We start from the raw sequence: 72,089 nt of genomic DNA, 5'->3' as shown, positions 1-72,089 counted from the left end.
TTCTCATCTGCCTGTTGTTTGATACCTGTTCGCAACTCCTGCGTGGTGATGGATTTTCCCCCAAACAGATGAGTTTCAGAATAGCCTACTGTCATTTCCCTCTAGCTGTGCTGAATTTGGTGGTGCAGGTGTTACACTGATCGGATGAGGAGGTGGTGGAGGAAACGGAGTAGGAGGCAACATGGACAGAGAAATATCCAGCAATCCTTGGTGGTGGTAGGACATGAACCAGAACACCTTTCGCCTCACGCCCAGCCACCACTTCATTTACCCTTTGGGCAGTTATTGAGATAAAATGTCCTTGCTCATGCCTACTTATCCACGTATCAGTGGTTATGTGGACTTTGACATTGATGGCGTTGTGTAGTGCACACCTGATTTTGTCCATATTATGTGTGTGCAGTGCAGGGATGGTGAAGGCTGAAATTTAGTGGAGGCTGAAAACAATATACTGTAGGACAGCCATCATTATCAGTTTTTTTTTAAAAATGTAAATCTACACCAGCCAGAATAGCGGTGTGTTGCCCAGGGCTATGGGGTACTCGGTCCCGGGCGGTGTACTGCTGGGGAGATGTTACTTGGTGGCCGTTGCCCGGTTCTGTGTCCTGGGGACGCTTTTTAAAAAGGGTATATATATAGGGGAGAGTAAATGAAAGTTTATCATGTGATGCCACTTGTGGGATGCGGATATGTAGATGGAGCCGCTGCTGCACAGTTTTCACTACTGGGGCTGGTGTTGGTGCAGCCTGGATGTTAGGCCCTCCACAAGCAGGGTCGGGCCCCAGAGGATAGGTGATGTGGATGGGTGCAGAAAGAAGGTAGGCCACACAAGGGGTTGTAAAGTAACTGGTTCCTTTACTCATAGTCAGATGGAAACTGGTCACCCGAGGAAGGCTGGTCTTGACCGCTGGTCCCCTTAGTCCCAGTGCCAGTTTAGTGACCTGGTGGCTTCTTTCCTCTGCACCTGTCTTTGGTTGGTGGGTCCCCGTGGCTTGGAGCATCTGGGGGTCCTCTCCTAGAAGTCTCTCAACGGTAGTCCGTATGACGGTAGCGTGAACCCTGTGGGGTTGGAGTCTCTGGTCCTGTTCCCCGGTTCTCCCATTGCTACTGAGTCCCGAACTTCAAGGTCAGTGAGGTCCTTGATGGTCCACTCACTGTGCAAATTTTTTCAGGTCTGCCTGAAACGTTTGCCTGATCTAGGATTCTGTACCTTGTCGGTGCTATGGTTCCGGGAGCACTCCACCGTACTCCACCGGCAACCAAACGCCTGGGTCTTCAGGTTACACTCCTGTCAGTGCTTCCACTCATTTCCTCTCTCTGTCACCGACTACTACAGACTGACTGTCCTCTGTCTGCCCCTCCCACCTGTTTGTTTAGTGGACTGGATCGGCTCCACCTCTAGGTGTTCATCCATTAGATCCAACCCTAGTCTGGCACCAGTCTATGGTGGATTTGGGGAAAAAAAGGGATTAACTGGAATGTTTTTGTTGTTACTGACACTGGTTTTCTGGGTCCCTGGGGGTAGGCCATGCATCCTGGTGGGGATGCAGTACCTTGTAGCTCCTGATGGCTTCAGGGGCGCTACAGTAGCATTTCAGAGGCCATTAGTTTTGAAATACTGTCATTCAGGACCAGGGCTCCTGGGCGATTAGGGGGTAACTCCCTCTTTATCTCCAGTGTTTGGGGGATGGACAACTGAATGCATCCATGTGATGGTATGTGGATGCTCGGTAACACTACTGATGGTGGGGCTGCCACATCCTCTCTTTTCGGAGAGGCAGGTGATCATGTTGATCGTAAGCAGGAGGATGAGGCCGAGACCACAACATAAGATGGGGCAGGAGGAGCCTCAGATCTTTCCTGGTGTTTAAGGTGTGGTATGCACTGCAACTCGTGCTTTGAAGTCAGATGTCTCATCAAGCAGGTGCTGAGCAGGTTCAGAACATTTATGCCTCACTTCAGGCTCTCACAGCTCAACATGCAAACCACCCATCTCTTGTCAACTGCACATTGCCTGAAGAAGTGCCACACCAGGGAGCTCCTTTAAGCTGGCATTTGTGTGCTCAGTTTGTTGGTGCGGTGGGCAGTAGCAGTACTGATCAGGTACTGGCTGCTGTGCTTTTGGATCCTGCTTTATCATTCAGTGTGCTGATGGGGAATTGTGAAGAACTCCTCTTCCTCTGCGCATGTCTCTCAGATAGCCTTTACTCCATTTTAGGTCTAGGACCTCATTATCCCCTGCATCATCTGCCACCCACTCCTCACCCCTGCCCTCCTTTCCGGTCTGCACACAGAGAGCCACAGCAGTTGGCACCTGTGTTTCATCCTCATAATCAGAGATGTGCTGCCGTGGTCCACTTACCATGTGCACAAGCCCTCCCATGTACTCATCCTTCAACATAACAAGTGGTTGATCATCAGTGCACTGAGTCTCTTCCACTTCTGGGGCAGGGTCAGGTGGATGGGACTCGGAAGCACAGATAGTGAAGTCATCAAAAAGCAGAAGTGACTGCTGCATGACTTGGGGATCTGACTTCTTGGTTGATTTGCAATGGGGTGAGGTGGAAGACAGATGTCTATGGATTTCAGGTATCAACTTTCAGCAGGGGACCAGTTGAAAGACAATGTGAAGGAACTGGAGGCCCTCAGTTTGGACTAACGTCTCTGCACCCCTCGCACACAGCCCTGCAGAGATGTATAATCATCAACAGCTGCCGCCGGCTAGCACCACGCTACATGGCTTCCCCGCGGTCATCCACATTAGTGTTTCCTGCTTCTCTCCTCTTCGGGAGTGCTCTTAGAGCATGCATGTGTACCGCTGCCCTTTTCCTAAAAGGCCAGAGCGTCATTCCCTCTTAGCCTATTGCTGCGCTGAGAGACACTGGATACTTAAGGTACTCTTCCACTATGAGAAGTTCCTGATCAATGTGATTAATTAGTTAGTGGTTTGTTCACAACTGTATCATCTGTTTCTGCTACCCCGATGGTCCCAGCTTTACTAGCAACTCTGTCTGTTCACCATGGCCATACCACTGGTCCAAAGTGGCGTTCCTGGTATTGCACCTCGGTGAGGAAGTTCACACTTGGGTCAATTTCCTGTGGGAAATAAATGACCCAATTACCGCTGACATTCTGGAATTTATGTAGGCCTTCCAAAAAGTTTTTGATGAGCTGGGCCATGTCGCTGCATCTTCTCTTCTGCACAAAGAAGGAGGAAAGGAAATGAGGCAAAAAATATTGTTGAAAAATATATTTTATTAGTTAAAATCACGTAGAAAAATATTATATAAAACATGCAATGATTTGGATAGGTCAAGCAGAATGTGGAGAACAAGGGGGTTGTTGAGGTAATGGAATTACCACACAGAACCAACCAAGTCGTAGGTATCCTGTAATTAGGATCTACACACCAACATGGTGCTGCAAAACAGTTGTCAGGAGGTCATATTACCTCCAGAACCAACCTCCTTAAACACCACCAGGTATCGTACTTGTATCCCTGTTGTTCCACATGGTGTTTTACCCTTTATTTGCACAGTTCATCACCAGCCTTGAGCATTTACTATCCAATTTTCACTCTTATTGAGGTTGCCCCTCTTTGGCGATCTGTGTAGTTGCCAGGGAAATATTCCCACCCTCTTCATATTTGGCAGTGGTTCTATAGGGGCACTTTTTTAGGACTGACTACAGGTATGTATATATATATATATATATATATATATATATATTTATTATATCTACTCTCATCAATATGTGCCCCCTCTGGCTTACCACCCCATTTAAATCTTGCCATGTTGGTGTGTAGATCCTAACTACAAGATACCTACGACTTGGTTGGTTCTGTGTGGTAATTCCCTTACCTCAACAACCCGCCCCCTTGTTCTCCACATTCTGCTTGACCTATCCAAATCATTGCATGTTTTATATAATATTTTTCTACGTGATTTTAACTAAGAAAAAAGAATTTTTCAACAATATTTTTTGCCTCATCTCCTTTCCTCCTTCTTTGTGTTGTGCTATTTGGAGTTGGCATTGTTCCCTGGGGATACTACTGAGTTATTGCCTCGGTGTTACACATTATGGCCATTTTCTTGTACTTAACTTATCTTCTCTTCTGCAGTTGCGCCAAGGAGTCCAGACAGTGGGTCAATATGTGGTTCAATTCTCTTCTGAACTTGGATTGAATAATCAGGCACTAGTGTCCACCTTTAGGGAAGGTTTATCCGGGAGAATCAAACAAACTGGCTGATCGTGACATTCCTGTTATTCTGGATGATCTTATCTCCTTAACCTCATTGGCTGATCACAGGTTCCAGGAATGATCCAATGATGTCTCCTGTGAAAGGAGACCTACGCAACTGGCTCCAGCCTTCCATAGACCGTTAGCTCTTCAGGCTCCAGAATACATGCAAGTGAGTGATATCAAAATGTGTGACAGCAGCGAGAATGTTGCCGAGCCTTGGGGTTGTGCTTGTACTTTGGAAGAGCACAGCACTTCATCCAGGCCTGTCCTTTGAGACCAGAACCCTCTTACCTTGGCTCAGTAGGGGAGTCTTCTTCAGCGAACGCAGTTCCTCTTCTTTGCTGGCCTTGTCTGTGTCCATATCGTATGGAGGATTTCAGTTCTCTGAAATGGCTCATCTGGACTCCATTTCTGTTGTAAGTTTCGTTCAGTGAGCTGTGGTGAATTGTTACCAGATTTCCATCCGACGTCTTCTAAAACCCTTGTCGGTGTCATCTGTGAATGGAATGCTCCTGTCGGAACACACTCTTGACAGAAAATCGCAGAAAATTGCAGACTTGATGTCGTTTTGGTGCGGTTTTCTGCCTAGAGATGCAAAGTTCGTGTAGAAATCTGATGCAGACATTTCTGCACCAAATCTACGCCTGCTAGTAGAAAACCACACCGGGAGATGTAGATTTGGTGCTGAAATTTATACACCAAATTCCTGCACCAAATCTGCATCTTCTGGCAAAAAACGCATCTAAACGCAATTCAATTTTGATGCATTTTTTTGCCAGGAGATGCAGATTTGGTGTAGGAATGTCTGCAACCAAATAATCAATGTGCACACATTGCCTAATCGGGTAATCCGACATTGAGTTCAATGACTTCACCTAAGGTGAGTTCACTGAGTTCAATGAGTTCAACTCAGGTCAGTTCACCTATGGTCACAGCTGCGGTACTGTGGGAACTTCCAGCTGTGACCTCAGGGATGTCACTTCTCACAGCTGTGGATCAGTCATTGCTTCTCTGACAGTTAGAAACACAATACTTGACATGGCTGTGATGGGGCCAGAAGAGCCTACACCAGAAAACCTTGCTGATTAGCTGCTCCACAACCTTTCAACAAGCTTTATTCAGATAGCAAACTCGAACAGGAACCAGACGTACAGTCAAAAGTCTGTGTTCTGAGTTCAGCACCAGACACAAGGTGCCTGGTACGGACCCCGAACTTTACAGTTAAGGCTCGTTCATCCCTAGTATTAGTGTCTCCCATCCTGGTTCACAAAAAGTAATAATGTTCTAATTCTGACCCCTGTCCTGTAGTATTGTCCTCAGTCCTGGCCATCATCCTGTCAAAATGTCTCCATGCTTGCCCCTCACCTGTATTAATGTTCCCAATCCTGTAATAATATCTGCCATCTTGGCCCCTATTCTGTGCGAATTTGTCTTGTCCTGTAATAATGTACTCCATTCTGCCCCTACCCTGTAATAATATTCTCCATCAGCGTCGGACTGGCTACCGGAGGAATCTCCAATAATTCCAGGCCTGGATTCCGGTACCTGCACTGCACTCCAGAGCTGTCACCTGAGCTCAGGCGTGCAGCTGAGAATGTACCGTGAGCGCTGAGTGATTGATTCCCCAGCACTTGCCTTCCAGTTCATGTCAGCTGCAGACAGCCGGGGTGATCTCCGGTGCTCTCACCTGAACTCCGGAGATTAGCCCGGCCTGTCTGCAGCTGTCATGAACTTAACCGCATGCGCCAGGGAATCAATCACTCGGCGCTCGTGGTACAGTCTAGGCTGCACGCCGGAGCTCAGGTGACAGCTCCGGAGTGCAGTGCAGGTACCAGAATCCAGGCTTGGAATTACTGGAGATTCCTCCGGTAGCCAGTCTGACGCTGTTCTCCGTCCTTTTATAATGTTCTCCATCCTGTGATATAATTTTCCCCATCCTGTGATAATGTCTCTGATAGTGTAATAATGATACTCTCGAACAAAAAAAAAGATTCTTCTTCAATTTCCCCACTCCCAAGTAGAGCAGCACCATCTTCCTCCTTCATAGCTGGCGCAGGGGGTGGTGTTCAGTGCATGGCAGTAGCATCATGCGCACCCCTCAACAGACACTCTGAAGTCAATAGCCGGCTTATGATTTTGTGGTGGCCTATTTAAATATGGCAGTGCAGAGAACCAGCCGCTCTCTGTGCCTCAATATTTTCAGTAGGTTCAAATAAAAAGGACACTGCCCTTGGCGGCCCATATAACTCCCAGTAGCAATCGCATCCTCTTTGACAACAATCCTTATGACCCTGTTAATGACTCCCAAAAATAAAGGTAAATATGAAATGTTTAGTTGAACTCTTCAAATAACTCAATTTCAAAGTAATTCACTAATCCAGACTTTTTACATATTTGTCATAATTAATTTTTGTACCTTTGCAATAAATCTGTCTAGTAAACACTGATATTTACACTTTATAGGCTTAAATGTCATTTGTGTTTATTGCCATATCATCAGTCTCATTTTGTATCATTGCTTGGATGAGCAGAGCTATCAGCCTTCTCATGTTTAAAATGTCATACAGATAAGAGGCTAACCTCTGTTATGCTGTATTTCTAGAATAATGTTTCCTTGTTGATCTTTTAATTCGTGTGTGAGGATTTGTCGCTCCTGCATGAGAAAGATCTTTCTAAATCTTGAACGTTGATAGCTTGCTCTTTATCTTCAAACTGTTCATTTCATTTTTGATAATAGCTTTCCCAACTAGAATGAATACATTCTTTAATATTAATTTTCAAAGAGTGTATGAACATATGAAAAGTCAAATATCAAACACGAAGACTTATCAAAAGCTAGCTCTATGAATTTGACCCAACAAATACCTTTTCCAGCAGTTCATCTGTGGAAGGTTGGTGACTATACAGTGGGGGACACTGACTCATGATGAACTTAAAGATTTTGACTTCTATTCTATCTGAAAGTAACTCACAAAGTATCTAAGCAAAACAGATCAATACAGTATATTCTCTGGCAACTTAGTATATTAGATCGAGGCAGGTACAATTTTTTACTATCCTGCCTGCTTTGTTTTTTATTTCTTCTAAAAAACCACTTAATATTAAGCTACGAAACCAATTAATATTGTTTTCAAATCACTATACTTAAACACATTTTAACTACCGTATTTTTCATTTTATAAGATGGAATGGACAATAAGATGCACCCCAAATTTAGAGATAAAAAAAGGTAAAAAAAATGAAAATATGAGGTCTGTTTTATAATCTGGTGGTGTCTTACCGGAAGGGGGGTGGCACCGGTGGTGCTGGAACAGGTCGATGCTGCAGGCGGTGCAGTGGGGGCCCAAAATCTCACTGCGGAGCTGAGGTGCAGCAGCAGGCACTGCTCTATGCTGGGGAAGCCGGCATTGCTCTGTGCTGGGGCGGCCAGCGCTTCTCTGTGCTGGGGCGGCCGGCGCTGCTCTGTGGTGGTGCTCGTTGTGGGCATTGCGAGTCGATGCATGCGCAGATGAGAGCCTGAGTAGAGAGCTCCATCTGCGCATGCGCTGACTCTGGGAGCTATTATTTGAAGAACTTACCACTGACATCTTCAGAATGGCCCATCCCTTGCTGGCCGCCTGCCGTACAGAGCCTCACTGCCCGCCCGCCGCACAGAGTCTCGCTACATTTCCACCGCTCAGAGCCTCACTGCCCGCCGCACAGAGCCACACAGAGCAGGGCCACCCATTGCAAAACTTCTTGCCACCCACCGCACAGAGCCTTGCCACCTGCCACACAGAGCCTTGCTGCCTGCCACACAGAGCCTCGCCACCCACCAAACAGAGCCAATTTTGGGGAGGAAAAGTGCGTCTTATAATCCGAAAAATACAGTATTTAATATTCATGCTATAACATATTCATGGTATTTTGGACAACAATGTTGATTTTTGACCATCTTTGTGAATGACAGCTTCTCTTTTGTTAATATTCAATGAGTTGGGGGCAATGCCCTATGTTTGAAAGTAAACCCCTGAATATAACTGGTGGCAGGTTTATTTTTTATATTTTTTATTACTATTTAATATTTATTTTCGCCCACCTTTACTTTAAGGCTACTTTACACACTGCGATATCGTTCCCGATATCGCTAGTGTGGGTACCCGCCCCCATCTGGGCAAATCGCTGCCCGTGCCGCACAACATCGCTCAGCCTGTCACACATACTTACCTGCCCGGCGACGTCGCTGTGACCGGCGAACCGCCTCCTTTCTAAGGGGGCGGTCCGTGCGGCGTCACAGCAACGTCACGGAGTGGCTGCCCAATAGCAGAGGAGGGGCGGAGATGAGCGGGACGTAACATCCTGCCCACCTCCTTCCTTCCGCATAGCGGCCGGGAGGCAGGTAAGGAGAGCTTCCTCGTTCCTGCGGCGTCACACATACCGATGTGTGCTGCCGCAGGAGTGACGAACTACATCGTTACTGCTGCAGTAACGATAATCGAGAATGGACCCCCATGTCACCGATGAGCGATTTTGCATGTTTTTGCAGCGATGCAAAATCGCTCATCGGTGTCACACGCAGCAACATCGCTAATGCGGCCGGATGTGCGTCACAAATTCCGTGACCCCAACGACTCCGCATTAGCGATGTCGCAGCGTGTAAAGCCCCCTTTATTGTAATGATCTTTAAAGTACAACCTCGACAGGAGAAAACGATGTTTAAGCCTTGAAAACAAATTACTGTAGAATAAAGCCTGCTTATGACCACCTAAAAAGATCTATTGTTAGTCACTACGGGGATAGTATGCAATAAAATAGAATTAATGGCTTAAAACGATATTGATCCCTCTGGTCTTGATCAGGGGGTGTGTTGAAGTCAGATTCATCTGATTAATTAAAATGTGCACAAGTCTTAATGAATCAGGTGTGTCTTAAAAATGGCATATGCCATGCCACTAATTTTACTCCAGGGACCAGAATAAGATTTGTGGTTAAAGGCCGGACTCACACTTGCAAATGCCTCGCGTGTAACTCGCGCGAGTCTTTCATTGAATCACCCGACACTGACTCACACTCTCCTGACAGTGGCGGGTCAGTTGCATGTATCTCTTTGCAGCTGAGACTGTCCTGTTAGGAGAGTGTGATTCCGTGCTGGGTGATTAAATGAAAGACTCGCGCAAGTTACACGCGAGGCACTTGCAAGTGTGAGTCCTGCCTAAGGCATACTACAGCTGGGTGTCACCATGCCCCGTTCTGCACCATTCCCGCCCATGTTGGGCCTATATGTTTATCGAATTTCTAGATACTTTAAATTGTTGGTTACGAAGACTTAATACATGACCCGTTATCTTAGTAGTTTCTTAAGATTTCTTTCCTTAAGAACAAGACATTATTCTAGATGAACACAATTCTGTATTTGAAGTATAAGTTCGCCATTATAGTTCAGTAATCAGCTCTAACTGTGCAGTTTTGGAATAAAACGTCCTGTAATGTTTCATGGGCTCTCTTGATCTTTTCTTTCACCATTATCTTCAATCTTAGTCTAAAATATTTGGGACAATGTCAGCCATTAAATGCTAATTACACTAATGTTCTTTGTGAATATTATTCCCTGGGTGACAGCCAAAGAGATAGCTGACAAGTATTTCTTCTAAAATGAAGATAGTGAAAAGAGTGTTTATACCAGCATCTGTGCGATGGCTGCCATTTCCATCCAAGTAACAAAGTTTTTTGCTCGATGTGATGAGTGTGATGAATTGCAAATGATTTTGATTATTCCAACTGGGACAGGATGTAAGCGAGTTTTAATTTTATCTCTGCTCAGGCAAAGTCACAATATCACTGTATGACATAGAAAATACCATTTCCTAAGAACTTAAGTCATTTAAACCCAGATGCTAGCCCAGCTAGATCAGATGTGAATTTTGTAGGTGATTAGTCTGTGTCATGCAATTTACCAATGTGATACATCATCACAAATTATTCACACTAATATACTCAAGTCTAATCAAAATAAGAACATTATGTTGCCAATATTACTAACATTTTTATGTTACTTGCAAGTCTGAAAATGTATAGACCTAATATCAAATTCTGGTTTAATAAAACAATTCATCATCTTATTTATTTGATTATTGTAATGATGGTTATGTCCATGATTGATATTTGTCATTAGCTTGGCAGGAAATGTCTTTTTGAATTTCCTGCACATCTGTTAAACTATGATGGTCATTGGAATCATGGAACACCAGGAGTCAGCAATGAATGAGAGTGCACATAATAAAAGATCAACTTGTTTGGAAGATTAAGTTTTAAAAAGGTTTAATAGTTATTGAAGGTGTGTAGAAAGAGAAGCAACATCTCTACGCCAATGAGCAGATCCCTTTGTCTAACCCTGTTCCATTATGTTGGTCAATGCTCTGGGGACATGGGTAAGCCCTTCTTGAATTTCTTGAGTTGCTGAGTTTCGCAACTGGGTATGATTCACTGGCCTGGTGTGATGTCATCTAGGATAGGATAGGGGTATATAGCAGGATGACGGCATATAGCAGGATGGGGGTTATATAGCAGGATGACGGCATATAGCAGAATGGGGGTATATAGCAGGATGGGGGTATATAGCAGGGTGGGGGTATATAGCAGGATAGGGGTATATACTGTAGCAGGATGATGGCATATAGCAAGATGGGGGTATATAGCAGGATGACGGCATATAGCAGGATGGGGGTATATAGCGGGATAGGGTATATAGCAAGGTAGGAGTATATAGCAGGATGGGAGCACATACCAGAATGGGGGTATATAGCAGGATGGGGGTTTATAGCAGGATGGGGGTATATAGCAGGATAGGAGCACATACCAGGATGGGGGTATATAGCAGGATTGGGGTATATAGCAGAATGGGGGTATATAGAAGGATGGGAGCACATACCAGAATGGCCGTATATAGCAGGATGGCAGTATATAGCAGGATGTGGGCTATATCAGGATGAGGGACACATATATAAAAGGCAGGAGGATCATTATCAAGATGGGGTACCTGAGTTGGAGAATTTGGGGAGATTACCCCCATAACAGTGTGAGCAGCAGATCCTCGCCCCATAACAATGTGTCATGACCAAATTTTTTGCTTAAAATTTTATTTTCACATTTTCCTCCTCTAAAACAAAGGTGCTTCTTATGGTCCGGTGCGTCTTATAGTCCGAAAAATATGGTATATCTCATTTGCATTACTTACAGGTATGATGTTACTTTGACGTCTAAAGTACAATACAAAACATATATATATATATATATATATATATATATATATATATATACCGTGTTTTTCCAAAAATAAGACCTCCCCCAAAAATAAGCCCTAGCAGGGATTTTCAGCATTTTCGGAGAAAGGCTTAAATATAAGCCCTCCCCCGAAAATAAGCCCTAGTCCCGGATCAATAATGAAGTGTCCGTGCAGCTAAAAAAGATACAGATACTGCAGGACACTTCATTATACACAGCGGCACCCGGCAATTACACTCACCCGACACTGAGCGGCAGGACCTGCAGTGATCACTAGAGATGAGCGAACCGGTCGCGGTTCGGCTCGAGGTTGGTTCGCCGATTGGACCTCCCGTTCGAGTTCGGTTCGTCGAACGTTCGACGAACCGAACTCGAACTGCATAGGAAACAATGGCAGGCAATCACAAACACAGAAAAACACCTAGAAAACACCCTCAAAGGTGTCCTAAAGGTGACAAACAACTCAAACACATTGGAAAGTGACAAGGACATAAACAGCTGGACAAGGAAAAAGAGGAGGACACACAGATATAAGCATGGCACGCCCTTCTAAAATCATGTAAAACACCGCAAGGTGACTCCAAGCGGAGTCTCCCTTTTTTCCAAAAATTGGGCCACACACACACCCACCCCTTCAGTGGTAGCACTTGTGCCCCAGTTGCACACTTCACAGCTAGATTTGCATCAAGCACATTCAAAAATACGCCATAATTAACCGTCCCCAGGATGACACCAGGGTAGGTAGCTAAGTCTTTCCTGATCCCAGCTCTGTGCAGCTTGGATCATTTATAAAAAACACAGCAATCAAGGGTTACTCCAAGCGGAGTCTCCCTTTTTTCCAAAAATTGGGCCCCACACACACCCACCCCTTCAGTGGCAGCAGTTGTGCCCTAGTTTTACACTTCACAGCTACATTTGCATCAAGCACATTCAAAAATACGCCATTCTTATCCGTCCCCAGGATGACACCGGGGTAGGTAGCAAAGTCTTTCCTGATCCCAGCTCTGTTCATCTTGGCTTCTTTTAAAAACAATGTAAGCAAGGGTTACTCCAAGCGGAGTCTCCCTTTTTTCCAAAAATTGGGCCCCACACACACCCACCCCTTCAGTGGCAGCAGTTGTGCCCTAGTTGTACACTTCACAGCTACATTTGCATCAAGCACATTCAAAAATACGCCATTCTTATCCGTCCCCAGGATGACACCGGGGTAGGTAGCAAAGTCTTTCCTGATCCCAGCTCTGTTCATCTTGGCTTCTTTTAAAAACAATGTAAGCAAGGGTTACTCCAAGCGGAGTCTCCCTTTTTTCCAAAAATTGGGCCCCACACACACCCACCCCTTCAGTGGCAGCAGTTGTGCCCTAGTTGTACACTTCACAGCTACATTTGCATCAAGCACATTCAAAAATACGCCATTCTTATCCATCCCCAGGATGACACCGGGGTAGGTAGCAAAGTCTTTGCTGACCCATGACTTGTTCATCTTGGCTTCTTTTAAAAACAATGTAAGCAAGGGTTACTCCAAGCGGAGTCTCCCTTTTTTCCAAAAATTGGGCCCCACACACACCCACCCCTTCAGTGGCAGCAGTTGTGCCCTAGTTGTACACTTCACAGCTACATTTGCATCAAGCACATTCAAAAATACGCCATTCTTATCCGTCCCCAGGATGACACCGGGGTAGGTAGCAAAGTCTTTCCTGATCCCAGCTCTGTTCATCTTGGCTTCTTTTAAAAACAATGTAAGCAAGGGTTACTCCAAGCGGAGTCTCCCTTTTTTCCAAAAATTGGGCCCCACACACACCCACCCCTTCAGTGGCAGCAGTTGTGCCCTAGTTGTACACTTCACAGCTACATTTGCATCAAGCACATTCAAAAATACGCCATTCTTATCCATCCCCAGGATGACACCGGGGTAGGTAGCAAAGTCTTTGCTGACCCATGACTTGTTCATCTTGGCTTCTTTTAAAAACAATGTAAGCAAGGGTTACTCCAAGCGGAGTCTCCCTTTTTTCCAAAAATTGGGCCCCACACACACCCACGCCTTCAGTGGCAGCAGTTGTGCCCTAGTTGTACACTTCACAGCTACATTTGCATCAAGCACATTCAAAAATACGCCATTCTTATCCGTCCCCAGGATGACACCGGGGTAGGTAGCAAAGTCTTTCCTGATCCCAGCTCTGTTCATCTTGGCTTCTTTTAAAAACACATCAAGCAAGGGTTACTCCAAGCGGAGTCTCCCTTTTTTTCCAAAAATTGGGCCCCACACACCCACCCATTCAGTGGCAGCAGTTGTGCCCCAGTTGTACACTTCACAGCTAGATTTGCATCAAGCACATTCAAAAATACGTCATTCTTATCCGTCCCCAGGATGACACCGGGGTAGGTAGCAAAGTCTTTCCTGATCCCAGCTCTGTTCATCTTGGCTTCTTTTAAAAACACATCAAGCAAGGGTTACTCCAAGCGGAGTCTCCCTTTTTTCCAAAAATTGGGCCCCACACACACCCACCCCTTCAGTGGCAGCAGTTGTGCCCTAGTTGTACACTTCACAGCTACATTTGCATCAAGCACATTCAAAAATACGCCATTCTTATCCATCCCCAGGATGACACCGGGGTAGGTAGCAAAGTCTTTGCTGACCCATGACTTGTTCATCTTGGCTTCTTTTAAAAACAATGTAAGCAAGGGTTACTCCAAGCGGAGTCTCCCTTTTTTCCAAAAATTGGGCCCCACACACACCCACCCCTTCAGTGGCAGCAGTTGTGCCCTAGTTGTACACTTCACAGCTACATTTGCATCAAGCACATTCAAAAATACGCCATTCTTATCCGTCCCCAGGATGACACCGGGGTAGGTAGCAAAGTCTTTCCTGATCCCAGCTCTGTTCATCTTGGCTTCTTTTAAAAACACAGCAAGCAAGGGTTACTCCAAGCGGAGTCTCCCTTTTTTTCCAAAAATTGGGCCCCACACACCCACCCATTCAGTGGCAGCAGTTGTGCCCCAGTTGTACACTTTACAGCTAGATTTGCATCAAGCACATTCAAAAATACGCCATTCTTATCCGTCCCCAGGATGACACCGGGGTAGGTAGCAAAGTCTTTCCTGATCCCAGCTCTGTTCATCTTGGCTTCTTTTAAAAACAATGTAAGCAAGGGTTACTCCAAGCGGAGTCTCCCTTTTTTTCCAAAAATTGGGCCCCACACACCCACCCATTCAGTGGCAGCAGTTGTGCCCCAGTTGTACACTTCACAGCTAGATTTGCATCAAGCACATTCAAAAATACGTCATTCTTATCCGTCCCCAGGATGACACCGGGGTAGGTAGCAAAGTCTTTCCTGATCCCAGCTCTGTTCATCTTGGCTTCTTTTAAAAACACAGCAAGCAAGGGTTACTCCAAGCGGAGTCTCCCTTTTTTTCCAAAAATTGGGCCCCACACACCCACCCATTCAGTGGCAGCAGTTGTGCCCCAGTTGTACACTTCATAGCTAGATTTGCATCAAGCACATTCAAAAATACGTCATTCTTATCCGTCCCCAGGATGACACCGGGGTAGGTAGCAAAGTCTTTCCTGATCCCAGCTCTGTTCATCTTGGCTTCTTTTAAAAACACAGCAAGCAAGGGTTACTCCAAGCGGAGTCTCCCTTTTTTCCAAAAATTGGGCCCCACACACCCACCCATTCAGTGGCAGCAGTTGTGCCCCAGTTGTACACTTCACAGCTAGATTTGCATCAAGCACATTCAAAAATACGTCATTCTTATCCGTCCCCAGGATGACACCGGGGTAGGTAGCAAAGTCTTTCCTGATCCCAGCTCTGTTCATCTTGGCTTCTTTTAAAAACACAGCAAGCAAGGGTTACTCCAAGCGGAGTCTCCCTTTTTTTCCAAAAATTGGGCCCCACACACCCACCCATTCAGTGGCAGCAGTTGTGCCCCAGTTGTACACTTCACAGCTAGATTTGCATCAAGCACATTCAAAAATACGCCATAATTAACCGTCCCCAGGATGACACCAGGGTAGGTAGCAAAGTCTTTCCTGATCCCAGCTCTGTTCATCTTGGCTTCTTTTAAAAACAATGTAAGCAAGGGTTACTCCAAGCGGAGTCTCCCTTTTTTTCCAAAAATTGGGCCCCACACACCCACCCATTCAGTGGCAGCACTTGTGCCCTAGTTGCAAACAGGATGTTTTGATTTGCATCAAGCACATTCCAAATCACCAAGCATTTACTCTCCCCAGGATGACACAGGGGTAGTAAATTCCTTCTGGATCCATGACTTGTTCATTTTGATGAACGTCAGTCTGTCCACATTGTCACTGGACAGACGCGTGCGCTTATCTGTCAGCACACACCCAGCAGCACTGAATACACGTTCAGAGACAACGCTGGCAGCTGGACACGACAAAATCTCCAAGGCGTAAGTTGCGAGCTCTGGCCATTTTTCTAGGTTTGAAGCCCAAAAGGAGCAACGCTCCAGTTGCACAGTCATGGCATCGATGTTCATTTGGAGATACTCCTGTATCATCCTCTCCAGCCGTTGACTATGTGTCAGACTTGTCTCTGGTGGCCTTGCAAAAGAGGGTCTAAAAAAATTATGAAAAGATTCCATAAAATTGCTGTTACCGGCACCAGATACGGTCCTACTGGTACGGGTAGACTGTTGAAGATGACGAGACCGTCCCATGTTTGTCAAGTTACAACTGGGAGATTCACTCCCTGCACCTGCACGGTTGTTTGGTGGAAAAGCCGAGCTAAGATCTAGTAACAGCTTCTGCTGATACTCCTGCATACGTGCGTCCCTTTCTATGGCTGGAATTATGTCACAAAATTTGGACTTGTACCGGGGATCTAATAGTGTGGCAATCCAGTAGTCATCATCACTTCTAATTTTGACAATACGACTGTCATGTTGGAGGTAGTGCAACAAAAAGGCACTCATGTGTCTTGCGCAGCCATGCGGACCAAGTCCACGCTGTGTTTGTGGCATAGAGGTGCTACCCGTTCTTTCTTCCTCTGACATCTGACCCCAACCTCTTTCAACTGAAATTTGACCAAGGTCTCCCTCATCCGCTGAGTCTTCCATGTCCATGGACAGTTCGTCCTCCATTTCTTCATGTTCTCCTGCACCTTGCTCAACATTTCGCCTGCTACTATGCGCCCTTGTAGATCCCTGTCCCCCTTGGTCCCATGCCTGCTGCGTTGGTGATGATGAACGTCTGGACCTTGGTGATGTTGTTGTCCCTTGCGCATATGAATCCTCCTGTAGTTCCTCCCCTTCATGTTGTCCCACCCCCTGACTCCGAATAGTGTTTAGCGTGTGCTCCAGCATGTAAATGACTGGAATCGTCATGCTGATAATGGCATTGTCAGCGCTAAACATATTCGTCGCCATGTCGAAACTTTGCAGAAGGGTGCATAGGTCCTTGATCTGAGACCACTCCATCAGGGTGATCTGCCCCACCTCTGCATCTCGTTGGCCCAGGCTATACGTCATGACGTATTGCACCAGGGCTCTGCGGTGCTGCCACAGTCGCTGTAACATGTGGAGAGTTGAATTCCAGCGTGTCGCCACATCGCATTTCAGGCGATGAACCGGCAGGCCGAAAGACTTCTGGAGCGATGCAAGTCGCTCAGCTGCGGCGCTTGAACGGCGGAAGTGAGCAGACAGTTTTCGTGCCCTGTTCAGAAGGCCATCTAGGCCGGGATAGTGTGTTAAAAATTGCTGCACGACAAGGTTCAACACGTGAGCCATACAAGGTACGTGTGTCACCTTGCCCAGGCGAAGGGCCGCACCCAGGTTTGCAGCATTGTCGCACACGGCCTTACCAGGCTGCAGGTTGAGTGGAGACAACCATTTATTAAACTCGGACCGCAGAGCTGACCACAACTCCTCAGCTGTGTGACTCTTATTACCAAGACATGTCAAGCTAAAGACCGCCTGATGCCGTTGCGCTCTGCTGCCAGCATAGTAATGAGGGGTGCGTGATTCCTTCTGCGCAGTGAGAACGCTGGTGGCCTGACCAGGCAGGCTTGGGGCGGAGGTGGAGGACCCAGATGAGGTGGAGGATGCAGAAGCAGTGGCGGAACTTGGACAGACAGAGGATTGACACACAAGTCGTGGGGACGGCAAGACTTGTGCAGCAGACCCTTCACCATCTATCACCATAGTTACCCAGTGCCCAGTCAGCGACATGTAACGTCCCTGTCCATGCTTACTGGTCCAAGTATCGGTGGTGAAATGCACCCGTTCACACACAGAGTTTCTCAAGGAAGCGGTGATGTTGTGTGCGACACGCTGGTGTAGCGCGGGCACACCTTTCTTAGAGAAGTAGTGGCGACTAGGCATCTGGTACTGGGGCACAGCGACAGACATAAGGTCTCTAAAATCCTGTGTGTCCACTAGGCGGAAAGGCAGCATTTCGGTAGCCAACAGCTTACAGAGGGATAGAGTCAACCTCTTAGCTTTGTCATGGGTCGGAGGAAGTGGCCTTTTATTTGACCACATCTGAGGGACAGAGATCTGGCTGCTGTGTGTAGACGTTGTTGAGTAGGGTGTCCCTGGAAAAATGCAGGTTTGTGAGGAAAGTGCAGGCGGAGACATGATGTTGCCTTCATCCAACGTTGGTGCTATCGATGTCTGAGAGAGCTGTACACACTCACTTGTTTCCCCTTCCAAACCAACTGACGATCTTACAAGCAAACTGCCTGTTGCGGTTACAGTGGTGGAAGTTTTGCGTGGAAAAACAGGTGTGACAGCTGTCCCCACAGTCCTAGAAGATGAAGAGCGCGCGGATGCACTGGAAGGGGCGGGCGGTGGATAGTTCGCTCCGCTAGGCCGCATTGCAGCACGGTGAGCTTCCCACCGGGACTTATGATATTTAGTCATGTGACGATTCATGGAAGAAGTTGTCAAACTGCTGAGGTTTTGACCTCTACTAACAGAATCATGACAAATGTTACATATCACATGAGTTGGGCGATCTTTTTCGATGTGAAAAAAGGACCAGGCTAGGCAAGGCTTAGAGGCCATGCGACCTGTTGATCCACCCCGAATAATGCTCATAGGCAGAGTGGTGGCTGAGGATGCAGTTGTAGACGTGCTACCAGTGCTCCGACTCTGTCCAGGAAGGCGCAAGGTAACTTCGTCGTCGGTTGCATCCTCCTCCACCGCCTCTGTTGACCTCCTCGAGTGCCTGACTGGGGGTTGACAGTAGGTGGGATCTAGAACGTCATCATCAATTGTTGTGTTTGCACTCCCCTCCCCCTCAGACCGAGCCTCTTCTTGCCCTGACCGAATATTTAAGTTGTCATCCCAATCGGGTATCTGCGTCTCATCTTCATCAGTATGTTCCTCATTGTCTATAACCACAGGTGTTACAGTTTGTGACAAAGGGTCAACATTATGCTCAGAAACTTGGTCCTCACGGCCTGAATCAGAGTCACAAAGGTTCTGGGCATCACTGCAGACCATTTCCTGTTCTGTACTCACTGTAGCTTGGGAGCAGACCTCTGATTCCCAGGCTATAGTGTGACTGAACAGCTCTGCAGACTCAGCCATCTCAGTTCCACCATACTGTGCAGGGCTGATGGAGACTTCAGAGCTGGGAGAAATCAAGTGTGATTGGGATGACAACTCAGAGGACTGGTGTTTTTTGGATGCGGTACTTGAAGTGGCTGAGAGGGCACTTGTTGGACCACTTGAGATCCATTCAAGCATTTTCCTTTTTTGCCCATCATCTACCTTTGTTCCTCTTGTTCGTGTCCGTAAAAAAGGGAGCACATCGGATTGTCCACAATAAGTAGTAGACATCTTACTTTTGCTAGTAGATGGTCTATCTGCAGCAGATGATAATGGAGCTTTGCCACCTTCCCCACTGACAAAACCTTTTTTGCCTTTTCCACCACGCCTCTTCCCCTTTCCACCAGCATCTGTCATTTTGCCACTCATGTTGATTGCGACAAGATTGTGGACTGAAAATGTGGTAGTAAAAATTGAGAGGTGGTGAAGATTGCAGTGGTGGTCTAGCTTTATTAACAGCAGAATAATAAAGAATAAATATCCCTGACAATGCAACTACGGCCCTTAAACTGGCAGCAAAAATTGCTAGTATAATGGCTTAGTTATAATGAGTTGGAGTGTGCAACGCAGGCAGATGCGCTCTGCAAATGTCTTGGCACTAGTGGGACTATAGCAAAGTCCAATAGCCACGTATAGGATGCCACTAGGTACACTGAGTGTGTGCTAGTATAATGGCTTAGTTATAATTAGTTGGAGTGTGCAACGCAGGCAGATGCGCTCTGCAAATGTCTTGGCACTAGTGGGACTATAGCAAAGTCCAATAGCCACGTATAGGATGCCACTAGGTACACTGAGTGTGTGCTAGTATAATGGCTTAGTTATAATTAGTTGGAGTGTGCAACGCAGGCAGATGCGCTCTGCAAATGTCTTGGCACTAGTGGGACTATAGCAAAGTCCAATAGCCACGTATAGGATGCCACTAGGTACACTGAGTGTGTGCTAGTATAATGGCTTAGTTATAATTAGTTGGAGTGTGCAACGCAGGCAGATGCGTTCTGCAAATGTCTTGGCACTAGTGGGACTAAAGCAAAGTCCAATAGCCACGTATAGGATGCCACTAGGTACACTAAGTGTTTGCTAGTATAATGGCTTAGTTATAATTAGTTGGAGTGTGCAACGCAGGCAGATGCGCTCTGCAAATGTCTTGGCACTAGTGGGACTATAGCAAAGTCCAATAGCCACGTATAGGATGCCACTAGGTACACTGAGTGTTTGCTAGTATAATGGCTTAGTTATAATTAGTTGGAGTGTGCAACGCAGGCAGATGCGCTCTGCAAATGTCTTGGCACTAGTGGGACTATAGCAAAGTCCAATAGCCACGTATAGGATGCCACTAGGTACACTAAGTGTTTGCTAGTATAATGGCTTAGTTATAATTAGTTGGAGTGTGCAACGCAGGCAGATGCGCTCTGCAAATGTCTTGGCACTAGTGGGACTATAGCAAAGTCCAATAGCCACGTATAGGATGCCACTAGGTACACTGAGTGTGTGCTAGTATAATGGCTTAGTTATAATTAGTTGGAGTGTGCAACGCAGGCAGATGCGCTCTGCAAATGTCTTGGCACTAGTGGGACTATAGCAAAGTCCAATAGCCACGTATAGGATGCCACTAGGTACACTGAGTGTGTGCTAGTATAATGGCTTAGTTATAATTAGTTGAAGTGTGCAACGCAGGCAGATGCGTTCTGCAAATGTCTTGGCACTAGTGAGACTAAAGCAAAGTCCAATAGCCACGTATAGGATGCCACTAGGTACACTAAGTGTTTGCTAGTATAATGGCTTAGTTATAATTAGTTGGAGTGTGCAACGCAGGCAGATGCGCTCTGCAAATGTCTTGGCACTAGTGGGACTATAGCAAAGTCCAATAGCCACGTATAGGATGCCACTAGGTACACTGAGTGTTTGCTAGTATAATGGCTTAGTTATAATTAGTTGGAGTGTGCAACGCAGGCAGATGGGCTCTGCAAATGTCTTGGCACTAGTGGGACTATAGCAAAGTCCAATAGCCACGTATAGGATGCCACTAGGTACACTGAGTGTGTGCTAGTATAATGGCTTAGTTATAATTAGTTGGAGTGTGCAACGTAGGCAGATGCGTTCTGCAAATGTCTTGGCACTAGTGGGACTAAAGCAAAGTCCAATAGCCACGTATAGGATGCCACTAGGTACACTAAGTGTTTGCTAGTATAATGGCTTAGTTATAATTAGTTGGAGTGTGCAACGCAGGCAGATGCGCTCTGCAAATGTCTTGGCACTAGTGGGACTATAGCAAAGTCCAATAGCCACGTATAGGATGCCACTAGGTACACTGAGTGTTTGCTAGTATAATGGCTTAGTTATAATTAGTTGGAGTGTGCAACGCAGGCAGATGCACTCTGCAAATGTCTTGGCACTAGTGGGACTATAGCAAAGTCCAATAGCCACGTATAGGATGCCACTAGGTACACTAAGTGTTTGCTAGTATAATGGCTTAGTTATAATTAGTTGGAGTGTGCAACGCAGGCAGATGCGCTCTGCAAATGTCTTGGCACTAGTGGGACTATAGCAAAGTCCAATAGCCACGTATAGGATGCCACTAGGTACACTGAGTGTGTGCTAGTATAATGGCTTAGTTATAATTAGTTGGAGTGTGCAACGCAGGCAGATGCGCTCTGCAAATGTCTTGGCACTAGTGGGACTATAGCAAAGTCCAATAGCCACGTATAGGATGCCACTAGGTACACTGAGTGTGTGCTAGTATAATGGCTTAGTTATAATTAGTTGGAGTGTGCAACGCAGGCAGATGCGCTCTGCAAATGTCTTGGCACTAGTGGGACTATAGCAAAGTCCAATAGCCACGTATAGGATGCCACTAGGTACACTGAGTGTTTGCTAGTATAATGGCTTAGTTATAATTAGTTGGAGTGTGCAACGCAGGCAGATGCGCTCTGCAAATGTCTTGGCACTAGTGGGACTATAGCAAAGTCCAATAGCCACGTATAGGATGCCACTAGGTACACTGAGTGTGTGCTAGTGTAATGGCTTAGTTATAATTAGTTGGAGTGTGCAACGCAGGCAGATGCGCTCTGCAAATGTCTTGGCACTAGTGGGACTATAGCAAAGTCCAATAGCCACGTATAGGATGCCACTAGGTACACTGAGTGTGTGCTAGTATAATGGCTTAGTTATAATTAGTTGGAGTGTGCAACGCAGGCAGATGCGCTCTGCAAATGTCTTGGCACTAGTGGGACTATAGCAAAGTCCAATAGCCACGTATAGGATGCCACTAGGTACACTGAGTGTGTGCTAGTATAATGGCTTAGTTATAATTAGTTGGAGTGTGCAACGCAGGCAGATGCGCTCTGCAAATGTCTTGGCACTAGTGGGACTATAGCAAAGTCCAATAGCCACGTATAGGATGCCACTAGGTACACTGAGTGTGTGCTAGTATAATGGCTTAGTTATAATTAGTTGGAGTGTGCAACGCAGGCAGATGCGTTCTGCAAATGTCTTGGCACTAGTGGGACTAAAGCAAAGTCCAATAGCCACGTATAGGATGCCACTAGGTACACTAAGTGTTTGCTAGTATAATGGCTTAGTTATAATTAGTTGGAGTGTGCAACGCAGGCAGATGCGCTCTGCAAATGTCTTGGCACTAGTGGGACTATAGCAAAGTCCAATAGCCACGTATAGGATGCCACTAGGTACACTGAGTGTTTGCTAGTATAATGGCTTAGTTATAATTAGTTGGAGTGTGCAACGCAGGCAGATGCGCTCTGCAAATGTCTTGGCACTAGTGGGACTATAGCAAAGTCCAATAGCCACGTATAGGATGCCACTAGGTACACTAAGTGTTTGCTAGTATAATGGCTTAGTTATAATTAGTTGGAGTGTGCAACGCAGGCAGATGCGCTCTGCAAATGTCTTGGCACTAGTGGGACTATAGCAAAGTCCAATAGCCACGTATAGGATGCCACTAGGTACACTAAGTGTTTGCTAGTATAATGGCTTAGTTATAATTAGTTGGAGTGTGCAACGCAGGCAGATGCGCTCTGCAAATGTCTTGGCACTAGTGGGACTATAGCAAAGTCCAATAGCCACGTATAGGATGCCACTAGGTACACTAAGTGTTTGCTAGTATAATGGCTTAGTTATAATTAGTTGGAGTGTGCAACGCAGGCAGATGCGCTCTGCAAATGTCTTGGCACTAGTGGGACTATAGCAAAGTCCAATAGCCACGTATAGGATGCCACTAGGTACACTGAGTGTGTGCTAGTATAATGGCTTAGTTATAATTAGTTGGAGTGTGCAACGCAGGCAGATGCGCTCTGCAAATGTCTTGGCACTAGTGGGACTATAGCAAAGTCCAATAGCCACGTATAGGATGCCACTAGGTACACTGAGTGTGTGCTAGTATAATGGCTTAGTTATAATTAGTTGGAGTGTGCAACGCAGGCAGATGCGCTCTGCAAATGTCTTGGCACTAGTGGGACTATAGCAAAGTCCAATAGCCACGTATAGGATGCCACTAGGTACACTGAGTGTGTGCTAGTATAATGGCTTAGTTATAATTATTTGGAGTGTGCAACGCAGGCAGATGCGTTCTGCAAATGTCTTGGCACTAGTGGGACTAAAGCAAAGTCCAATAGCCACGTATAGGATGCCACTAGGTACACTAAGTGTTTGCTAGTATAATGGCTTAGTTATAATTAGTTGGAGTGTGCAACGCAGGCAGATGCGCTCTGCAAATGTCTTGGCACTAGTGGGACTATAGCAAAGTCCAATAGCCACGTATAGGATGCCACTAGGTACACTGAGTGTTTGCTAGTATAATGGCTTAGTTATAATTAGTTGGAGTGTGCAACGCAGGCAGATGCGCTCTGCAAATGTCTTGGCACTAGTGGGACTATAGCAAAGTCCAATAGCCACGTATAGGATGCCACTAGGTACACTAAGTGTTTGCTAGTATAATGGCTTAGTTATAATTAGTTGGAGTGTGCAACGCAGGCAGATGCGCTCTGCAAATGTCTTGGCACTAGTGGGACTATAGCAAAGTCCAATAGCCACGTATAGGATGCCACTAGGTACACTGAGTGTGTGCTAGTATAATGGCTTAGTTATAATTAGTTGGAGTGTGCAACGCAGGCAGATGCGTTCTGCAAATGTCTTGGCACTAGTGGGACTAAAGCAAAGTCCAATAGCCACGTATAGGATGCCACTAGGTACACTAAGTGTTTGCTAGTATAATGGCTTAGTTATAATTAGTTGGAGTGTGCAACGCAGGCAGATGCGCTCTGCAAATGTCTTGGCACTAGTGGGACTATAGCAAAGTCCAATAGCCACGTATAGGATGCCACTAGGTACACTGAGTGTTTGCTAGTATAATGGCTTAGTTATAATTAGTTGGAGTGTGCAACGCAGGCAGATGCGCTCTGCAAATATCTTGGCACTAGTGGGACTATAGCAAAGTCCAATAGCCACGTATAGGATGCCACTAGGTACACTAAGTGTTTGCTAGTATAATGGCTTAGTTATAATTAGTTGGAGTGTGCAACGCAGGCAGATGCGCTCTGCAAATGTCTTGGCACTAGTGGGACTATAGCAAAGTCCAATAGCCACGTATAAGATGCCACTAGGTACACTGAGTGTGTGCTAGTATAATGGCTTAGTTATAATTAGTTGGAGTGTGCAACGCAGGCAGATGCGCTCTGCAAATGTCTTGGCACTAGTGGGACTATAGCAAAGTCCAATAGCCACGTATAGGATGCCACTAGGTACACTGAGTGTGTGCTAGTATAATGGCTTAGTTATAATTAGTTGGAGTGTGCAACGCAGGCAGATGCGCTCTGCAAATGTCTTGGCACTAGTGGGACTATAGCAAAGTCCAATAGCCACGTTTAGGATGCCACTAGGTACACTAAGTGTTTGCTAGTATAATGGCTTAGTTATAATTAGTTGGAGTGTGCAACGCAGGCAGATGCGCTCTGAAAATGTCTTGGCACTAGTGGGACTATAGCAAAGTCCAATAGCCACGTATAGGATGCCACTAGGTACACTGAGTGTTTGCTAGTATAATGGCTTAGTTATAATTAGTTGTAGTGTGCAATGCAGGCAGACGTGCTCTGCAAATGTCTTTGCACTAGTGGGACTATAGCAAAGTCCAATAGCCACGTTTAGGATGCCACTAGGTACACTGAGTGTTTGCTAGTATAATGGCTTAGTTATAATGAGTTGGAGTGTGCAGAGGACAGGAGGGTACAGTGGCAGGATTGTGGTGCTCTGGGTAGAGGAATGGAAGCCTGCCTTTCTATTCCCTCCTAATGGTGAAATGCAGGGAGGAAATCCCTGACCTGGGCTACACAGACGCTGTTGCTGTTTGCAGGACCTGTCACCTATGGCTCTCTGACCCTGCCGCTTTGAGCCCTTAAAAGGACTGCTATAAAGTGCTCTCCCTAAGCTGTCTAACGCTGTGTATGCAGCGCATACAGCTGTATCGGCTATAGGACTCAGGAGGACGGAGCTGCGACACTGATGTCTGACACCAAAGACGCAGAAGGCAGATAATGGCGTCCGTGAAGAAAATGTCCGGTTTTATAATGCAGGGACATGTGACATGCAGATCCTATCACACATGCCGTTGCTTCTCTGGCTCAAAGTCCACTTAGCTGTGTGTGTGTCTGTGATTGGCTGACATGCTGGCCCGCCCCACAAGACGCGCGCGCTTAGGGAAGGAAGACAAGAAAAAAAAAAAGGCGATCGCCATTATAGAAACAGCAGTGATCTGAAGGCGCTGTTCACGCACACTATACACTGAAATGTGATAATAGTTTGATTCACAGAGTGACTTACACTATTACAGCAGAAACCAAGCTATGATTTAGCTGTTTTTTGGCTGCTAGAACCGTTCTCGAACGTTTCTAGAACTATCAAGCTTTTGCAAAAAGCTCGAGTTCTAGTTCGATCTAGAACATGCCCCAAAATCACTCGAGCCTAGAACTGGAGAACCACGAACCACGAACCGCGCTCAACTCTAGTGATCACACACCCGCACACATCAGTTCACACACACACACACACACAATCAGATCTCACACACACCAGATCTCACACACAAACATCGGATCGCACACACAGTCAGATCGCACACGTAATCAGATCGCACACACAAACATCGGCTCACATGCAAACAACAAATCACACATACACACAAACATCGGATCGCACACACATCAGATCGCATACACACTCACCTCATCCAGTGACACCGATCTCTTCTCGCCAGGAGAATCCTGAGAGGCAGTGCGGTGCAGCGCGACGAATAGGACCTGCGGCCGGACACGTGACTTGCTCTCATTCTCTGCTGCCGTAAGTGCTGGATGTGATGTGATGTGTGTATGTGTGTGTGTCTGCAATCGGCTGTGTGTGTGTGTGTCTGCGATCGGCTGTGTTTTTCTGCGATCGGCTGTGTGTGTCTGCGTTCAGATGTGTGTATCTGTGATCGGCTGTGTGTGCCTGCGATCGGATGTGTCTATCTGTGATGGCTGTGTGTGCTTGCGATCTGCTGTGTGTGCCTGTGATTGGCTGTGTGTGTCTGCGATCGGATGTGTGTACCTGTCATGGCTGTGTGTGATCTGCTGTGTATATCTGCGATCTGCTGTGTGTGTATCTGTGATCGGCTGTGTAAATCTGTGATCTGCTGTGTGTGATCTGCTGTGTATATCTGTGATCTGTTGTGTGTCTGTGTGTGATCTGCTGTCTGTATCTGTGATCGGCTGTGTGTGTCTGCGATCGGATGTGTGTATCTGTGATGGCTGTGTGTGCCTGCGATCTGCTGTGTGTGATCTGCTGTGTATATCTGCGATCGGCTGTGTGTGTATCTGTGATTGGCTGTGTGTATCTGTGATCGGCTGTGTGTGCCTGCGATCTGCTGTGTGTGATCTGCTGTGTATATCTGCGATCTGCTGTGTGTGTATCTGTGATCGGCTGTGTGTATCTGTGATCGGCTGTGTGTGCCTGCGATCTGCTGTGTGTGATCTGCTGTGTATATGTTTGATCTGCTGTGTGTGATCTGCTGTGTGTGTGTGTGTGTGATCTGCTGTGTGTGTGATCTGCTGTGTGTGTCTGTGATCGGCTGTGTGTATCTGTGATCTGCTGTGTGTGATCTGCTGTGTATATCTGTGATCTGCTGTGTGTCTGTGTGTGATCTGCTGTCTGTATCTGTGATCGGCTGTGTGTGTCTGCGATCGGATGTGTGTATCTGTGATGGCTATGTGTGCCTGCGATCTGCTGTGTGTGATCTGCTGAGTATATCTGCGATCGGCTGTGTGTGTATCTGTGATTGGCTGTGTGTATCTGTGATCGGCTGTGTGTGCCTGCGATCTGCTGTGTGTGATCTGCTGTGTATATCTGCGATCTGCTGTGTGTGTATCTGTGATCGGCTGTGTGTATCTGTGATCGGCTGTGTGTGCCTGCGATCTGCTGTGTGTGATCTGCTGTGTATATCTTTGATCTGCTGTGTGTGATCTGCTGTGTGTGTCTGGGATCTTCTGTGTGTGTCAGCGTGTCAGCTAGCAGCAGGGTAGGACGGCGTGCAGCACCGACCGGAGATCACAGGAGGACCTGGGAACCACGCAGACGTCCTGGTCTGGTGAGTATGAGTCTCCTGGGAAGTGGGGGGGGGGGGTGTCTGCTTTTTTGCGGGGTAAACTTACCCCCAACCGTATTTCTCCAAGAATAAGACCTCCTCCAAAAATGAGCCCTAGCGCTTTTTTGGGGGGCAAAAAAAATATAAGACGGTGTCTTATTTTTGGAAAAACACGGTATATATATATATATTTATTTATTTTTTTTTATTTTTTTTTTAGAGGGGGAGTTTTTATGCCCAGATGCAAAAAATAATAAAAGTCACAGATAATCCCTTTAAAACACTGAATCCTGTTATTCATGATGTATAGCTTTCCTTCTCCCTTCTACCATAATGTTGGGAGTGGGAACTGCAGCACGTGAATAGTAAGAACTCCTTGGCATGATTACATAACAAAGAGGACTCATGAATCCTGGGAGCTAACCACGCAAAAGAAAAACAGCAATTTTATCACAGCTAGTGTATGTAATTTGCTAAATATCCCAAAGGTTAAATCAGGGTAACTGTCTCCAGTTTTATGCTGATTCTAAATAGGGCAGTTTACAATGTGTGTCAGTTATGATTTGTAGAGGGGAGTCAATTTTATATAGCATCCACATTCCTGTAATACTGTCATGATCATCTATAAGCAGATGACAGACACTGATTTCAATGACATGAAGATCAGCTTGGATGTATCAGCAAAGGTTGGAAAGGGACAAAGTCAGGTCAACTAGACTTAGCACTTGCAGCAAGAAGTCAGTTGAGGCAAATTCCAGACAAGATGACAGTCTAAGACATTAAAAGAAGATCAGAATGTAAACTCATTGATTAATCAGCATTGGGCAAAATACTGCTGGCCGTACATTTTAAAAGACGAGAATAGCAGGGAGAATATCAAGAATTCAAATAAGTAAAAAGCAACTTCACTTCTAGTCTGATGATAAAATCGTGGAAAGGACCTCTAAATATAATTAGATCCTCAAATTGACAAACATACTGATGAGCAAAAGGGTAATTATGTTTTTAACATTTGACTTTCAGGCTCTATATCTCACCATTAACTACAGCTTTGATCGTGAGATTACTATCATTTTATAGACAATCATCTTGGCTATCTCATACACAAAATTGACTTGCAACTAATTTGCATATGATTAGTTATGCAGATTCTTGTCATGTCACAGCATTGTTACTTGTTTGCCCATGGAGTTGGAAACATCTGTTTCTTTTACTATTAATTACAAATGGTTCTCATATTCCTTAAAAGCTTAGTGTTTTGATATAGGTTTTTTTCCAAGTGAAAATCCACTGTTTTGGATTGAGGAGCAGCCATGAAGAAGATTTCCTAAGAAAAGAAAGGCCGCATCATCCAGCTCATCGGTCTCTCGACCAAGAAAATTGCCATACTGCATGTTGCACATTCGCCGCTGGAGGATGGTAGTACTGTGGTGAGCTGGGGTAATAGAGTGTACCCAATGGACCACAGGAGAAACCCTGGCATACCCTTTGGAGGGAGGGGCTTGATCAAGCACTCGCCATTAGGCAGAATGCAAGGTACCACTTCCAGGGAAGCGACTGGGACTGTAGCAGCTGAGCAGGACAGGGTAACAGCACAACTGGGAGAACAGCAACCCCGAGCAGCACAAAGGGCACAGTCCTGAAGAGAAATGGGCAGAACAGGCACCAGCAGACAGAGGACATCAGGCACAAGACACCAGGTGCAGGACATCAGGCACGGGTCATCAGCTGGTACACGACATCAGGTGTCACTGGTCATCAGGCATGGGTCATCAGGTGGCACAGGTCATCAGGTGGCCCCAGTTGTCAGGTATGGATCATCAGCTGCCACAGGTCATCAGGTGGCCCCGGTCATCAGACATGGGTCATCATCTGGCACAAGTCATCGGTACAGGTCCTAAAGCCAGGACCTCAGGCATGAGCCACAGCAGGATGATGCCAGCAGAGCAAGTACTTCCAGACTTCAGGTTGAACATGCAAACACGATTTATTCACAGGATACAGCAGCAGGACAATGGTACATAACATGGCAGGATAACAGGAAACACCACAGGACATCAAATAGTAAACACACGGACTAGGCTGGAGTCTAAGAACATGTTAGTGACTGAATACGCTGGTCCCTGAATACGCTGGTACCTGAGTATGCTAGATACATGGGCAACCAGACTACAAACAGGTAAACAGGCTCAGACAGGTGACTGGACTCAGTCAGTACACCAGGCTACGGCAGGAGCAGACTCCAGACCTATTGCAGCACAAACTGCACAAACACACAGATCAACCATCAGAAATGCTATGCAATGTTCTGGTGCCTTCCATCAGGGGGAGTAACCTTAAATAGATAGTGCCTCCAAGTGATAGGCTGGGGACACCTTAGCAAGGTTTGCACACCTCCCTATAAAAGAATAGGATGTGTGCGTACACGTTCTCTAGGCTGGAGAGCAGGAAATCCCACACAACATGTGAAGAGCCTGCAGCCCAGGCAGGAGCAGAGCAGACAATCACGTAGGCATCCACAGTGGGACCGAATCGGGGAATGCACTTACACATGGATGGCAAAGAAGAGGGAAGCATGCACTCTGCGCTAGGCACAGAGGGGCACCAGCATATAAGGACAGCCGGCATTACACTGACACTCGCATGGGCATCCACAAGGGGGATGAAACGGGAACTGTACCACAGGTTAGTGGTGGAAAGTGGTGGAAAGGATGGAAACCAGGGACATTGCACAACAATGCAGAATCGCACTGCCATACTAGGGGAACCGGCGCTACACTGCATCATGTGAGTTTATTGACAATTGAAAGAATATGAAATTAAGTTTGTTCATGCATTCAAAAGCCAAGAAATGGATGTCCAGGCAAAAAAATCAATGTTAACAAGTCAGTTCATCCCAAGGCCTATCAGTTCTGGTTCAATAACCACGGCAATCAAGGTGGCTCGTATGCTTCTTAATAGTAACATCAAAGATGTCAAGACAAGCATGGTGCAATGCATGTTACATGAGTCTGGAATGGTGGCCTGAAGAAAGGTGAAGAAGCCTTGATTTCAACATCATCATATAAGCTTTGGTTCAAATTTGCAAAAAAGTATGAAACAGGGACATTAGACGATTGGAAACAAGGGATTTAGAGTGTTGAGAGGAAAGCCAATAGACTAGACTCTGATGGGTATAAATGGGTCTGGAAGAATTAAGGGAAAAAGGGGCTAATAGATACGGAAATTGAAGGATCTGTTACGTTTGGTGGAGGAAGCCAGACAATATAGGTTTGTTTCAACACCAAAGGCATTGGATACCTGATCAGGATTGATGGTGGTCTCAATGCAGTACATGAGTATTCTACAAGGCGAGTTACTTGGTACTCTTGAGTACTATGGGTGTGAAAAGGACAAAATTGTATTCCAGCAGGTCAACAACCCGAATCATACATCGAGATTGACGATGATATGATTAAATAACAATGAAGTAGAGGTCCTGTATTGGCCTCCACAGTCTCCAGACCTCAACCCAATTGAACACTTCTGGGTAGAGTTGAAGAAAAAGCTATATATATACCCAAGTGAGTTGACCAGTATGCAGCAACATTGGGAATGTTTAGAAGAGATCTGGGATCATATTTAAGTCAGGACATGCTTGAATCTGATTGAGAGCATGCCCAGAAGTACTCAGGCAGTGTTGAAAGCCAAAGGTGGATTTACAAAATACTACCAAAATAATAAAAAATTAAATTTAGACATTTTAGGAGCAAACCAGTAACAATACAGTGACAAGACAATAATCTGTCATATGCTAAATAGTTGCAAGCTCCTCAGTGTATATCAAAAATAAAACCAATTTCCTATGCTACGGTTAAGTGATGAATTCTATAACATAACAATTAAACAGTAAACACCCGATTTTATAGTGCTCTAAAAATTGTAAGATTGGGTAACAATAGCTTTACAAAGGAGTCATAAGTGTCATAACTTACCTGGCATATAAAAGTGTTATAAAATATTGATTTGTTTGTTATCTAAAGAAGATATTTTAAGAATAACATTATTAAAAATAAATAAAACTAGAATCTGCAATATTGTTATTATTTTGCTTTTATTTATTAAAAAAAAAATAATAAAATAAAATTGACTTAATCAGCACAATGGAACTTCTCTTATTCTGGTCTCATTAGCAAGAGAATGTTACCCTTTTTCACGTACATAGCTGTATGCTAGTTACTAACTTACACTCAGGTTACAGCACGGCTAATTAGTACAGCACATTTTAACTTTACTAGAATGCTCTAATACTCATTTTGTTAAATATTGTAAGGAACATTTCAAACCTCTTTGAACAATTATACTATAGAGCACACTGTTTAAACATTCTCTGATTTATTCTATATTTGTTGTACTTTATATATTTTACATTTAAATGAATTAAAGTGAACCTGTCATGTCCAATAATGTTATTAGCCTGTTCTGAAGGTACCTGACTGCTGTACTGAAAGTGCGGCACCAGGGAGGAAACTCATTTTATTTCTACTGGGAGCTGATGACTTTCAGTCATGCAAGCATGCCATTTACAGTGTGGCTAAAGTCACTGCTCAGTATACACTACAGTTCAAAAGTTTAGGGTCACTTAGATATTTCCTTATTTTTGAAAGGAAAGCACATTTTCTTCAGCGCTCTATTGGGAGACCCAGACGATTGGGGTATAGCTACTGCCCTCTGGAGGCCACACAAAGCACTACATTAAAAGTGCAAGGCCCCTCCCCCTCTGGCTATACCCCCCCCGTGGTATCACGGGTTCTCCAGTTTTAGCTTTGTGTGCGAAGGAGGTCAGACATTCCATGCATAGCTCCACAGATTTTAGTCAGCAGTAGCTGCTGACTGTTTCGGATGGAAGAAAAGAGGACACATATAGTGTCCCCAGCATGCTCCCTTCTCACCCCTGGATGGTGTTGTAAGGTTGAGGTACCTATTGCTGGTACAGGGCTGGAGCCTGACATGCTGTTTTCCTTCCACATCCCCTGGTAGGGCTCTGTGGAAGTGGGATCCTGCCGGCCTCTCAGCTCTGATGCCGGGCTCCATCCACAGACCCATTAGAACCTGATGGAGACGGAGCAGGAGTACGATCAGGGACAGGCCCTGCATCATACAGGTACTCTGTGTCCCCGGCAGGCACAGACACACTCCGGGCTGGCTGGGTGTTGTAGTGCGCCGGGGACCGCAACGTGGAGTTGGTGTCCCTACAGATTACTGGGGGATTGTTTGTGTTTGGGAACGCAGCGCCGACCCCCTCTGGACCGGGCGGCGCTGCTGTGACTTGTAGTGCGCCGGGGATCCGCCGTCCGCGCTTTTACGGCGGCGGCGGTTATAAATTTAGTCCCCGGCTTTTTGGGCCTAGGACGCCGGCACCTCCGTTTCGTTCCCGCCCCCACCCTGTCATTCAGGGTAGGGGAGAGACGCTGTTCGCTAGCAGCGACGAGGGCTGGAGCCTGATTTACATGCTCCAGCCCTCTCACTTGGCACAGAGGGAAGCAGGCTTCCCGCTCTTGGCCAGGAACGCCCAGGGCCCGCCCCCCTTCCTCTCTCGAGACGCCGGCAGCCATTACATGCATGCCTGGCTGGAGGAAGGACGCAAGGCTCTGGGAGACCTGGACTAGGGGCTATCTGGCGACCACACACCCGCTTTTTAAGCGGGCGGTAAGCGATTTTTCTGTGCTGGTCCCTCTAGTGCCTCACTGTGTATCAGTGTACTGGGTACAGATATATAGATATTGTATTTCTTGCACTGTGAGGTGCGCTTCTGGCTGCATATCCCAGATCGCTCTGTGGAAGCAGCAACATGTCATCCTCAAAACGCAAGGTGGCCAAGGCAAAAAGGGCTGTGTATACTGCGTGTGCTGCATGTGGGGCTAATCTACCAGCAGGCTCCGATGACCCCCATTGTGTGCAATGCTTCGCCAGCCGGAGTCAGGAGAGGTAGCGACCCAGGCTGGGACGCTTGTAAGTTCTGCCCCGGTGACAGGGACAGACTTTGCAGTTTTTGCAGATAATATGTCTGTGTCTATGGCAAAAATCCTTGAAACCCTGCAATCTATGCATGGGGCTCAGTCTCTGGGCACGGCGAGGCCTCTGTCCTCAGGTCCCCCTTACTTGGAATGTATCCAGCCCACAGGGGGGTCCCCGGCTTCACAGGCCGAGGATTATGACTCAGATGATGGCCCCAGCCACCCTAAGCGAGCTCGCTGGGAAAGACCCTCGACGTCTTCACACTGCTCAGGGTCTCAGCGCAATCAGTCTCCCTGTGATGTGTCTGATGAGAGTGATCAGGAATCCACTCCTGGAACCCCTCTCAACCTGGATACCCCTGATGGGGACGCCATGGTAAACGACCTTATCTCAGCCATCAATAGGCTGTTGGATATTTCTCCCCCAGCCCCTTCAGCAGAAGAGGCGGCTGCGGAGCAGGAAAAGTTTCGTTTCCTTTATCCCAAGCGTAAATTGAGTGCTTTGTTAGATCACTCTGACTTCAGAGAATCAATCCAGAAGCACGACGCTCACCCAGAAAGGCGTTTCTCTAAACGATCTAAAGATACGCGTTTCCCTTTCCCCCCTGAGGTGGTCAAGCGCTGGACACAGTGTCCAAAGGTAGACCCCCCGATTTCCAAGCTTGCAGCTAGATCCATAGTTGCAGTGGAGGATGGCGCTTCACTTAAAGATGCCAATGACAGACAGATGGACCTTTGGTTAAAATCTGTCTATGAAGCTATCGGCGCGTCGTTTGCTCCGGCATTCGCAGCCGTATGGGCACTCCAGGCTATTTCAGCTGGCTTAGCAAAAGTGGATGCTATCATGCATCCAGCAGTGCCGCAAGTGGCGCACCTTACCACGCAGATGTCGGCGTTTGCGTCTTACGCTATCAATGCGGTCCTAGAATCTACCAGTCGCACCTCAATGGCGTCCGCCAATTCGGTAGTTTTGCGCAGAGCCTTGTGGTTAAAGGACTGGAAAGCAGATGCTGGTTCCAAAAAATGTTTAACCAGTTTGCCTTTGTCTAGAGATAGACTGTTTGGCGAGCCATTGGCTGACATCATTAAGCAGTCCAAGGGTAAAGACTCCTCTTTACCACAACCCAGAACATCCAAACCTCAGCAGAAAAAGTGGCAGCAGAGGTTTCAGTCCTTTCGAGGTTCGGGCAAGACACCATTTACCTCGTCCAAAGGGACTCAGAGGACGCAAAGAAACTCAGATTCGTGGCGGACTCACACACGCCCCAAGAAAGCAAATGGAGGTACCGCTTCCAAAGCGGCTACCTCATGACTTCCAGCCCCCCCCCTCCGCATCGCCGGTCGGGGGCAGGCTCTCCCGCTTTTCCGGCATTTGGATGTCACAGGTCAAAGACCGGTGGGTGACGGACATTTTGTCTCGCGGGTACAGAATCGAGTTCAATTCTCGTCCTCCAGCTCGGTTCTTCAGAACCTCCCCACATCCAGACCGAGCAGATGCTCTGCTGCAGGCGGTGGGCTCCCTAAGAGCGGAAGGAGTGGTGATCCCAGTCCCTCTTCAGGAACAAGGGCAAGGGTTTTACTCCAATCTCTTTGTGGTTCCAAAAAAGGACGGCTCGTTCCGTCCTGTTCTGGACCTAAAACGGCTCAACAAACATGTGCACGCCAGGAGGTTCCGGATGGAAACCCTCCGCTCTGTCATTGCCTCAATGTCCAGAGGAGACTTCCTTGCCTCAATAGACATCAAAGATGCTTATCTCCACGTGCCAATTGCTACAGAACATCAACGTTTTCTACGTTTTGTGATAGGAGACGACCATTTTCAGTTCGTAGCTCTTCCATTTGGTCTGGCGACAGCCCCACGGGTCTTCACCAAGGTCATGGCGGCGGTGGTAGCAGTCTTGCACTCTCAGGGACACTCGGTGATCCCTTACCTAGACGACTTATTGGTCAAAGCTCCCTCTCAGGAGGCATGTCAGCACAGCCTGAATGCTACGCTGGAGACTCTACAGTCTTTCGGATGGATCATCAACTTTCCAAAGTCGATCCTATCACCGACTCAGTCACTAACGTATCTTGGCATGGAGTTTCATACTCTAGCAGCGATAGTGAAGCGTCCGCTGGACAAGCAGCGGTCACTACAGACAGGGGTGCAATCTCTTCTGCAGGGCCAGTTGCATCCCTTGCGGCGTCTCATGCATTTCCTAGGGAAGATGGTGGCAGCCATGGAAGCAGTTCCCTTTGCGCAGTTTCATCTGCGCCCACTTCAATGGGACATTCTCCGCCAATGGGACGGGAAGTCAACGTCCCTGGACAGGAAAGTCTCGCTTTCCCAGACGGCCAAAGACTCTCTACAATGGTGGCTCATTCCCACCTCATTGTCTCAGGGAAGATCCTTCCTGCCCCCATCCTGGGCAGTAGTCACGACAGATGCGAGTCTGTCAGGGTGGGGAGCAGTATTTCTCCACCACAGGGCTCAGGGGACGTGGACTCCGCAGGAGTCCACCCTTCAGATCAATGTTCTGGAGATCAGAGCAGTGTATCTTGCTCTACTGGCCTTCCAACAGTGGCTGGAAGGAAAGCAGATCCGAATCCAATCGGACAACTCCACAGCGGTGGCATACATCAACCACCAAGGAGGGACGCGCAGTCGGCAAGCCTTCCAAGAAGTCCGGCGCATTCTAATGTGGGTGGAGGACAGAGCATCCACCATATCCGCGGTTCACATCCCAGGCGTAGAAAACTGGGAAGCAGACTTCCTCAGTCGCCAGGGCATGGACGCAGGGGAATGGTCCCTTCACCCGGACGTGTTTCAGGAAATCTGTCGCCGCTGGGGAGTGCCGGACGTCGACCTAATGGCATCCCGGCACAACAACAAGGTCCCGGCATTCATGGCGAGGTCGCGCGATCAAAGAGCTCTGGCGGCAGACGCCTTGGTTCAAGATTGGTCGCAGTTTCAGCTCCCATACGTGTTTCCGCCTCTGGCGCTCTTGCCCAGAGTGCTACGCAAGATCAGATCCGAGTGCAGCCGCGTCATACTCGTCGCTCCAGACTGGCCGAGGAGGTCGTGGTATCCGGATCTGTGGCATCTCACGATCGGTCGACCGTGGTCACTGCCAGACCGACCAGACTTACTGTCCCAAGGGCCGTTTTTCCATCAGAATTCTGCGGCCCTGAACCTGACTGTGTGGCCATTGAGTCCTGGATCCTAGCATCTGCTGGATTATCTCAGGGAGTCGTTGCCACAATGAGACAAGCTAGAAAGTCGAATTCGGCTAAGATCTACCACAGAACGTGGAAGATTTTCTTGTCCTGGTGCTCTGCTCAGGGAGTGTCTCCCTGGCCATTTGCATTGCCCAAGTTTCTTTCCTTCCTGCAATCGGGGTTAGAAAAGGGCTTGTCGCTCAGCTCCCTTAAAGGGCAAGTTTCGGCACTATCCGTGTTTTTTCAGAAGCGTCTAGCACGTCTTCCTAAGGTGCGCACGTTCCTGCAGGGGGTCTGTCATATTGTGCCCCCGTACAAGCGACCGTTAGATCCATGGGATCTGAACAGGGTACTAGTTGCTCTCCAGAAGCCGCCCTTCGAGCCTCTGAAGGAAGTTTCCTTTTCTCGGCTGTCGCAGAAAGTGGCGTTTCTTGTTGCGATCACATCGCTTCGGCGAGTGTCTGAGCTGGCAGCTCTGTCATCTAAGGCTCCCTTCCTGGTGTTCCACCAGGACAAGGTTGTGCTGCGCCCCATTCCGGAGTTTCTTCCTAAGGTCGTATCCTCTTTTCATCTTAATCAGGATATTTCCTTGCCTTCTTTTTGCCCTCATCCGGTTCACCGGTATGAAAAGGCCTTACGTTTGCTAGATCTGGTGAGAGCACTCAGAATCTACATTTCCCGCACGGCGCCCATACGCCGTGCCGATGCACTTTTCGTCCTTGTCGCTGGTCCGCGCAAGGGGTTGCAGGCTTCTAAAGCCACCCTGGCTCGATGGATCAAAGAACCAATTCTAGAGGCCTACCGTTCTGCGGGGCTTCCGGTTCCTTCAGGGCTAAAAGCCCACTCCACCAGAGCCGTGGGTGCGTCCTGGGCATTACGTCACCAGGCTTCGGCTCAACAGGTGTGCCAGGCAGCTACCTGGTCCAGTCTGCACACTTTCACCAAGCATTATCAGGTGCATACCTATGCTTCGGCGGATGCCAGCTTAGGTAGAAGAGTCCTGCAGGCGGCAGTGACACCCCCGTAGGGGAGGGCTGTTTTGCAGCTCTAACATGAGGTATTTATTTACCCACCCAGGGACAGCTTTTGGACGTCCCAATCGTCTGGGTCTCCCAATAGAGCGCTGAAGAAGAAGGGAATTTTGTTACTTACCGTAAATTCCTTTTCTTCTAGCTCTTATTGGGAGACCCAGCACCCGCCCTGGTGTCCTTCGGGATGTTTTTTTGTTGTTTGCGGGTACACATGTTGTTCATGTTGAACGGTTTTTCAGTTCTCCGATGTTATTCGGAGTTAATTTGTTTAAACCAGTTATTGGCTTCCTCCTTCTTGCTTTGGCACTAAAACTGGAGAACCCGTGATACCACGGGGGGGGTATAGCCAGAGGGGGAGGGGCCTTGCACTTTTAATGTAGTGCTTTGTGTGGCCTCCAGAGGGCAGTAGCTATACCCCAATCGTCTGGGTCTCCCAATAAGAGCTAGAAGAAAAGGAATTTACGGTAAGTAACAAAATTCCCTTCTTTTTTAATGAAGCTAACATTAAATTAAACAGAAATACACTCTATACATTTATAATGTGGTAAATGACTATTCTAGCTTCAAATATCTGGTTTTAATGCAATATCTACATAGGTGTATAGAGGCCCATTTCCAATAACCACAACTCCAGTGTACTAATGCTACATTGTGTTTGATAACTGTGTTAGAAGGCTAATGGATGCTTAGAAATCACTTGAAAACCCTTGTGGAAGTATGTTAGCACAGCTGAAAACAATTTTGCTGTTAAGAGAGGCTATAAAACTGACCTTACTTTGGGCTAGTTCAGAATCTGGAGCATTGCATTTGTTGGTTCCATTAAACTCTCAAAATGGCTTAAAAAAGAGAACTTTCATGGGAAACTCGACAGTCTATTCTTGTTCTTAGAAATGAAGGATATTCCATGCGAGAAATTGCCAAGAAACTGAAGATTTCCTACAACGGTGTGTAGTACTCCCTTCAGAGAAGAGCACAAACAGGCTCTAACCAGAGTAGAAATAGAAGTGGGAGGCCCCGCTGCAAAACTAAGCAACTAGACAAGTACATTAGAGTCTCTAGTTTGAGAAATCGACATCTCACAGGTCCCCAACTGACAGCTTCACTAAATAGCACCCGCAAAACACCAGTGTCAACGTCTACAGTGAAGAGGCGACTCTGGGATGCTGGCTTTCAGGGCGGCAGAGTAACAAAGTAAAAGCCATATCTGAGACCAACTAATAAAAGATAAAGATTAATATGGGCATAGGAACACAGACATTGAACAGAGGAAGATTGGAAAAAAGTGTTATGGACAGACGAATCGAAGTTTGAGGTGTTTGGATCACACAGAAGAACATTTGTGAGATGCCGAACAACTGAAAAGATGCTGGAAAAGTGCCTGATGCCATCTGTCAAGCATGGTGGAGCTAATGTGATGGTCTGGGGTTGCTTTGGAGCTGGTAAAGTGGGAGATTTGTACAAGGTAAAATAGATTTTGAATAAGGAAGGATAACACTCCATTTTTAATGCCATGCCATACCCTGTGAGCAGCACTTGATTGGAGCCAATTTCATCCTACACCAGGACAATGTCCCAAAGCACACCTCCAAATTATGCATGAACTATTTAGGGAAGAAGCAGGCAGCTGGTATTTTATCTGTAATGGAGTGGCCAGCCCAGTCACCAGATCTCAACCCATTGAGCTGTTGTGGAAGCAGCTTGACCGTATGGTACACAAAAAGTGCCCATCAAGCCAATCCAACTTGTGGGAGGGGCTTCTGGAAGCATGGGGGAAAATATCTCCAGATTACCTCCGCAAATTAACAGCTATAATGCCAAAGGTCTGCAAAGCTGGAATTGCAGAAAAAGAAAAATTCTTTGACGAAAGCAAAGTTTGAAGGAGAGAATTTTTATTTCAAGTAAAAATCATTATTTCTAAGCTAGTCAATGTCTGGACTATATTTTCTATTCATTATGCAACTCATTTGATAAATAAAAGTAGGATTTTTCATGGAAAAGACAAAATTGTCTGGGTGACCCCAAACTTTTGAACTGTAGTGTACAGTGAGTGGCAGCACTAAATGACAGCTCTACATTGATGCACTGTAGCTGTCAGCCAAAATTCTAGTGTATGTTTTTTACAGTCTTTGTTCACAGTAAAATGAGTGATGACAAAAGCCACAATGGCATATATGTGCGTTGGAAAACTGGGATAAATAGAAAAGCTAATTTTCTCCCCGTTGCCGCACTTTTAATACAGCAAATGTGAGGTAGTAACAGTTGTCTTATGCGAGGGTTAATATGTGTCCTTCAGGATGTGTCTAGAAACATATGGAAACTGTCACACAGAGCTTTGCACTCAATTCGCAGACTGTCATGGCTGTGTCGGTCTCTGTTCACATTACAGATTTTAAGGGGTACTTTGCATACTACGATATCGCAGGTGCGATGTTGGTGGGTCAAATCGAAAGTGACGCACATCCGGCGTCACTGTCGATATCGTAGTGTGTAAATCCTTTATGATACGATTAATGAGCGCAAAAGCGTCGTAATCGTATAATCAGTGTAGTGTCCGACATTTCTATAATGTAGCTGCAGCGACGGTATGATGTTGTTCCCCGTTCCCCTGCAGCAGCACACATTGCTGTGTATGAAGCCGCAGGAGCGAGGAACATCTCCTACCTACATCACCGCGGCTCATACTGGTTATGCGGAAGGACGGAGGTGGGCGGGATGTTTACGTCCCGCTCATCTCCGCCCCTCTGCTTCCATTGACTGCCTGCCGTGTGACGTCTCTGTGATGCCGCACGACCCGCCCCCTTAGTAAGGAGGCGGTTCGCTGGCCAGAGCGACGTCGCAGGGCAGGTGAGTGCATGTGAAACTGCTGTAGCGATAATGTTCGCTACGGCAGCAATCACAAGATATCACTGCTGCAACGGGGATGGGGACTTTCGCACTCGGCATCGCAAGCATCGGCTTGCGATGTCGTAGTGTGAAAAGTACCCCTAACACTTCGCTTGATGGTTTCCCTGGTGTCTGGGATTAACACATGCAAACACAGACATCGACTTGCTGTTTGCTGATTCATAGGAAGGCTTGCAAGAGTTAATTTCTGCTAGTCTGCTTGTTAGGTTCCTGTAATCACATGTGGTGGGAAAGCCAATCACATCTGAACCCCCTCCTATTTATTCTGGATGAAATTTTCTACCTGTCACACCTTCACCAGAGTCCACTCCTGGGACTTATGCTTCAGTCACCAGTCGCTGACGTATTCCTATTGTGGACTGTGCTGGTGATAGGGGAGAAGTCAGTACCAGTAGCTCTGGTGAGCGCATGCTCCGGCCATCCACTAAGCTGGGTTTCCCTGGGACCTGCAGTACCACTGTCTGACTCTGGAAGCATGTGCCTTCCAGCTGAAGTTACAACCTTTTAGCCACAGACAATGGGAAGGTACCACACCCTTCTTAGTCCTCCTCCTATCGGCTGTCCCTGTCTAGTTTATTCTGCTTGCCTCTGTTTCTCGCCCTGTTCTGTATAATAATACCTGTGTTTTGACCCCTGCCTGCTCTCTGACTACTTTTCTGTCTGCCATTTTTGTACCTCGCTGCCATCTCCAGTTTTGACCTTTGCCTGATTTCCTGACTATGCTCTTGTCTCATGATTTTGTCCTTTTCTGTATTTCCTTGTTTGACCCTGTATGATGACTATTCTTGGGATTACAGCCTTCCATAGCTAGCGATCTCTGGGGCCCTGTAGCAACTCCAAATCCATGTATAGGGGTTAAAGGGTTTAGGGGTTCTTGGGATCCTGCTTAGTGGGCGGCTAGCCTCTTGCCTGTCCATAACAGCCATCCTCAGACTGTGGTTCCAGGCAGATGTTACACTACCCATGCCAGATAGAGGTCAACCTGAGTTGGTCTGTGAGTTTTGGAGTCCCTGACTTTCTGGTGAAAGTATTGCTTTTGTTTAGTGTTGTTGCGGAGTTTACTCCTTTTGTCTTATTGCTTCCTTCCTACTCTTGTTTTCCTCCTAATCTCGTATTGTCCTATACCTCTGTGTACACGTGCTGAGTACCAAAGTTTTGGTTTTCCCTGTCTCTCTATGTCTGTAGTTTTCAACACTGTCCTGTCCCATCCATCCCTGGGGGCAGGGGAGATGGAATAAGATCAGCACTGGTCAGGAACAGTGCCAGGATGGTGACTCAGGTCTCTCCACCATTGTGAGTATCCCTCAGGTTAAGGATAGCATAGGGCCCCCTATCTTGAGGGTCAGCTTAAGAGCTCTAGATGACTGCTATCCCCTATTCATCATGAAGGTGATCAGTGTGAATATCTGTATGGCGCTTAACACAAACTGGAGCCAGAGGCTTGGAATGAAGCCCCTACACCACACTAAAAATTCCTACATAGTGCAGGTATCTGTGTGAGCAGAACAGATACCAGAGCCAAAGGCTTGGGTGAAGCCCTATACTGCACTGGAGATTCCTACATAGTGGTTACTTTTCAAGACCAAACAGGGGGAAAAATTATGGAATCACTCAATTATGAGGAAAAAATTATGGAATCACCTTGTAAATTTTCATTCCCAAAACTTACACTTGCATCAAATAAGATCTGCTCGTTAGTCTGCATCTAAAATGGAGTGATCACACCTTGGAGAGCTGTTTCACCAAATGGACTGACATGAATCATGGCTCCAACATGAGAGATATCAATTGAAACGAAAGAGAGGAATATCAAACTCTTAAAAGAGGGTAAATCATCACGCAATGTTGCAAAAGATGTTGGTTTTTTACAGTCAGCTGTGTCTAAAATCTGGACCGAATACAAACAACATGGGAAGGTTAAAGGCAAACATACTAGTACACCAGGGAATACATCAAAGCGTCAAGACAGGAAACTTAAAGCAATATGTCTGCAAAACAGGAAATGCACAACAAAACAAATGAGGAATGAATGGGAGGAAACTGGAGTGAATGTCTGTGACCGAACTGTAAGAAACCGTCTAAAAGAAATGGGATTTACGTACAGAAAAGCTAAACAATAAAAAGAGGACTGACTGAAGAGAACATGTACATTTCCACAGTCATTGATGATATGGGGCTCCATGTCAGGTAAAGGCACTGGGGAGATGGCTGTCATTACATCTTCAATAAATGCCCAAGTTTACATTGACATTTTGGACACTTTTCTTATCCCATCAATGGAAAGGATGTTTGGGGATGATGAAATAATTTATCAAGATGATAATGCATCCTGACATACAGCAAAAACTGTGAAAACATTCCTTGAATGAAGACACACAAGGTCAATGATATGGCCTGCAAATAGTCCCGATCTCAATCCAATTGAAAATCTTTGGTGAAAGTTGAAAAATATGGTCCATGACAGGGCTCCAACCTGCAAAGCTGATCTGGCAACAGGAATCAGAGAAAGTTGGAGCCAGATTGATGAAGGGTACTGTTTGTCACTCATTAAGTCCATGCCTCAGAGACTGCAAGCTGTTATTGAAGCCAGAGGTGGTGCAACAAAATACTAGTGATGTATTGGAGTGTTCTTTTGTTTGTTTGTTTTTCATGATTCCATAATTTTTCCTCATAATTGAAAGATTCCACATTTTTTCCACCTGTTTGGTATTGAAAAGTAACCGTTACTGGCTAGCACATTATGTTTTCATTATTTTTTTTAGTGTTTCTTAAAGCCAGAAAGTTGACATTTGAAATGACTTTAGTTTTGTGCCATGTCTATGATCTGCTTTTTTTAAACAAAAATAAAGAACTGAATGAACATCCTCAGAGCTAGGAGATTCCATAATTTTTGCCACGGGTTGTACCTGAGTCACTGCTTCCCTACAACATTACTAGTGTAAGGTCCACATCTCTACATATGGTGGATAGAATGTGGGCACCCAGTTGAGGCATACTTGAATATCACATGTCCTGTATTAGACCACTAAAGCTGCAACTCCCGCCTGCAAACAAAATTGAGGACCTACTTAAGCAGTAGGTCCCCTCCAAAGCACAGCAGCAATAGACTATCTTGTTGATTCAACAGATGGCAGCCTTGACAGAGACAACACCACTGGAAGCCCTGCTCCGTCCAGAGACCTGGGACAAAGTCAGATCAGAATTGAGGAAGAGGAGTCTGGTGGATGACCTGGAGGCCTTGCTTACTGTGTTTGAAAGAATAGCGGTGAGTGAATCTGTTGCAAGACTGGTGGGCAATAGTGGTGGGCCCATTCCTGGTGAGAGATGTCCACAAAGCATTATTTAAGCCCAGCCATCAGGATGCTCAGAAACATGGAAAACTCAAAGGTGAGGTCCTTGCCCTGATTGGTGTCAACTAGTGATGGATGGACCTAGACTGCAAAAGACCGGAGTTGGGTGGTTTCAAATGTATCTGGGTGCCAGGCCCGGAGTTCTCAGGGATCTCTGGCTAATGATCTGGATCCGGCAACTCGGGAAATAAAAAAAATAATGGAAAAATAAAGAAAACAGGAATCAAGCAAGCACGTAATACTTACCGAGTCTCCGGTGTGGCTGCAACTGCTCTCGTGGTTGCTCACTCTTCCTCCAAGGCTGCTCATTATTGATCATCCATATTCACTACTTCACCTGCCCTCCGGCAGTCCTAGCGTCTATGATTGATTGCAGTCAGATGCGCCCCCAGTCTGTGTGATAGCGTCTGACTGTTTGCGATCACAGGCGCTGCTGTGGGTCCCTATCATGGTGTAAAACTAAATAAATCAAAATAAAATTTTTGTAGGGTTCCCACATATTATGATGCCCAGCACAGATAAAGCACAGAGCTACAGGCTGCAGCCCCAAGCCGTGCACTTATCTTGGCTGTGTATCAAAATACAGTCATATGAGAAAGTTTGGGCGCCCCTATTAATGTTAACCTTTTTTCTTTGTAACAATTTGAGTTTTTGCTACAGCTATTTCAGTTTCATATATCTAATAACTGATGGACTGAGTAATATTTCTGGATTGAAATGAGGTTTATTGCACTAACAGAAAATGTGCAATCCGCATTTAAACAAAATTTGACTGGTGCAAAAGTATGGGCACCCTTATCAATTTCTTGATTTGAACACTCCTAACTACTTTTTACTGATTTACTAAAACACTAAATTGGTTTTGTAACCTCATTGAGCTTTGAACTTTATAGGCAGGTGTATCCAATCATGAGAATAGGTATTTAAGGTGGCCACTTGCAAGTTCTTCTCCTATTTGAATCTCCTATGAAGAGTGGCATCATGGGCTCCTCAAAACAACTCTCAAATGATCTGATAACAAAGATTATTCAACATAGTTGTTCAGGGGAAGGATACAAAAAGTTGTTTCAGAGATTTAAACTGTCAGTTTCCACTGTGAGGAATATAGTAAGGAAATGGAAGAACACAGGTACAGTTCTTGTTAAGCCCAGAAGTGGCAGGCCAAGAAAATATCAGAAAGGCAGAGAAGAAGAATGGTGAGAACAGCCAAGGACAATGCACAGACCACCTCCAAAGACCTGGAGCTTCATCTTGCTGCAGATGGTGTCAATGTGCATCGGTCAACAATACTGCGCACACGTTGCACAAGGAGAAGCAGTATAGGAGAGTGATGCGAAAGAAGCCATTTCTGCAAGCACACCACAAACAGAGTCGCCTGAGGTATGCAAAAGCACATTTGGACAAGCCAGTTACATTTTGGAAGAAGGTCCTGTGGACTGATGAAACAAAGATTGAGTTGTTTGGTCATACAAAAAGGCGTTATGCATGGAGGCAAAAAAACACTTCCAAGAAAAGCACTTGCTACCCACAGTAACATTTGGTGGAGCTTCCATCATGCTTTGGGGCTGTGTGGCCAATGCTGGCACCGGGAATCTTGTTAAAGTTGAGGGTCGCATGGATTCAACTCAGTATCAGCAGATTCTTGACAATAATGTGCAAGAATCAGTGACGAAGTTGAAGTTACGTAGGGGATGGATATTTCAGCAAGACAATGATCCAAAACACCGCTCCAAATCTACTCAGGCATTCATGCAGAGGAACAATTACAATGTTCTGGAATAGCCATCCCAGTCCCCAGACCTGAATATCATTGAAAATCTGTGGGATGATTTGAAGCATGCTGTCCATGCTCGGCGGCCATCAAACTTAACTGAACTGGAATTGTTTTGTAAACAGGAATGGTCAAATATATCTTCATCCAGGATCCAGGAACTCATTAAAAGCTACAGAAAGCGACTAGAGGCTGTTATTTTTGCAAAAGGAAGATCTACAAAATATTAATGTCCCTTTTATGTTGAGGTGCCCATACTTTTGCATAGGTCAAATTTTGTTTAAATACGGATTGCACAATTTCTGTTAGTACAATAAACCTCATTTGAATCCAGAAATATTACTTAGTCCATCAGTTATTACATATATGAAACTGAAATAGCTGTTGCAAAAACCCAAATTGTTATAAAGAAAAAAGGTTAACATTAATAGGGGTGCCCAAACTTTTTCATATGACTGTAAGAGGAACAGCATGCAACTTTTTTTTAATTATTTAAATAAATAATTTTTAAAAATGGCATTCGGTCCCCCCCCAATTTTTATAACCAGCCATGATAAAGCCCAAAAGCTTGGGGCTGGTATTCTCAGGCTGGAGAGACCAATTCTTATTGGGGCCCCCAGCCTTAAAAATAGCAGCCTGCAGTTGGTCAGGATTGTCACATCCATTAGATGTAACAATCCCAGAACTTTATTCGGCTATTCCCGATTGCCCTGGGGCAGTGGCAATCTGGGTAAAAAGGGTTAATAACAGCCCATAGCTGCCGCTAAGCCCTAGATTAGTAATTGGAGGCATTTTTATGATCCCCATCAATAATCTGTAAGTCAAAAGAAATAAACGCAAACACCCCAAAAATCCTTTATTTGAAGTAAAATACAAAAAATACCCTCTTTCACCAATTTATTTACCCCTAAAACACCCAGGTCTGATGTAATCCCACAACAATTCCAGCTCTGCTACATCTGATGTGACAGGGTGTGGCCATAGAACATGACCACCCGCTCTAAGACTCAGGCAGAGACTGAGCCACGCGAGTCCACCCATCACTATTGTCAACACGTATGTCCAGACACAACGAATGTACCAATGGACCTGTGTGGAGTCCTGACCCACCAGGTCTCAGGCCTATGACTAGTTTTATCTAGAAATAGAATGCCTCCAGTTTGAGACCATGAACAGTAGAGAGAAAAGTAGTCGATCCGTTTGTATGGACTCTGCCAGTTGCCATACAGCACGGGGTGTGACAAAGGGACCCGGACAACATATATCAATTGGTTAGCCTTGTCGAGCGATATATGGCCACCCAGGACTCTGCCAAGCTACAGGCAGCTCGCAGACCCCTTCACACCAATGAATCTAGAAAAGAGGCATGACCCTTTGTAAGGAATAACCAGAGATGAGTCCATGCTGAGGGCAGCTAGAGCCAAGTCCCTTCTAAACTGATCCCATGAAGCAACACTACCACTGCTATTGGGTAATGGCAGTGCCAAGGGACAGCATATGTCTGAACCCATGGAGTGCAGGTTTACTTGCTCAATCTCCTTATCTGCCCAGACCATCTGCATGGTGGATGCCATCACCACCCTATCTGTTTCAGGTTCGCATTAATGGTCACTTGGATGAGGCTCGCTTGGAATCTAGTATCCTCATACATTTGTCGTTAATTTCAAGGGAGACCCCAACTCGACACAAAGTAGGTGTCGCCTGTATGTATGGGGATCTATGGGACTATCCAATGGCCATGGTTACCCTTGCCACCCTTTCTGGGAAATCGAATAAGAAATGGGAGCAGTAAAGACTCTCCCATAGGGGACTATTTCGGGAAGAGATTTGTCCCTGTTCGAGTCTTCATGGGGATGTCAAAATAACCCTTCAAAATCAAAGATTATCCAAGCGCTGAACCTGAAGACCCTGAGTCAGGAATACCTGCAATAGGGGTCACCTTTGTGAGGAAAGGGTGCAAACATAATAGCTTCCCCCTAGAGACCTTTGCAGGAGAGGTTGAGAAGACCAGATCAATCCCAGATCTGGAAGTGTTCTGGGATACTTTTGGAACAGCTCAGCTCTGGGACCCCACACTGTTCAAGGCTCAGGAAAAATTGACAGTGATTAATGCAGTGGCCAAACAACCTGGGACAGAAGTGTTTTTTCCTCACATGGTGGTACATCATGAGTTGTTATGTCAGGTGGAAAAAAATCCATGAAGAAGTACTAGAACAGGTGCTACATACTGTAGTGGCTTTTTTGGCCTGGGATTTATGCCGATGTTCAGAAAATTTGTGAGTTTTGCCCTGAGTGTCAGCTGGCTGGCCTTGTTGCAAATTTCCATAGTCCACTGGTAACTGTGCCCATTATAAAGCAACCGTATGAGTAGATTGCCATGGATCTGGTAGGACCCATAATAATGTCGGCCCATACAGACCAGCACACATTAGTAGTAGACGATTATGCTGTGGAAACACGAAGGTCAGTAGGTGCTCCCGTCCTCAGACCTGGCTAGCAGACAAGAGCACCCACTGACACATGTGTCTCCACAATTGGTGGCAGGGTGGAACACTACTCAGCTCAGCTGATCCAGGAGAGCTACAGAGGACAGGTGTTCATAGGCACCATCCAAGGGCTCCACAACCAGGGAGGTATATAGGCATACCCAGCAGGCCATAATTGTGACATACAGGTTTCAGACACCATCATGTGCAACCTTACCAGCTGGGCTTTGGGAAGAGAACCAGAGTGGATATACAAACACCACAAGAAACTGCATCTACAGGGGGCTGTGCCATATTCAACAGATGGAATACATTGCCAGCGACACTTGGTCGGAGATGATGCAGGAATGGGTTCTTTGGGGTGCTAAGAATGTATTGGAGGACAAAGTAGACCCTGATGAAGATGATGCAGGAAGTAATCTGTGTGCCAAATCAATGATCCCATGGCAGACTGCAATCAACAACCCAGTCCTAAGCAGCCAGAATTCAGGAGTTGTTGGCCACAATTAGGCCCTCAAATTGAATTGTAGCACATGCTGTTGTGTAAAAGTCCTTGCTTTATTATAAATCCATAAAAGGTGAGCGGGTGCGAGACCATATGCTGGCACTCCAGAGGACGATGGCCATTTCACGCTGCTGAGCTTCTATGGCTCCCAGGACCCATATAATTGACTACACAGCGCAGGGAGGAAGGACTCACAAAGAAACCCACTGGTTCTGACTTCCGAACTATACGGGATTGTCTGGAGCCCATGACAGCAAGGACAGGCAGTCCAAGGGCAGCGACATATCAGTGAGTAAAGAACTTTGATTGCAACCTCTGTGTCGCTCCCTTTCTTCACCGCATCTAACTCTGTGCTCCTTTAATATATTGGACTACTACTCCCAACAACCCCCCCGGGGGCCTAATCTCTACCTGTGGAGAGCTATTTCATCCAAGCTGCGTTATCATCCACCCCAGAGAAGACCTCCTGAAGTGGCGGCTAATACCTGACCGCACACCACAGGTGGCATCACGAATAACTACTACCCCTATCCTCATCATTGTCCCCATTTATTGACACCGCCGGAGTCACAGAACCGGGCTTGGCCGCTGTGACAACTCAAATCAACACCGGCCCAGTGATGAGTAACCCTTGGGACCCCGTGAGCGCATCATATAAATATGTGATTCTTCAGATTTTGTGTTATACCATACCTGATGAAGGGATCTGAGTAGTCTTCAAAGCTTGCTATATTATTACACCATCTTTTTAGTTAGCCATTAAAAGGTATCAACCACTGAGGACTCTCAGTTCTTTTAAACATTTGTTTTCTATCTACTAGCTAACACGGTACACAGATATATTTTACCTGTAGAAACATACTTAAACCCACTGGAATGCGTTCTATTGACAACCACGGCTGGGAGTGCAGCACAAAATAAAAGTGAGCATGGCCACGGTTTTCATTTAAAAACATGCAAGAAAGAACAGGTGAGGGTGTGGGTGGATGCAGAGTTTAAGGCGCTAAGTGTAAATGTTTGTTTGGAGCTGAACACAGACTGGACCCAGACTTGAGGTGAAGCCTTACGCCACACTAAAGATTTCTACATGGTACAGGTATCTGTGTGAGCTGAACACTGACTGGAGCAAGAGACTTGTGTGTAACCCTCCACTGCATGAGAGATTTCCACATAATGCAGGTAACTGTGTGAGCTGAAAACAGATAGGAGCCAGCGACTTGGATGAAACCCTACGCCACAGTAGAGATTGCTATATTAGTATATGTGCTGTTGGTGCAAAACTGTTTGGATATGCCCGCCTGCAATCCAAAAGAAAAAGTCTGTGTATGCTCTGAAATTTGAAAAAGAAAAAGGGTTTTTTTCAACTGAGCTTACCTGGGTCACTGTCTCTCTACAACATCACTGGTGTAAGGTCTGTCTCCCTACAGTTCAAGGGCATGTTTACAGTCACTGTTCACAGTAAAGTGAGTGATGACTAGAGTTGAGCGCGGTTCGCGGTTCTCCAGTTCGAGGTTCGAGTGATTTTGGGGGCTGTTCTAGATCGAACTAGAACTCGAGCTTTTTGCTAAAGCTCGATAGTTCTAGATACGTTCGAGAACGGTTCTAGCAGCAAAAAGACAAGCTAATTACTGGCTGGCTTTCCGCTGTAATAGTGTAAGTCACTCTGTGACTCACACTATTATGAAATTTCAGCGTATAGTGTGCGGGAACAACGCATTCAGATCACTGCTGCTGGGATAATGGCGATCGCCTTTTTTTTTTTTTCCTCGTCTTCCTTCCCTAAGCGCGTGCGTGTAGTGGGGCGGGCAACCATGTCAGCCAATCCCAGACACACACACAGCTAAGTGGACTTTTAGCCAGAGAAGCAACGGCATGTGTGATAGGATGTCCATGTCACATGTCCCTGCATTATAAATACGGGCATCTGCCCGTCTGGACGCCATTATCTGCCTTCTGCGTCTGGGTGTCAGTCACCGCTGGCGTAGCTCCTGTCTCCGTTACTGCTGTGTACGCTCTATGCACAGCGCTATACAGAAAAGGAAAAGAAGTTTCTTTCAGCTCTTGAAAGGGCTAATTACAGCAGGCTCAGAGCCATAGGTGACAGTCAGGTCCGTGGAAACAGATTTTAACAGCTACACAAGATAACAGCGTCTGTGTAGCTAAGGTCAGGGACTTCCTCGCTGCATTTCCCTATTAGAAGGGATATAAAGTCAGGCTTCCTTTCCTCTACCCAGACCCACAACCCTGCCACTGTACCCTCCTGCCCTTTGCACACTCAAACTCATTGTTACTAAGCCATTATACTAGCAAACACTGAGGAAAATTAGTGGCATCCTAAAAGTGGCTGTTGGACTTCCATTATTGTCCCACTGGTGCAAATCTATTTGCAGCACCACTGCATTGCACACTCAAACTGATTGTTACTAAGCCATTATACTAGCAAACACTGAGTAAACTTAGTGGCATCCTAAAAGTGGCAGTTGGACTTCCATTAGTGTCCCATTAGTGCAATTCTATTTGCAGAACCTCTGCATTGCACACTGAAACTCATTGTTACTAAGCCATTATACTAGCAAACACTGAGTAAACTTAGTGGCATCGAAAAAGTGGCTGTTGGACTTCCATTAGTGTCCCACTAGTGCAAATCTATTTGCAGAACCTCTGCATTGCACACTGAAACTCATTGTTACTAAGCCATTATACTAGGAAACACTGAGTAAACTTAGTGGCATCCTAAAAGTGGCTGTTGGATTTCCATTAGTGTCCCACTGGTGCAAAGCTATTTGCAGCACCTCTGCATTGCACACTCAAACTCATTGTTACTAAGCCATTATACTAGCAAACACTGAGTAAACTTAGTGGCATCCTAAAAGTGGCAGTTGGACTTCCATTAGTGTCCCACTAGTGCAAATCTATTTGCAGAACCTCTGCATTGCACACTGAAACTCATTGTTACTAAGCCATTATACTAGCAAACACTGAGTAAACTTAGTGGCATCCAAAAAGTGGCTGTTGGACTTCCATTAGTGTCCCACTAGTGCAAAGCTATTTGCAGCACCTCTGCATTGCACACTCAAACTCATTTTTACTAAGCTATTATACTAGCAAACAGTGCTGCCATTTTAAGGGCCATTGTTTCATTGTCCGGGATATTTATTGTTGTTTATTCTGCTGTCAATAAAGGTAGACCACCACTGCAATCTACACCACCTCTCAATTTTTACTACAACATTTTAAGTGCACAATCTTGTCGCAATCAAAATGAATGGCAAAATGACAGATGCTGGTGGAAAGGGGAAGAGGCGTGTTGGAAAAGGAAAAAAATGGTTTGTCCGTGGGGAAGGTGGCAAAGCTCCATTAACATTTGCTGAAGATAGATCATCTTCCAGCAAAAGTAAGATGTCTACTACTTACCATGGACAATCCGATATGCTCCCTTTTTTACGGACACAAACAACTGGAACAAAGGTAGATGATGGCCAAAAAAGTAAAATGCTTGAATGGATCTCAAGTGGTCCAACAAGTGCCCTCTCCGCCACCTCAACTACCGCATCCAAAAAACACCAGTCCTCTGAGTTGTCATCCCAATCACACTTGCTTTCTCCCATCTCTGAAGTCTCCATCCGCCCTGCACAGTATGGTGGAACTGAGATGGCTGAGTCTGCAGAGCTGTTCAGTCACACTATAGCCTGGGAATCAGAGGTCTGCTCCCAAGCTACAGTGAGTACAGACCAGGAATTAGTCTACAGTGATGCCCAGAACCTTTGTGACTCTGATTCAGGCTGTGAGGACCAAGTTTCTGAGCATAATGTTGACCCTTTTTCACAAACTGTAACACTTGTTGTTATAGACAATGAGGAACATACTGATGATGATGAGACGCAGATACCAGATTGGGATGACAACTTAAATATTCGGTCAGGGCAAGAAGAGGCTCGGTCTGAGGGTGAGGGGAGTGCAAACACAACAATTGATGAGGAAGTTCTAGATCCCACCTACTGTCAACCCACAGTCATGCACTCGAGGAGGTCAACGGAGGCGGTGGAGGAGGATGCAACTGACGACGAAGTTACCTTGCGCCTTCCTGGACAGAGTCGGAGCACTGGTAGCACGTCTATAACTGCATCCTCAGCCACCACTCTGCCTCTGAGCACTAGTCGGGTTGGATCAGCAGGTCGCATGCCCTCTAAGCCTTGCCTAGCCTGGTCCTTTTTTGACATAGCAAAAGATCGCCCAAATTATGTGATCTGTAAAATTTGTTGTGATTCTGTTAGTAGAGGGCAAAACATCAGCAGTTTGACAACTTCTTCCATGAATCGTCACATGAATAAATATCATATGTCCCAGTGGGAAGCTCACCGTGCTGCAATGCGGCCTAGCGGAGCGAACCATCCACCACCTGCCCCTTCCAGTGCATCCACGTGCTCTTCATCTTCTAGGACTGTGGGGACAGCTGTCACACCTGGTTTTCCACGCACAACTTCCATCACTGTAACCGCAACTGGCAGTTCGCTTGGTAGGTCGTCAGTTGGTTTGGAAGGGGAAACAAGTGCGTGTGTACAGCTCTCTCAGACATCGATAGCACCAACGTTGGATGAAGGCAACATCATGTCTACGCCTGCACTTTCCTCACAAACCTGCATTTTTCCAGGGACACCCTACTCAACACCGTCTACACACAGCAGCCAGATCTCTATCCCTCAGATGTGGACAAATAAAAGGCCATTTCCTGCGACCCATGACAAGCTAAGAGGTTGACTTTATCCCTCTGTAAGCTCTTGGCTACCGAAATGCTGCCTTTCCGCCTGGTGGAAACACAGGATTTTAGAGACCTTATGTCTGTCGCTGTGCTCCAATACCAGATGCCCAGTCGCCACTACTTCTCTAAGAAAGGTGTGCCTGCGCTACACCAGCATGTCGCACACAACATCACCGCTTCCTTGAGAAACTCTGTGTGTCAACTGGTGCATTTCACCACCGATACTTGGACCAGTAAGCATGGACAGGGATGTTACATGTCGCTGTCTGGGCACTGGGTAACTATGGGGATAGATGATGAAGGGTCTGCTGCACAAGTCTTGCCGTCCCCACGACTTGTGTGTCAATCCTCTGTCTGTCCAACATCCGCCACTGCTTCTGCCTCCTCCACCTCGTTTGGGTCCTCCACCTCCGCCCCAAGCCTGCCTGGTCAGGCCACAAGCGTTCTAACTGCACAGAAGGAATCACGCACCCCTCATTACTATGCTGGCAGCAGAGCGCAATGGCATCAGGCGGTCTTTAGCTTGAAATGTCTTGGAAATAAGAGTCACACAGCGGCTGAGTTGTGGGCAGCTCTGGAGACTGAGTTTAATAAATGGTTGTCTCCACTCAACCTGCAGCCTGGTAAGGCCGTGTGCGACAATGCTGCAAACCTGGGTGCGGCCCTTCGCCTGGGCAAGGTGACACACGTGCCTTGTATTGCTCACGTGTTGAACCTTTTTGTCCAGCAATTTTTAACACACTATCCCGGCCTAGATGGCCTTCTGAACAGGGCACGAAAACTGTCTGCTCACTTCCGCCGTTCAACCACCGCTGCTGAGCGACTTGCATCGCTCCAGAAGTCTTTCGGCCTGTCGGTTCATCACCTGAAATGCGATGTGCCGACACGCTGGAATTCGACTCTCCACATGTTACAGCGACTGTAGCAGCACTGTCGATCCCTGGTGCAATATGTCATGACGTATAGCCTGGGCCAACGAGATGCAGAGGAGGGGCAGATCACCCTGATGGAGTGGTCTCATATCAAGGACCTATGCACCCTTCTGCATAGTTTCGACATGGCGACGAATATGTTTAGCGCTGACAATGCCATTATCAGCATGACAATTCCAGTCATTTACATGCTGGAGCACACGCTAAACACTATTTAGAGTCAGGGGGTGGGACGACAGGAAAGAGAGGAACTACAGGAGGATTCATATGCGCAAGAGACAACAACATCACCAAGGTCCAGACGTTCATCATCACCAACGCGGCAGGTATGGGACCATGGGGGACAGGGATCAACAAGGGCGCATGGTAGCAGGCGAAATGTTGAGGAAGGTGCAGGAGAACATGAAGAAATGGAGTACGAACTGTCCATGGACATGGAATACTCAGCGGATGAGGGAGACCTTGGTCAAATTTCAGTTGAAAGAGGTTGGGGGGAGATGTCAGAGGAAGAAAGAACGGTTAGCACCTCTATGCCACAAACACAGCGTGGACTTGGTCCGCATGGCTGCGCAAGACACATGAGTGCCTTCTTGCTGCACTACCTCCAACATGACCCTCGTATTGTCAAAATTAGAAGGGATGATGACTACTGGCTTGCCACACTATTAGATCCCCGGTATAAGTCCAAATTTTGTGACATAATTCCAGCCATAGAAAGGGACGCACGTATGCAGGAGTATCAGCAGAAGCTGTTACTCGATCTTGGCTCGGCTTTTCTACCAAACAACCATGCAGGTGCAGGGAGTGAATCTCCCAGTTGTAACTTGACAAACATGGGACGGTCTAGTCATCTTCAAGAGTCTACCCGTACCAGTAGCACCGTATCTGGTGCTGGTAACAGCAATTTTATTGAATCTTTTCATAATTTTTTTAGACCATCCTTTGCAAGGCCACCAGAGACAACAAGTCTGACACATAGTCAATGGCTGGAGAGCATGATACAGGAGTATCTCCAAATGAACATCAATGCCATTACTTTGCAAATGGAGCCTTGCTCATTTTGGGCTTCAAATCTTGAAAAATGGCCAGAGCTCTCCACTAAAGCCTTGGAGATTTTGTCGTGTCCAGCTGCCAGCGTTGTCTCTGAACGTGTCTTCAGTGCTGCTGGGTGTGTGCTGACATATAAGCGCACGCGTCTGTCCAGTGACAATGTGGAAAGACTAACGTTCATCAAAATGAACAAGTCATGGATCCACAAGGAATTTACTACCCCTGTGTCATCCTGGGGAGAGTAAATGCTTGTAAATTTGGAATGTACTTGATGCAAATCTAGTAGTGATGAGCGAGTACTAAAAAGCTCGGGTGCTCGAAGCTCGGGCCGAGCCTCCCAAGATACTCGTGTACTCGGCCCGAGCACCGAGCCCAATGTTATCCTATGGGAGACCCGAGTATTTTTGTGAAATGACCCCCCGGCAGCATGGAGAAACCCTAAAAATGTCACAAAAGTCTCAGAAGAGTGCTCAAATGACATGGCATCAGCATGGGGAAGACCCCTTGAAGCATTTATCACTCAAAAGTCACAGATGTGAACAATTTTGTCCGAGTTTTACGCCATTTTTACGGACTCACCAGAAAACCTTCCAAAATGACACCAAAATGAATTTTCATGGCGGAAATGTTAAGGGCACATACCCAATAGTGAGATAGAGCTGGTGTATGTTACTTTTTGAGATTAATACATGAAAGATTTTACATGAAAACCTTGTGTGGCACTCCGATGTCCAAAACGCACGTTTTGTGCTTTTTACTAGCGATGTCGGTCATTTTTTTTTTTTTATTCTATCTCCCTCAGTCCGTCGGTCTGTCTCTCTCTGTCTTGTCTGTCCCCCTCTCACAGTCTGTCGGTCAGTTCCCCCCCCTCTCTCTTACTTACCGTTCCCCGATCACTGCCGCGGCGCTGCACAGCTGTTCAAACTCCGGTGGCTTTTCCTCTTTTGAAAAAGCCGGCCGCTCATTAATCAATCTCCTATTCCCTGCTGTCCTGCTTTTCGGCGCCTATGATTGGTTGCAGTGAGACACGCTCCCACACTGAGTGACAGCTGTCTCACTGCAACCAATCACAGCAGCCGGTGTGTGTATACTGTGCAGTGAAATAAATAATTAAATAATTAAAAAAAACGGCATGCGGTCCCCCCAATTTTAATACCAGCCAGATAAAGCCATACGGCTGAAGGCTGGTATTCTCAGGATGGGGAGCTCCACGTTATGGGGAGCCCCCCACCCTAACAATATCAGTCAGCAGCCGCCCAGAATTGCCGCATACATTAGATGCGACAGTTCTGGGGCTGTACCCGGCTCTTCCCGATTTACCCTGGTGCGTTGGCAAATCGGGGTAATAAGGAGTTAATGGCAGCCCATAGCTGCCACTAAATCCTAGATTAATCATGTCAGGCGTCTCCCCGAGATTCCTTCCATGATTAATCTGTAAATTACAGTTAAAAAACACACACACCCGAAAAATCCTTTATTAGAAATAAAAAACACTAACAAAGTCCCTCATTACCAATTTATTAACCCCGACAAACCCTCCATGTCCGGCGTACTCCACAGTCCTCCAGCGTCGCGTCCAGCTCTGCTGCATGGAAGTGACAGGAGCTGCAGAAGACACCGCCGCTCCGGTCACCTCCACGCAGCTAATGAGATGAGTATAGCGATCAGCTGAGCTGTCACTGAGGTTACCTGGATCCAGCGGTGGATGCAGCGGTGGCCGCGGGTAACCTCAGTGACAGCTCAGCTGATCGCGCTACTCACCGCCGCTCCAGTCAGCTCCATGCACCAACTGAGGTGAGTATAGCGATCAGCTGCTGTCACTGAGGTTAATCGCGGCACCGCTGGATCCAGCGGTGGCCGGGAGTTACCTGACTGACAGCAGCTGATCGCGCTATTCCCTTCATTAGCTGCGTGGAGGTGACCGGCGGCTTTTACTATTTTGAAAAAGCCGGCCGCTCATTAAACAATCTCCTATTCCCTGCTTTCCCCGCCCACCGGTGCCTATGATTGGTTGCAGTGAGACACGCCCCCACGCTGAGTGACAGGTGTCACACTGCACCCAATCACAGCAGCCGGTGGGCGTGTCTATACTGTGCAGTAAAATAAATTAATAAATAATTAAAAAAAAACGGCGTGCGGTCCCCCCCATTTTAATGCCAGCCAGATAAAGCCATACGGCTGAAGGCTGGTATTCTCAGGATGGGGAGCTCCACGTTATGGGGAGCCCCCCAGCCTAACAATATCAGTCAGCAGCCGCCCAGAATTGCCGCATACATTATATGCGACAGTTCTGGGGCTGTACCCGGCTCTTCCCGATTTGCCCTGGTGCTTTGGCAAATCGGGGTAATAAGGAGTTAATGGCAGCCCATAGCTGCCACTAAATCCTAGATTAATCATGTCAGGCGTCTATGAGACACCCTCCATGATTAATCTGTAAGTTACAGTAAATAAACACACACACCCGAAAAATCCTTTATTAGAAATAAAAAACACACACACATTCCCTGGTTCACCACTTTAATCAGCCCCAAAAAGCCCTCCATGTCCGGCGTCATCCAGGATGTTCCAGCGTCGCATCCTGCGCTGCTGCATAGAGGTGACCGGAGCTGCAGAAGACACCGCCGCTCCGGTCACTTCCACGCAGCAAATGAGGTGAGTAGCGCGATCAGCTGAGCTGTCACTGAGGTTACCCGCCGTCACTGGATCCAGTGACAGCGGGTAACCTCAGTGACAGCTCAGCTGATCGCACGGCTGTCTTCATTAGCTGCGTGGAGGTGACCGGAGCGGCGGTGTCTTCTGCAGCTCCTGTCACTTCCATGCAGCAGAGCTGGACGCGACGCCGGAGTCCGTGGAGTACGCCGGACATGGAGGGTTTGTCGGGGTTAATAAATTGGTAATGAGGGACTTTGTTAGTGTTTTTTATTTCTAATAAAGGATTTTTCGGATGTGTGTGTTTTTTAACTGTAATTTACAGATTAATCATGGAAGGAATCTCGGGGAGACGCCTGACATGATTAATCTAGGATTTAGTGGCAGCTATGGGCTGCCATTAACTCCTTATTACCCCGATTTGCCAACGCACCAGGGTAAATCGGGAAGAGCCGGGTACAGTCCCAGAACTGTCGCATATAATGTATGCGGCAATTCTGGGCAGCTGTTGGCTGATATTGTTAGGGTGGGGGGCTCCCCATAACGTGGAGCTCCCCATCCTGAGAATACCAGCCTTCAGCCGTATGGCTTTATCTGGCTGGTTTTAAAAATGGGGGGAACCGCACGCCGTTTTTTTTAATTATTTAATAAATAATTAAAATTAATAATTAAAATTAATAAATAATTAAAAAAAACGGCGTGCGGTTCCCCCCATTTTTAAAACCAGCCAGATAAAGCCATACGGCTGAAGGCTGGTATTCTCAGGATGGGGAGCTCCACGTTATGGGGAGCCCCCCACCCTAACAATATCAGCCAACAGCCGCCCAGAATTGCCGCATACATTATATGCGACAGTTCTGGGACTGTACCCGGCTCTTCCCGATTTGCCCTGGTGCGTTGGCAAATCGGGGTAATAAGGAGTTATTGGCAGCCCATAGCTGCCAATAAGTCCTAGATTAATCATGTCAGGCGTCTATGAGACACCCTCCATGATTAATCTGTAAGTTACAGTAAATAAACACACACACACCAGAAAAAATCCTTTATTAGAAATAAAAACACACACATATACCCTGGTTCACCACTTTAATCAGCCCGAAAAAGCCCTCCATGTCCGGCGTAATCCAGGATGATCCAGCGTCGCATCCAGCGCTGCTGCATGGAGGTGACCGGAGCCGCAGCACACACAGCCGCTCCGGTCACCTCCACACAGCAAATGAACACAGCCGCGCGATCAGCTGCTGTCACTGAGGTTACCCGCGGCCACCGGTGGATGCAGCGGTGACAGCGGGTAACCTCAGTGACAGCAGCTGATCGCGCGGCTGTGTTCATTTGCTGTGTGGAGGTGACCGGAGCGGCGGTGTCTGCTGCAGCTCCGGTCACCTCCATGCAGCAGCGCTGGATGCGACGCTGGATCATCCTGGATTACGCTGGACAAGGAGGGCTTTTTCGGGCTGATTAAAGTGGTGAACCAGGGTATATGTGTGTGTTTTTTATTTCTAATAAAGGATTTTTTCTGGTGTGTGTGTTTATTTACTGTAACTTACAGATTAATCATGGAGGGTGTCTCATAGACGCATGACATGATTAATCTAGGACTTATTGGCAGCTATGGGCTTCCAATAACTCCTTATTACCCCGATTTGCCAACGCACCAGGGTAAATCGGGAAGAGCCGGGTACAGCCCCAGAATTGTCGCATATAATGTATGCGGCAATTCTGGCCAGCTGCTGACTGATATTGTTAGGGTGGGGGGCTCCCCATAACGTGGGGCTCCCCATCCTGAGAATACCAGCCTTCAGCTGTATGGCTTTATCTGGCTGGTATTAAAATTGGGGGGAACCGCACGCCGTTTTTTTAATTATTTATTTATTTATTTTACTGCACAGTATAGACACGCCCACCGGCTGCTGTGATTGGGTGCAGTGTGACACCTGTCACTCAGCGTGGGGGCGTGTCTCACTGCAACCAATCATAGGCGCCTGTGGGCGTGGAAAGCAGGGAATATGAGATGGCTGTGTACAGAGCACAGCGCGCCGGCCGGTATAAAGGCTCGGTCACGCTGTGCAGGCCGGCCAATCACTGCAATTCCACAACTAACAGGGCTGTGGCATTGCAGTGGTCTGCCAGCCAATCCCTGCATGAGGGCTGGCTCTCAAAAGAGCGCCAACATGCAGGGATGAAGACCACGAGTAAAGCACGAGTATCGCGAAATTACTCGGTACCCGCCGAGCAGCCCGAGTACAGTGATACTCGTGCGAGTACCGAGTAGTTACAAGCATGCTCGCTCATCACTAAAATCTAGCTGTGAAGTGTACAACTGGGGCACACGTGCTGCCACTGAAGGGGTAAGTGTGTGTGTGGCCCAATTTTTGGAAAAAAGGGAGACTCCACTTGGAGTAACCCTTGCTTGCTGTGTTTTTTAAAAGGAGCCAAGATGAACAAGTCATGGTTCAGCAAAGACTTTGCTACCTACCCCGGGGTCATCCTGGGGATGGTTAAGTATGGCGTATTTTTGAATGTGCTTGATGCAAATCTAGCTGTGAAGTGTACAACTGGGGCACAAGTGCTGCCACTGAAGGGGTGGGTGTGTGTGTGGCCCAATTTTTGGAAAAAAGGGAGACTCCGCTTGGAGTAACCCTTGCTTGCTGTGTTTTTTAAAAAGAGCCAAGATGAACAAGTAATGGTTCAGCAAAGACTTTGCTACCTACCCCGGGGTCATCCTGGGGATGGTTAAGGATAGCGTATTTTTTAATGTGCTTGATGCAAATCTAGCTTTGAAGTGTAGAACTGGGGCACAAATGCTGCCACTGAAGGGGTGGGTGTCTGTGTGGCCCAATTTTTGGAAAAAAGGGAGACTCCACTTGGGGTAACCCTTGCTTGCTGTGTTTTTTAAAAGGAGCCAAGATGAACAGATCTGGGATCAGCAAAGACTTAGCTAACTACCCCAGTGTCATCCTGGGGATGGTTAAGGATGGCGTATTTTTGAATGTGCTTGATGCAAATGTACCTGTGAAGTGTACAACTGGCCCACAAGTGCTGCCACTGAGGGAATCGGTGTCTGTGTGGCCCAATTTTTGGAAAAAAGGGAGACTCCGCTTGGAGTATCCCTTGCTGTGTTTTTTAAAAGGAGCCAAGATGAACAGATCTGGGATCAGCAAAGACTTTGCTACCTACCCCGGTGCATAGGTGCTATCGATGTCTGAGAGAGCTGTACACACGCACTTGTTTCCCCTTCCAAACCAACTGATGACCTACCAAGCAAACTGCCTGTTGCAGTTACAGTGGTGGAAGTTGTGTGTGGAAAGCCAGGTGTGACAGCTGTCCCCATAGTCCTAGAAGATGAAGAGCGCGCGGATGCACTGGAAGGGGCAGGCGGTGGATGGTTCGCTCCGCTAGGCCGCATTGCAGCACGGTGAGCTTCCCACTGAGACATATGATATTTATTCATGTAACGATTCATGGAAGAAGTTGTCAAACTGCTGAGGTTTTGCCCTCTACTAACAGAATCACGCCAAATTTTACAGATCACATAATTTGGGCGATCTTTTGCTATGTCAAAAAAGGACCAGGCTAGGCAAGGCTTAGAGGGCATGCGACCTGCTGATCTACCCCGACTAGTGCTCAGAGGCACAGTGGTGGCTGAGGATGCAGTTATAGACGTGCTAGCAGTGCTCTGTCCAGGAAGGCGCATGGTAACTTCGTCGTCGGTTGCATCCTCCTCCACCGCCTCTGTTGACCTCCTCGAGTGCCTGACTGTGGGTTGACAGTAGGTGGGATCTAGAACTTCCTCATCAATTGTTGTGTTTGCACTCCCCTCACCCTCACACCGAGCCTCTTCTTGCCCTGACAGAATATTTAAGTTGTCATCCCAATCTGGTATCTGCGTCTCATCGTCATCAGTATGTTCCTCATTGTCTATGACAACAGTTTGTGAAAAAGGGTCAACATTATGCTCAGAAACTTGGTCCTCACGGCCTGAATCAGAGTCACAAAGGTTCTGGGCATCACTGCAGACCATTTCCTGGTCTGTACTCACTGTAGCTTGGGAGCAGACCTCTGATTCCCAGGCTATAGTGTGACTGAACAGCTCTGCAGACTCAGCCATCTCAGTTCCACCATACTGTGCAGGGCGGATGGAGACTTCAGAGCTGGGAGAAAGCAAGTGTGATTGGGCTGAGAACTCAGAGGACTGGTGTTTTTTGGATGCGGTAGTTGAGGTGGCGGAGAGGGCACTTGTTGGACCACTTGAGATCCATTCAAGCATTTTACTTTTTTGGCCATCATCTAACTTTGTTCCAGTTGTTCGTGTCCGTAAAAAAGGGAGCACATCGGATTGTCCACGGTAAGTAGTAGACATCTTACTTTTGCTGGAAGATGATCTATCTTCAGCAAATGTTAATGGAGCTTTGCCACCTTCCCCACGGACAAACCATTTTTTTCCTTTTCCAACACGCCTCTTCCCCTTTCCACCAGCATCTGTCATTTTGCCACTCATTTTGATTGCGACAAGAATGTGCACTTAAAATGTGGTAGTAAAAATTGAGAGGTGGTGTAGATTGCAGCGGTGGTCTAGCTTTATTAACAGCAGAATAAACAACAATAATTATCCCAGACAATGCAACTACGGCCCTTAAACTGGCAGCATAGTTTGCTAGCATAATGGCTTAGTAACAATGAGTTTGAGTGTGCAATGCAGAGGTGCTGCAAATAGCTTTGCACTAGTGGGACACTAATGGAAGTCCAACAGCCACTTTTAAGATGCCACTAAGTTTACTCAGTGTTTGCTAGTATAATGGCTTAGTAACAATGAGTTTGAGTGTGCAATGCAGAGGTTCTGCAAATAGATTTGCACTAGTGGGACACTAATGGAAGTCCAACAGCCACTTTTAGGATGCCACTAAGTTTACTCAGTGTTTGCTACTATAATGGCTTAGTAACAATGAGTTTGAGTGTGCATTGCAGAGGTTCTGCAAAAAGATTTGCACTAGTGGGACACTAATGGAAGTCCAACAGCCACTTTTAGGATGCCACTAAGTTTACTCAGTGTTTGCTACTATAATGGCTTAGTAACAATGAGTTTGAGTGTGCATTGCAGAGGTTCTGCAAAAAGATTTGCACTAGTGGGACACTAATGGAGGTCCAACAGCCACTTTTAGGATGCCACTAAGTTTACTCAGTGTTTGCTAGTATAATGAGTTAGTAACAATGAGTTTGAGTGTGCAATGCAGAGATGCTGCAAATAGATTTGCACTAGTGGGACACTACTGGAAGTCCAACTGCCACTTTTAGGATGCCACTAAGTTTACTCAGTGTTTGCTAGTATAATGGCATAGTAACAATGATTTTGAGTGTGCAATGCAGAGGTGCTGCAAATAGATTTGCACTAGTGGGACACTAATGAAAGTCCAACAGCCACTTTTAGGATGCCACTAAGTTTACTCAGTGTTTGCTAGTATAATGGCTTAGTAACAATGAGTTTGAGTGTGCAATGCAAAGGTTCTGCAAATAGATTTGCACTAGTGGGACACTAATGGAAGTCCAACAGCCACTTTTAGGATGCCACTAAGTTTACTCAGTGTTTGCTAGTATAATAGCTTAGTAACAATGAGTTTGAGTGTGCAATGCAGAGGTGCTGCAAATAGATTTGCACTAGTAAGACACTAATGGAAGTCCAACTGCCACTTTTAAGATGCCACTAAGTTTACTCAGTGTTTGCTAGTATAATGGCTTAGTAACAATGAGTTTGAGTGTGCAATGCAGAGGTTCTGCAAATAGATTTGCACCAGTTGGACACTAATGGATCTCCAACAGCCACTTTTAGGATGCCACTAAGTTTACTCAGTGTTTGCTAGTATAATGGCTTAGAAACAATGAGTTTGAGTGTGCATTGCAGAGGTTCTGCAAATAGATTTGCACTAGAGGGACACTAATGGAAGTCCAACTGCCACATTTAGGATGCCACTAAGTTTACTCAGTGTTTGCTAGTATAATGGCTTAGTAACAATGAGTTTTAGTGTGCAATGCAGAGGTGCTGCAAATAGATTTGCACTAGTGGGACACTACTGGAAGTCCAACTGCCACTTTTAGGATGCCACTAAGTTTACTCAGTGTTTGCTAGTATAATGGCATAGTAACAATGAGTTTGAGTGTGCAATGCAGAGGTGCTGCAAATAGATTTGCACTAGTGGGACTCTAATGGAAGTCCAACAGCCACTTTTAGGATGCCACTAAGTTTACTCAGTGTTTACTAAAATAATGGCTTAGTAACAATGAGTTTGAATGTGCAATGCAGAGGTTCTGCAAATTGATTTGCACTAATGGGACACTAATGGAAGTCCAACAGCCACTTTTAGGATGCTACTAAGTTTACTCAGTGTTTGCTAGTATAATGGCTTAGTAACAATGAGTTTGAGTGTGCAATGCAGAGGTGCTGCAAATAGATTTGCACTAGTGGGACACTAATGGAAGTCCAACTGCCACTTTTAGGATGCCACTAAGTTTACTCAGTGTTTACTAGTATAATGGCTTAGTAACAATGAGTTTGAGTGTGCAATGCAGAGGTGTTGCAAATATCTTTGCACTAGTGGGACACTAATGGAAGTTCAACTGCCACATTTAGGATGCCACTAAGTTTACTCAGTGTTTGCTAGTATAATGGCTTAGTAACAATGAGTTTGAGTGTGCATTGCAGAGGTTCTGCAAATAGATTTGCACTAGTGGGACACTAATGGAAGTCCAACAGCCACTTTTAGGATGCCACTAAGTTTACTCAGTGTTTGCTAGTATAATGGCTTAGTATCAATGAGTTTGAGTGTGCAATGCAGTGGTGCTGCAAATAGCTTTGCACTAGTGGGACAATAATGAAAGTCCAACTGCCCCTTTTAGGATGCCACTAAGTTTACTCAGTGTTTGCTAGTATAATGGCTTAGTAACAATGAGTTTTAGTGTGCAATGCAGAGGTGCTGCAAATAGATGTGCACTAGTGGGACACTAATGGAAGTCCAACAGCCACTTTTAGGATGCCACTAAGTTTACTCAGTGTTTGCTAGTATAATGGGTTAGTAACAATGAGTTTGAGTGTGCAATGCAGAGGTGCTGCAAATAGATTTGCACTAGTGGGACACTAATGGATGTCCAACAGCCACTTTTAGGATGCCACTAAGTTTACTCAGTGTTTGCTAGTATAATGGCTTAGTAACCATGAGTTTGAGTGTGCATTGCAGAGGTTCTGCAAATAGATTTGCTCTAGTGGGACACTAATGGAAGTCCAACTGCCACTTTTAGGATGCCACTAAGGTTACTCAGTGTTTGCTAGTATAATGGCTTAGTAACAATGAGTTTGAGTGTGCAATGCAGAGGGGCTGCATATAGCTTTGCACTAGTGGGACACTAATGGAAGTCCAACTGCCACTTTTAGGATGCCACTAAGTTTACTCAGTGTTTGCTAGTATAATGGCTTAGTAACAATGAGTTTGAGTGTGCAATGCAGAGGTTCTGCAAATAGATTTGCACTAGTGGGACACTAATGGAAGTCCAACAGCCACTTTTAGGATGCCACTATGTTTACTCAGTGTTTGCTAGTATAATGGCTTAGTAACAATGAGTTTGAGTGTGCATTGCAGAGGTTCTGCAAATAGATTTGCACTAGTGGGACACTAATGGAAGTCCAACTGCCACTTTTAGGATGCCGCTAAGTTTACTCAGTGTTTGCTAGTATAATGGCTTAGTATCAATGAGTTTGAGTGTGCAATGCAGTGGTGCTGCAAATATTTTTGCACTAGTGGGACAATAATGGAAGTCCAACTGCCACTTTTAGGATGCCACTAAGCTTACTCAGTGTTTTCTACTATAATGGCTTAGTGACAATGAGTTTGAGTGTGCAATGCAGAGGTGCTGTAAATAGATTTGCACTAGTGGGACACTAATGGAAGTCCAACAGCCACTTTTAGGATGCCACTAAGTTTACTCAGTGTTTGCTAGTATAATGGCTTAGTAACAATGAGTTTGAGTGTGCATTGCAGAGGTTCTGCAAATAGATTTGCACTAGTGGGACTCTAATGGAAGTCCAACAGCCACTTTTAGGATGCCACTAAGTTTACTCAGTGTTTGCTAGTATAATGGCTTAGTGTCAATGAGTTTGAGTGTGCAATGCAGTGGTGCTGCAAATAGCTTTGCACTAGTGGGACAATAATGAAAGTCCAACTGCCACTTTTAGGATGCCACTAAGTTTACTCAGTGTTTTCTAGTATAATGGCTTAGTAACAATGAGTTTTAGTGTGCAATGCAGAGGTGCTGCAAATAGATGTGCACTAGTGGGGAACTAATGGAAGTCCAACAGCCACTTTTAGGATGCCACTAAGTTTACTCAGTGTTTGCTAGTATAATGGCTTAGTAACAATGAGTTTGAGTGTGCAATGCAGAGGTGCTGCAAATAGATTTGCACTAGTGGGACACTAATGGAAGTCCAACGGCCACTTTTAGGATGCCACTAAGTTTACTCAGTGTTTGCTAGTATAATGGCTTAGTAACAATGAGTTTGAGTGTGCATTGCAGAGGTTCTGCAAATAGATTTGCTCTAGTGGGACACTAATGGAAGTCCAACTGCCACTTTTAGGATGCCACTAAGGTTACTCAGTGTTTGCTAGTATAATGGCTTAGTAACAATGAGTTTGAGTGTGCAATGCAGAGGGGCTGCATATAGCTTTGCACTAGTGGGACACTAATGGAAGTCCAACTGCCACTTTTAGGATGCCACTAAGTTTACTCAGTGTTTGCTAGTATAATGGCTTAGTAACAATGAGTTTGAGTGTGCAATGCAGAGGTGCTGCAAATAACTTTGCACTAGTGGGACACTAATGGAAGTCCAACTGCCACTTTTAGGATGTCACTAAGTTTACTCAGTGTTTGCTAGTATAATGGCTTAGTAACAATTAGTTTGAGTGTGCAATGCAGAGGTTCTGCAAATAGATTTGCACTAGTGGGACACTAATGGAAGTCCAACAGCCACTTTTAGGATGCCACTATGTTTACTCAGTGTTTGCTAGTATAATGGCTTAGTAACAATGAGTTTGAGTGTGCAATGCAGAGGTGCTGCAAATAGATTTGCACTAGTGGGACACTAATGGAAGTCCAACTGCCACTTTTAGGATGCCACTAAGTTTACTCAGTGTTTGCTAGTATAATGGCTTAGTAACAATTAGTTTGAGTGTGCAATGTAGAGGTGCTGCAAATAGCTTTGCACTAGTGGGACACTAATGGAAGTCCAACTGCCACTTTTAGGATGCCACTAAGTTTACTCAGTGTTTGCTAGTATAATGGCTTAGTAACAATGAGTTTGAGTGTGCATTGCAGAGGTTCTGCAAATAGATTTGCACTAGTGAGACACTAATGGAAGTCCAACTGCCACTTTTAGGATGCCACTAAGTTTACTCAGTGTTTGCTAGTATAATGGCTTAGTATCAATGAGTTTGAGTGTGCAATGCAGTGGTGCTGCAAATATTTTTGCACTAGTGGGACAATAATGGAAGTCCAACTGCCACTTTTAGGATGCCACTAATTTTACTCAGTGTTTTCTAGCATAATGGCTTAGTGACAATGAGTTTGAGTGTGCAATGCAGAGGTGCTGTAAATAGATTTGCACTAGTGGGACACTAATGGAAGTCCAACAGCCACTTTTAGGATGCCACTAAGTTTACTCAGTGTTTGCTAGTATAATGGCTTAGTAACAAGGAGTTTGAGTGTGCAATGCAGAGGTTCTGCAAATAGATTTACACTAGTGGGACACTAATGGAAGTCCAACAGCCACTTTTAGGATGCCACTAAGTTTACTCAGTGTTTGCTAGTATACTGGCTTAGTAACAATGAGTTTGAGTGTGCAATGCAGAGGTTCTGCAAATAGGTTTGCACTAGTGGGATATCAATGGAAGTCCAACAGCCACTTTTAGGATGCCACTAAGTTTCCTCAGTGTTTGATAGTATAATGGCTTAGTAACAATGAGCTTGAGTGTGCAAAGGGCAGGAGGGTACAGTGGCAGGATTGTGGGTCTGTGTAGAGGAAAGGAAGCCTCACTATCTATCCCTCCTAATGGGGAAATGCAGCGAGGAAATCCCTGACCTTAGCTACACAGACGCTCTTATCTGTAGCTGTTAAAATCTGTTTCCACGGACCTGACAGTCACCTATGGCTCTGAGCCTGCTGTAATTAGCCCTTACAAGAGCTGAAAGAACCTGCTATCCCTATTCTGTATAGCACTGTGTAGAGAGCATACACAGCAGTATCGGAGACAGGAGCTACGCCAGCGGTGACTGACACCAAGACGCAGAAGGCAGATAATGGCGTCCAGACGGGCAGATGCCCGTATTTATAATGCATGGGACATGTGACTTGGACATCCTATCACACATGCCGTTGCGTCTCTGGCTAAAAGTCCACTTAGCTGTGTGTGTGTCTGGGATTGGCTGACATGCTGGCCTGCCCCACTACACGCGCGCGCTTAGGGAAGGAAGACAAGGAAAAAAAAAAAATGGCAATCGACATTATCCTAGCACCAGTGATCTGAATGCGCTGTTCCCGCACACTATACGCTGAAATTTCATAATAGTGTGAGTCACAGAGTGACTTACACTATTACAGCGGAAAGCCAGCTAGTAATTAGCTTGGCTTTTTGCTGCTAGAACCATTCTCGAACGTAACTATAACTATCGAGCTTTAGCAAAAAGCTCGAGTTCTAGTTTGATCTAGAACAGCCACCAAAATCACTCGAACCGCGAACTGGAGAACCACAAACCGCGAACCGCGCTTAACTCGACCAATAACCACAGTAGAGTAACAAAGGGTTAGTATGTGCTACTTTTATTTTTATAACACTCTGATTAATTTGTGAAATGCAAAAAAAAGAGTAGTAATTATTAGCCCATTTTAATTTTCCAGAAGTTCCTATATTCGCTTCCACATGCAGAGATATAACTCAGGGATGCCCCCAGCTGCTGGGCTTTATCATGACTGGATATCAAAATTGGGGTGGACCGCATGCCGTTTTTTAAAATTATTTATTTAAATAATTTAAAAAAACCTTATGCGGTTCCTCTAATTTTGGTACACATCCAAGATAATCGCATGGCTGAGGGTTGCAGCCTGTAGCCTGAGCTTCTTCTGTGCTGGTATCAATAGATGGGGGACAGTATGTCAATTGTTTTATTAATTAATCTATTTATTTTTTTTATTATACCACGATAGAGACCTGCACATTGCGTCTGTGATTCCAGCCAATCACAGACGCTGTCTGGGGTCTGTTAGCAGCCAATGAGAGATGCCGGTGGCTGGAGAAAGCAGTGAATATGTATGAGGATAATCAGCGGCCCTGGAACAATGGCGGTGTGAGCAGTTACAGCAGCAGGGAGACTCGGTAAGAATGTCCTGCTTTATCGTACTTCTTTTACAACACATAGTTTGGCCTCCCATTGAATTCATTGGGTTTAGTATGTTCGTCAATTTGTTCGTTGCACAGGAGGGCAAACACTGGGAGGCTCGGTAAATATCAGCGAATCAAACTTTGAATGGTTTGCTCATCTCTACTTTTTATCATACTTAATTCTATGGAGGAGAGTGCTCCATTACATCATGCATCAAAGTACTCCACTGCTTGGCTAACCAGTAAGGGCTTTAAAGATTAAAGAATAATTACATGACCTCTTCCTCACTTGACCTACGCTCTATTGGAAACTTGTGGGCCCTTCATAATTGGGAGAAGGAAACTGTGCACCTCTCAAAGGAGTATCTCAGAAGCTAGGTTGTTGCTGCCCTAAAACTTGATTGTCAACAGGTTAAGAAACTGACAGACTGGATGGAAGGCTTGTGACTGTTACTGAAAAGAATGGTGGTTATATTGATCACTGATACATTTTGAGTTGTTTGGGTATTATTCTCACTTTAACAGATGAAATGAAACAATTGAGATGGTAAAATTTACATTTTCACTTTTTTGCATTATGTCTGCATACAAAGATTTTCTCCTAAGAAAGAGAAAACCTCACTTTTACTTTCTTAAATATTCAAGTGTCAAGTTTATCAACACATTTGGATTGGCCGACAGGACTGTAGTTGTTCATTAATAAAAGAAAAAAAAATGCCTAATAACTGAGTATACCTTGAACACTTAAAGGGGTTGTCTGGTGTTAAGGTATAAGTCTGCAGTTACTCTAAGTGACTGCAGACTTGTAAATCCTCACATTGTGCCCACTGCACGCTATGAGGATTCTCCAGTGCTAGCACCAGTATCAGGCAATCATGTGACAGCAAGAGTGTGATTTGCATACTTCTGGCCACATTCCAACTAGACTGTATCAGCCTCTTCAATATACTTGCATCGAGGGAGGTTAGATAAAGTCTAGTCGACACGTGACCATAAATATAAAAATCACATACTTGTGGTCATGCGCCTGTGGCTCTTGGATCCAGCACCTGAGACTCCTCACATGGAGTGACTGCAGACTTGTAGAGTGAGACTGGACAAACCCTTTAAAGACCCTGCACCATATTGAGGTGACAATAGTGTAGACATGACACTGCTATTCTGCCGCACTGAGTAAAGTGAGAAAGCTAGGGGAACAAAAAAGCGCAAAAAGAAGTTATCCTAACAACAATGTTAATAGTGATATGGCAGTGCTCACCTGTTATTGCTCCACAGGTTGGTGAGACCAGTGTAGAAATCAGTTATAGGAGTCAGTTTGGAATAAATAATATCCAGAGGGACCAAGGTATAATTAATTGTTTGCTGTTTTATTCTCAACTTGAACTAAAACTTCTCCATCAGGATTTTGGTACCTCTTGATGAAGAAGTTTTAGATACTTTGAAACAAATTAAGAATAAAACTGCTATCAATTCATTATACCTTGGATTCTCTGGATATCATTTATTTCATACTGACCAGCACCACAGCACACCCATATCTCATACAACTGACACTGAGAAATTAAGACTTGTAATACATTGTGTCTTTGAGAATATGTTACAAGCATTATATTAGGAACACAGTAAATATGTATCAGGAGCCAAATGGAGAAAATAATGAGAGAACAATTAACCTCTACAGGCTTAGGACAAAAAAATGTATGTCCTATATCAGGTCACCATGCTGGAGCAGTAGTATTGCAGCATAAAGAATAAGCAGTGAAGCGATTTAAAATGTAATTAAACTAACTAAAAGGACTAAAAAATAAGGAGAAAAAATATATATTTTTAAAAAAATATGAATCACCCCTTTTTTTTCTTGTTATGTAAAATCCTTAAAGAGAAAAACAAATCAAAATTTCAAAAGTACAATAAAAAGCAATCAAAATGTTGCATGTACCATAACTTGATACAACTAAAAATGTGATCTCATCATGCGAAAAAATAGCCACTCATTTGTACAAAAGTAAAAACGTTATGGGTCTCAGAAAATTACAAAACAAACCAATATCTTTTTTTTTTAAATTTTTCAATCTCTTTTACCTTTTATTTAAAAATATGCAAGTTTGATATTGCTGTAACTGTGCTAACCTGGAGAATCATTTTGCCAGGTAATTTTTACAGCGCAATGAACACAAATTAAAAAATAATAAAATAAATGGTGAGCTTGCAATTTTTCACTATTTCACCTCACTTGGATTGTTTCTACTGTTTTGCAGTTTCTTAGATGGTAATGTGAATGGTGTCAGTGCAAATTAAACTTGTCTAGCAAAATCCATCCAAAATCCAAAAAAGCCATCGTATTGC

This window comes from Anomaloglossus baeobatrachus, chromosome 3 (assembly GCF_048569485.1).
Source record: "Anomaloglossus baeobatrachus isolate aAnoBae1 chromosome 3, aAnoBae1.hap1, whole genome shotgun sequence".
NCBI lineage: Eukaryota > Metazoa > Chordata > Amphibia > Anura > Aromobatidae > Anomaloglossus > Anomaloglossus baeobatrachus.
This window is presented reverse-complemented; position numbering follows the sequence as displayed.